Below are 69,203 nucleotides of genomic sequence, written 5' to 3' on the forward strand. Positions count from 1 at the left end.
GTTTTGCGGTAAAGTGTAAAATGCTGTTGTGGATTTATAAGTCTGTGTCGTTGCCACTTGTTCTGTCACATTTGCAGTTTGCTGGTATGTGGATGCAGTCGTTGTTGCTCCTTCGTATGGAAACAAGCAGTGCCCCAGCTCTTTTCGGAAAACCTGGTCAAGCTGAAAGAAAATAACCATGATCACATTTACTTACAGGATTCAGATGTCAAAATTCTGGTAATATAATCGGATGTTGGCCTCCAGCTATTTTCCTTACGTACCCAGGCAATGATGTCGGATTCATTCTTACTCGGTCCAGTGACATCCACGTTGACATCAAGGAAATAAAACACTACTATAAAAAAAGTCAAACAACATTTAGAAGAATAATGTCAAAGTCCATTTCGTAATGGCTGATTAGTACATTCCAAAAGAGATGTTCCTTCACAAAGCCCTTTTTGGGTAAAATAGTTTTCTACGTTTGTACTGTTGGTGAGACATATCTGTCGTTTGTTTACCTGGGGTCTGTGCGGTGGTTGCAGAAGTAGGAGTGATGGATGAAGCAGCAGAAGATTGACTACGAGAAACTTCAACTGATTGGAAAAAATGGAAAATCTGTTAAAATGCATATTCAAATACAAGACGATGACCTCAAACATTATTGCTGTTGCAAAGATCAGCTGCTGAGTTATCGTTTAAGTAATCTGAGGAATTTGATTCACAAAATTATTCACTGTGTTTGTATTACAATGACATAATTTGACCACTTGCCCACCTTTGGGTTTGTTTCTCTGTTATACAGCTACATGTATTACAGCTGCGTCATATTTTCGCTGAGTTTGATTTACCTGCTGTAGTTGTAGGAGTGTGAAAAGTAGAGGAAGCAGCTTGGGAGCTTGGAACAACAGATGTTTCACCTGCTGAAGAATAAAAAACTTTTAATTTCATTTTTCTTTTCAGTTTGTGATCTTTGTCTTAATATGACAGTTAAATTTGTTGTTTAATATGCTACATCTTTATTTTCTCCATCATTCTGTCTGTAGCTATGAATCAATAGAGGTATAAAGAAATATTGTGGGAATTTAAAGTTTGCATTGTAAAAGTGACCAATTATCCTTGTTTTGTCTTCAGCACTGTTGTTTTCAGGTCTGCCTTATTTCTGATTTTAGGCTGCACAAGCCGTAGCATATTATTTACCTGAGGTTTGTGCAGCTGTTGTTGATGTGGCGATGCTGGAGGGAGCAGTGGAGGTCAGTTGACCAAAAGCTTGACCTGATTAGAGAAATAAAACAGTAAGGAGTTGTATCTTTTGATTTAGTCTGGCTGGGTTTTTCAATGACACATTCAGGCACCAGTCATTCACACCCTGTCTGTTTGCCCTAAAAGGAGCCGTGTTAAAGAGTTACATCACACCAATCACTAAGAAATATCACAGAATGGCCTCAGTCTTAGTCACAGTCACAGGAAGAAGCTTTCTGATCAAGAAAAGTTGCGCAACGACTGCTTCAAAAATTGCAAGGTAACAAGCTGCAGTCCAGAGGTGCTGAGATATTCTTTGAGTCAGCCTGGAATCAATGTTGATAAACAGGTTACAGTATGAAAGGAAAGGAATTTAACATGCTGGTATGATGAACTACGAGGAATGCAGACGTGGTCGATTAATAGTGGAGGTGGATTCAATGCTCCGCCACTTTTGTTTGCCAATAGTCTTTGTTCAAGTCTTTAGTCATACTGCGGGTGATGTCAGAGCTCACCTGATAGGAGGACAATAAGTAGATGTATCTTCAGCCACATTGCATATGTAACACAAGAACCAGGTTTCTTCAGTCTGTGAAATAATTAACAGTTAGTACGTACGTAGTGGAAAGTTTTGATCAAAGCTAGACATCTCTTTGTGACAAGAAACACCAAACAACTTGGATAAAATCCCTGACAAGCTTATCTTTAAATTTCATCAGTCTGTCTGATCTTTGTCACAGAAGCAATGAGACACAAACTCAAAAGCCTTATGTAACAGAACAAACACTGTTATTCAACCAAATCAGTCAGAAGTGGAAACATAAATATTGGTATCAAAAGATTGATATCACTACATTCACCTCTTGGTACTTGTTTGATGTTTGCTGCATGTTGCACTGAGATTTTTTCTGAGTTTTTTTGTTGTGAAGAAACACTTCCTGTTTCTGTTTGCAGGGCCTGCAAGTTTGTGTTATGATCAAATTAAAGTCAGACGTTCGTATATTTGTCCCTTTGCAGAACAATTTTAATGTCACCCTTAAAGGGACATGCAAATGAGTTTATTGATCAACCACACCTGAATTTGTCCACACAGTCTGCGTTTTGTTTCTCAACTTTTACAACGATATTCACAGTACAGGGAAGAAACTATTAGTAACTAATCTGGCTCTCTGCATGGGGTGATTAAGAGTTTGGAAACGTTTATGCCTGAGCTTTAATTTCCTTATAAATGTCTTTAGATGTCGCCTTAATGTTTCCACATCATTTTCTTTCTTCATGATGGTATTAATTTTGTCCATGTTGATCTAGGACTCGTTTTACTAACACTCAATTATTAGCTTAGGCCAACATCTAACACTTTTATCTGTGGGACAAAGAAGTCGTACCCTTCCACAACTGTATGAAAGTTAGAAATCTCAATGGTGTTTATATCTGAGGGATCAGGTTAATGTGGCACCTTTGGGAATCTGGAAATTGTACTCAAGGATAAATCAGATTTGTGGAGGTCCTAAAGTTCTCTTCCTCAAATGTTGCCAGATTTATTTTATTATGCCATACAAGGAATCTGTATTTTAGAGGTGTCGCTCTAAAATACATCCGCAGAGTGATTCTGTTTGAATAACATCTTGTGATGTTGTAAACCCGTTAAATTCATAAAGCCATTACACTGTCACCTGGGCTTTCCTATATACGTCTAAATTAAAGCAAGTGAATTTGAAATTCTATCAAAGAGACATTTATTTAGTTATTTTGTTATTGTGAAATAGAAATTCTTCTTACTAACCTAAAACAGGAATGGTTTAGTCTCATTTAGTATCAGATAGTGTGGGGGAAATGGTTTCCAATGTTTGAACCAAAAATCTACTAATTTGCTAAAAGCTTTTATAGTCCAAGAAAAAATGTCTCTGTGTTTAAAGTGATGACAATAACAGAACGAGTGGAACAGCATAATTAATCTATGATGTTTATCTTGAAAGAGGACTCAATGACTTTGTTGTTCAATTCTTGAATATTTCCTTATACTGTTTCTAGCAGTAGCAGTGGGTCACTGCAGAAAAACTGCAGTTTCTACGGTTACTAACTTTGCCTTTTAAATTAAATCATATTAGAAGTAAGTTAAAATGAATAATTTGTATTTTATCAAATGAAAAGATTAGTACAGTATTTAAAGATCATTTGCTAAATGTTTCATGGTGGCATCTTAAAAAAATGCAGAAACTACAACTTTGTTAAAAATACATTTGGTTTTGGAACAAAACTTTTTACATTTTAATATGAACTAAGAAGCATAAACCAATTAAGAATTTTTACGTTTAAATTACTCTTAATTTTCCTGATTTTGAAACACATCATATCTTTTTAAAAATCTTTTAATGCTGGTTTGATTAAAACCATTTTATACATACGATTTTAAAAAATGTTACTGATAAAACTTCCTTTAAGATGTTAGCTTTTGAGTGTCGGCCGATGTCGTGGATTAGCATCGGGGACAAAAATAAAAAAATTGAAAACACCCTGACACTGACATCAGTAATGGAAAGCAAACAGAGTTTGCTGTATTATATTGTGCAGAAGTTTCCATTAATATGGTGCTCGGTTGCTCAGATTAGACTCCATCACAGAAGGCTATGAGGCTGTATTGTTACTCTTCAGTGAACCAAGTAAAGATTACTTGAAATCTGATGCCTCATTTGCTGTGTAAGTTTTATTGCAAGCAATTCGATCTGGCTGAGAACTGGAAGGAGAAATCATTTGTGAAGCTTTGTGAACGAAACTAATAAATGGAGCATGAAGGCATTATATTTTAGTTAAAATTCTAATTATTGCTTTTCAGAATATACAATTATCTTAGCTATGTTAAACCCAGTAAAGTCATCTGTTGACATTTGTCTCAGATAGGAGAACTTTGATTAGCTCAGAGCCGAGTTTGAATCCTCAAAGAGCGTTGGCTTTTTGCCTGGATAACGAACATTATTCAATATTCGAGATAAAATATTAATGTCTAGACTTTGAACAAATGTTCCAGTCTTTTGTGGATTGCTTAGATAATCAGAATGACAGCTGAGATTTTATGAAGATCTTTAAACATGGTACCAGGTCTAGTTTTTGGTTTGGGTTCAGCACAGTTGGCTAGTAACCTCATTTGAAAGATATTTTAACGTACTTGTTTTGAATGACATGTATCAGTACATAAAACACAAAAAGATGTATTTAAAAACTACTTATATGTTTTTAAGTGCATGATTTAGACTTAAGATGAGCTGGTTCTAATCAAAAAGCGCACAACACCACCACCAGAACTTTTACCTGACAGAAGAGCCCAATGTGTGCTGGCAAAACAATCTGCCCAAATGAACTGATGGAGCTCCCATAATGTCTTCATTTCCATGGAGCATAACTTCCCACAGCAGAATCCAAGGAAAGCTAAACCACAAAGCTAACCACGAACATTTTCCTGGCTGAAACAGACCCGACTCCAGCTGCTGGCGGCGTGTTTCTCTACTGTGATTTTCTCATGCAGAGTCCAGGCACTCCTTCCAAACGTCAGTCCCAGCAAGTGGACGTCAGCTGTATTCGCTTTAGCTCAAGCGTGTGTCACTCAACAATGAAGAAAGTATTAAAAGGAACTTCTTGTTTGTGCACCAGATCTTAGATCTCTCTAAACCAGAAATATGTATTGTACACCAACAGGTTTCCTGAAGGGTTTCTGGAAGGCAAGAGACCTGCGTTTCTATTTTTGTTTGGCATTTAAGGTGTGCCTCAGGGTGTGTCCTCACCTTCTCAGTGTTCTCTTTGATAGACGTAAAACAAAAGGCGTCTCCAAGGCAACCCTGCGGACCTCAAAGTGCCCTGGCTTTGAAACATTTAGTGCTGGATGAAAATGTCAGGCACCGCTGTGTCTGTCATGGTATGAATGAGGTGATCGTCACTGTAGCAGAATTATCACTTACGGTACATTGATTCATATTTGTGGCTTGTAGAGCTGCATTTAAACCAACACATCCTTGAGCAAAGCAGCACACTGAAGCGTAGGCGGTTGGTGTGAGGTGTGTCACAGAAGTAGCTGGACTTGGACATTTCCAACTGGTTCCAAAGTTAACTATAAAAGGATCATATCGAGCTAGGCGGTTTTATTGTGGTCAAATATCACATATTCACTGTTTTACAGAAACAATGCTTTTTCTTCTTTGACAAATACAATAAATCAAAGATCATGGAAATTGTAGTACAGGGCGTCCTTCCCAGCGCAGCAGGGAGTTTGTGTTTGTGTGTGTTTAACAGACATGTTCGGTAAAAAGAAAACATGAATAGGTATTTTATTGTAATGTAAGCTATACATGCTGAGTTGAACAAATATATATTTTTTTAGAATATTACTATTGTCCAGGTCAGGTCCAGGTTTTTAAATTTACATTCAGCTTGAGCTGCTACTGGCTAACCTTGACCTGTGGCATAGAGATGTGAATCATGACTGGAAAAATTAATTCCTGATGCAAACGGCTGAAGTAATGCTCCCCTCAGAGACCAGCTGCAGAGGTCTGTAAAATGAGGGGAGCTCAGAGGAGAGTCCCAGTTTACCAGATCTTCTACTCCCAGTACCTGATGTCTGATAAACTACAGAGTATGGATGGATAAATGATTTGTGGAAATAGTTCTGGAGTTTTGTTGGGGGTTTTTTTCCCACCATTTTGCTTTGAATACAACAAAAACCTCTTATTTATCTATTTCATTAGCTACTTAACATGCTATCTTTGTGGCTTAACTGGTTAGTAACCCAAAGCACAATTCACTTCCTCAAGATAGCTCTAAAGATTTCCATGTTTTTGTGATATATTGCGAAATGTCAGATAAGCCTTGCTCTTGCAGTGCAGCAGAGCCGTCTTGTTTTCCCTGCATCACCGCTTCCGTCCACCAGAGGTCCCAAAGGAGCTCACCTGCTCATGCTCTCATTCACCTGTTTTTGGGATTCAGCCTTCGCCAGATTGTGTTTTGGCATTCAACCAAGTGTTGCAGACTGGTTTTGTAATGCCTGTTTCTCAGGACTCTGGTTTTATTTTCCATTTAATCCATGCTTTTATTTGCAGGACAACCTGTCAACATGCAGTAATACCTTTAAGCTCCGGTTTTGAATCCATCTGAAAAGCCCCATCTGTCTGTCTGTTATTGTGAGTGTTTTGGATCTTTTCACAGTTTTTTGCACAACCCACCTTTATGGGTATAACTGCGACTAAAATCCATAAAAATGTGCTTTGGATAAATACGTTTATTGGTCAGGTAATACTGGTGGAGGTGTAGATATGCCTTTCTTTACTTGCTGCCTGTAGCAAAAAGGTTTTTGTCTTTTAGACAGCAGGTTCTTTCGGGTACTCCAGCGTCCTCCCACATTTCAAAAACATGAATGTTAGGTTATTTGGTTGCTCTAAAACTGTCCTTAGGCATGAATGTGTGGTTGTACGAGTCTGTTCTGACCTGTGATGGACATGGAGTACAATGAGGTTGAGAAAAAATTCACCAGAAGTGTTTCCAGGAAAGCCATCGACAAAGATGACATTGCGCTTAGCACACAGCTGAGTTCCAAGTAATGTTGAAACACTGCTGTTGTCTTTTTGGGCATAACTATTTTATAAAAAGAAGAGTAAACTGATATAATGACCGGCCAGAAAGTAGCCTGACACATACAGTATTTAAAACTGTAGATTTATTTGTAAAGATGAAGATAAATTGCTTAGTACAGGTTCCCATTTTACTGAAGTGGCTTGTCTAATTTGAAATGTCGTCTTGGTTTAATGAAGTCAATCAAATATTTACGGTACTATGATGAGATATCCTTTTTGTAGAGCAAAACTGTCCCGCCTTGGCACACGCAGGCAACCATCTTCTTTATACAAGACAAGTCAGAACACATGGAAATAGAAAAGAAAATTGCCTCATGCCAAATTATTCTCGGAAATAAAACATAACAACAACAACAAAAAAGAAAGAACTAGAAATGGTTGAGACTTTTTCCAAATCACGCTTTTTGAAGACACATCTGAACATTCGGAAAATTGTGGCTACAGATGCAGACAAATTCCCTGGCACCCTAGGTAAGGATTTGAAAGGAATCTTAAAATAGCGCAGCGGATTCCTCCACTGAACAATCGATTAATTTTCAATTGAATTTAAAGCTACATTTTTTTCAAAGTGTCAGTCTGACTTATTTTCTGCAATAAAAGATTTACTTTATGGTTTTTTACACACCTTTGTGAAGGATACCAATATACAAGGTCGGCACTGAATTTGCTGCAACAGCTGATCTCGGCTTTTTGAATTTGAGACGTCGTAAAAGATATAAATGCTCAGCGTCAAACATTGTGCAAACAAAAAGTCATCATGGCAGGATAGACCAGCATTTATGGTACTTGATAAGCCTTTTTAACAAACGTCCTAAGCATACAAACTCCAGTAAATGATGTTGAAGAGCAGATAAGCCATGGGGAAGATGACTCTAGAGTACGAGTCGATCATGTAGCTGTTGCTCCTGATGAAGCTCAGGTTGTATTTCAGTGTGTTCCTGCGACGGAGCCTGGTTCCCTCTGTGGGTGCAGAAACGGTGGAGTTTCGAGACTGGGTGTTTCTGTCTGTGTTTGGGGTGATGGAGACCTCTGGGAAAGAAACCAGGTCAATGTCGTTGTCGTGGAAACACCCATCAAAGGCCATGGCTTGGGTGGTATCGAAGTTACTGGGGATCTGCAGTGAAAGGAAACCAGAGCGAACGACACGAGGATCAAGATAATTACTTAAGTTTTGAGAAGACGCGATGGGAGAACTGAAAATTGAATGGGACCTTAGCATTCTTCAGCTTCTTCATCTCCTCCACTGTGGTGAAATAGTTGACAGCGGCGTACTCGATGACGGACAAAAAGACGAACAGGAAGCTTGCCCACAAGTAGATGTCTACGGCTTTGACGTAAGACACTTGTGGCATAGAGGCAGAGACACCAGTGATGATGGTGGACATAGTCAAAACAGTGGTGATGCCTGCACACACACACACACACACGTGCACGTGCAGACAGAAATAACATGAGTGTACAAAAAAGAAAATATGTATGGATTATATACAATTTCATATGTGCATGTGCAACTGAATCCCAATAGGTTGCATTATGAAGCTATCGATGCTTTTAAGTAAAAATTGTAATTAATACTGAATCATTTCTTAGGTAATTTCAGCCATATTAGTACAGCTCTGTGGATATTTTGCTATTTTGGAAACTCAATAAATTGTGGTGCATTAAAATCTAAGTAAACCGACAGTTTCTGGCCCCAACAAGGATGTTAAAGTTACTTAAATCTCCTTCCAGAACCCTTCTCATTCCCAGTTTGAATTTCATCAAGTTGTCTTTTTAACATCTTCAACATCTAAATTGCCAAATGCATTGAGTTGCTGCCCTGTGATTGTCTGTTTGTCCTAACGACCAATCTGATCGGAGTGGTTTACAATAAAGCAGAGATAAAATATGCAAGAAAACACTAAAACCCATCAGATGGGGCTAATTAATATACAAATCATCATTCTGTTTCCCTCCTCTTCTTTACATTAAATCACAAGAAAAGTGGTTTTCCTTGTGAATAGTTACTTCAACTGATCTTTGCAAAAGGTATTTTTCCATAGATTGTGGTTCTACGTTTTCTCATTACCCAATGAGACACGAGCAGGTACGGCTCTCCTATCTATCCAGAAAGACACCCACGACAGCATCACCATCAGCATGGTCGGAAAGTATGTCTGAAGCATGAAGAAGAAAATGTGCCTCCTTAGGATGAAGTTTATGTAGAGTCGATTGTACCAACCTGAAACAGTGCAAAAATGCAGAGCAAAGCAACCATCAGGGGAAAAAATGAAAAAATGTGCCACAATTCTGAAAAACCAAAATACATGTTGAATCTTTAAGCAACATTTTAAATGTCTGTGAGTTAAACACCCTTAGTTGGAGTGTTATCCATCTGCAGTTATGCTGCTGGAGGTCGTACTGACCACTTTGCTACATTCTCCCCCTACTCCAATTATGCACAATCTGCAGTTGGTGTTGCCACTAACTTCTCTACATAGATGCTACAACAGATCCAATGTTTTTGTATTTGGCTGTGACACCTTGCTTGGGATGTGGTGCATCAGCAGTTCCTGAACATTTTTTTTAATAATTGCTCTCTACGGATGACAGATCTATGGATCTTTCTGTGTGTAAGGACTGCTGCAAAGTCAACGACTCAGCTGGATATATAGTCTGCTTTTGCTACATGCTAATTCAGGAGAAAGGATTACTGCAAAAGAAATTGACACAATCAGCTGGGCTTCCTTAGAAAACTCCACAAAACAGAACCTGAATTCAGGAATTCGGTACTTTGAGATGAGATTCCATATGACTCACCTGAACTGATGAAAATCAACATTGTTTAGATATTTACATTAATAATTTTCAACAAAGATCCATTAAATAAGTCTTTTATGATCTCAAAATTACAACAACTCAGTACCTATTAGCATAGAACAATATTGATTGAAAAATAATCATTGGAGTGCTGTTTAGTATCAGTTTTCCCACTGAGAGCTATGGAAATCAATATTTTTTCTTTTACCCGAGGGCTACGATGAGGCTTGCTGTATCCATTCATTATTCTACTTCAGCTGTACAGTTTTAACTCAATGTAATATTTGTTTTTGTGGATCTTCCAAGAAGGTTGAAACCCAAACATGTCCTTAAAGGAATCGCTACTGAGAGCTTGAAACAAAACGCCCCATTGGAAGTTGATTTTATGAAGAAAAAAAAAAGAAAAAAGATGCTTTTTTATACACACATATAAAGATAAATAAATAAAACCATTACAGGAGCTCTCTGATTGTCTCTAAAGTGGACACAGCTCAGAGAGCCCCAGCCTCACATACCAGTGCTGCTGTAGAAGGCAAGCCCAAAGGAAGGCTGGAAGTCTTCAATAAAAAACTGAGAGAGCACTATCTCATCAGTCCTTAATGAATCGTTCCCGTTCTTCCAGTAGAGCATTAGGTCGTTCTCATTGTAAGCATCTTAAAGAGAGGAGAGAAGGAAGAGTGGGAGGAGAGCTTCACGTTTGGCCTCTCTTCGAAACAAACATGGGTGTTTTTCTCAGAGGAAAAGAGAGATTGTTTTAAGCTGGATGTCTGCCTTTCCTCTGAGATCAAGCTCCATGATGTGAATGCATGGCAATAACACAGAGAGAATGCACTGGAAACACAGAAAACCCACAGAACATTTGAATAAGACTGTCAAAAAAATGTCTAAAAGACAATCATCTACAGTGTTTTTCAAAAGCATTCATTCCCCTCCAAGTTGTTCACATTTCATCAAGTTACACCCACAATCTCAATGGGAATTTGAAGTAATACTGAGTGCATCTTAGTGAAGTAGAAGGAAAATGAAACACTGCAGCTTATCCAGATGAACAGACATATTTTAGCAGGTTTCACACTTGTGTCATACGGCTTCCATTTTCAGAGAAAGGACTAAAGAGCTAATCAAAGTTTTGAAGATTGCTATATGACCTAGTCTATCTTTTAACTTCTCAGTGGTCTTCTATGGTCTTCATGGGTTTTTTTTTGTTCACTAATATTTACTAATAGTCCTCAGATTTCTTCAGAGAACAACTGATTTGAGAGGTGACAGCGTAAAGGAAGCAGATGCACTTTACACTGACGTTTAATGCCATGTGCTTTTTCTTCCTCTTCTCAATTATGCGTTGCTTTTTGTTGGTCCATCAAATAACGTCAGTGAACTACAGTGAAGGTTGTGGTTGTAATGCGACGAAATGCGATAAGTGTGCGAGTGCAAGTCACAGCAGCACAGAAGTAACAAAACAAACCAACATAGTCTTATTTACGGCAAAAGTTAGAGTTTACTTTCAGATTCCGTTCCACTGTTAAAGGCGGCACATTCTCCGGTCCACATCTTTCAATGCAAAACTACGTAAATGCTTTAGTAAAGGCTGTCAAATATTTTGATCACTAAAATAACTAATAACAGTGGAATCATGTTTGACTGTGAACGGCATCAGATGTCCAAGACGTTCCCTCGACTTCTGGTTGATACTCACAGCTCTCCAGCTCCAGAGAGCAGTTCTGTGTGTCCAGAGGAAAACTACTGAAGTCCATCGAGCACAGAGCGGTCACAGTGATCCTAAAACACAACTTAAAGTTACATAAACATCATTCAAATCACTGATAAACTTTGTTCACCCAAAAGCAAAAAAGAAAACATTGCATGTGGTTTTATCTGAAGCAACTTTCAATGCCATATTTCTGACGTCTGCAGATGAAACTGATATTATCAATTCTGTGAGAGCTAATTTTCTACCTTCTCATGTTGCTCTTACTTTCGGCGCACTGCTTCCAGCTTGTCTTTTATTTTGTCTCCAAAAAATTTTTTATAAAATTTGTCTCAAAATATTGGACAACCAGCCAAAGGCAATCAATTGACCCCCAAGTCCTTGGGGGAAATATTAAGTAGATTGGTGAGAAGAGAAGACCATGAGTAAAATAAATTGTATTATAAGTAAAGAATAATAACAAAGGCAACTTGTGTAACTGGGTAGTTTTTAATGAGAGTAAATAGTGAATGCTTTGGTCTTTTTGGATCAATCAGGTGCCACAGTCTGGCACTAAGAGTCAAATAGCCCATCTGTGAATCAGAATCTTTATCTATGCCAGTATGTATGCAAAAAGGGGGATCTGTTACTGCATATGTTGCAGTTTGTTGCCCAGTCAGGGTGAATATGCAGCAAGAAGCAACAGCAGGATGAATATATAATTTATGATATAAAGTTTCCATCTAAATAGTGAGAAAAGACTTGCTATCCAACGACTACAAGCCTTTTTACCTCACACTGTAGAGAATATTTCCATCCGGAAAAACCCTCAGCATGATGTTCTCCATAGTTGTATCATGGATAAACGAACGTTTTGAGTGGACAAAGAACACGTCCGGAACCCAAATTTTCTTGACGAGACGTGCGTCGAAGGTTCGACTTTTGTTGCTGCTGGAGGGGAAAGCCAGCCGATCGTCCTGCCAGTAGTGCCTCAAGTAGAGGGTCATGGTGAAGTCCTGAAGAAGAGCGAAGAATAGTGAATGAGAAATAAATAAATAAACAGGAGTCGGGCTGAACAGTTTGTGTAAACTAGAGGAATGTCAGAGGTGCGTACCATGTTTACTTCAGATATGCTGTCGATGCTCTCCACCTGGACGTCTATTCCAACTGGAAGAGCAGAACCTGAAAAAATAAGAAAAAGATTTAAGACAAAATATTCTCCAAATTATCTGCCTTTTCATCCCACAAAGTTATGCATGTCAATGATATACATACATATTTTATATCAGATTCAGTGACTCAAGTTTCTATTTGGGTAATTTGACTAAAATGAAACCCTAAACCAAAAATATAAGAGCGATCCTCATAAATACTAAAACTGCATATGTGTAATTTGAGAGGTTATTTTACCTTCTGTGGTAACATTACCTCAACAAGTAAAGTTTATTTGTATTGCACACATTAGCAGTGAGGCAGTACAAAGTGTTTTATAAAATGAATCCTCAACACAATAAACAATAATGACAACATAAAACAACAAAAAAGTAACAAATCTTTGTCATCACGTACAGGAATGAAGACTAGTATTAACCAACATACCAGTCATTATTAACCAAAAGTAACTCTGATTTTTAGGTTTGATTTAAAAAAATTCAGTGTTTCAGCATTTTTGCAATTTTCTGGAGGTTTTTTTCCCAGATTAGGAGAGGCTAAGAACTGAATGCTGTTTTTAATTTGGCTCTGATTCGGGGGATTCAGAGTACATTTGAACAAGAAGCCCTGGATGGTCTCCAGGGTTGATGAAACAACAGGTATTTCATGTATTTTGTTGCTAAGGCATTCGGTGATTTATAAACTTACAGAAGTATTCAAGGACTTCAGAGTTAGGGTGATTGGGATGAAAACAAAACTTTTAAATGGTTGTGTTTTGTCAGATTTGTCTCAATATTATTCATAAATAGGATCGCCTGCATTCATCAACCAACAGATTTGTCATCAACATGTTTTAGCTGCTGTAAAGGCCCAGAATCTGAAGGATGATGCATGAGTGTAGAATGTGTGACCTATTTTCCAGTACAAAATTTGTTTCCTGAAACTTGCTTAATCTGAGGAATGCACTACAAGATCCTCTCAAAAAATATTTGAAGAGTTATAGAGTTAACAACTTGCATGGATTAAAATTGTTTTTCCTTTTGTTTAGTTTATGTTCTATTTCAGTTGGAGTTCTCCCATAATCCTGCATGCACCAAGAAAAAAATAATAATAATCAGTGCTTATAACAATCCCATCAGTAAGACTTTCACTTCACATGACCTGAGTAAACCCTGGACAATAGCAGGAGCAAATGCTAAAAGTACAGAGAGGCAGGAAAACAAACAGGGCTGGATGAGCTACAGCTGGTTTACCTCCATATGTCAGAAATACAACAGAGGGATGGAAAAACTGCATAAAAGACATAAAATACTGCAAAACAACCCTTTGCATTAGAGCTGTAGTTTCTTATTATGATGCTTGTTAAGTTACAGTATCATCCAGCAGCAGAACATGTGCAACATACTGTATGATGTGCAATTTGCACATGCACCTCTAAAAGTGCCATTACCTAATGAGGGTAAATACTCAGAGTACAACTGCAATCTAATAGTGGAATGGATTATATTTAGACAGAGGGGGGTCCACACACTAAGGTATTTTTTTATCAGCTTCAGCGACCTACGGCTGAAAAAATAAAGTACAAACTAAATAGAAATATAAAAGTATTATGAGAGAAATTTGACAAAGTGTTACATGGGAGACTATCAACGTGATAGTCTGGTCCCTATTGTGTTTCTGCTGTCTCAAATGCTTGATGGACTGTTACAGGTCTTTGATATTGTTCCTTTAGTTTGTGCATAAAATTCTGAAGGTGCAAATACTCAAGAGTAATAATAAAAAAAAACAAAAAAAACTTTTTGATGAAAATGATTCAAAATCATTTTCAAAAGAAACAAAAGGGGTTTCACACGTTTGTTTTATTTTTAAAAAAGACATGCAATGTTGCTGTTTTCCATTTCGTTGGTCTATTTTCATCAGTAAGATTGAAATATGATTATCCCTTGTTTATCATCTTGTCAAGTTTAGTGAGCTCATCCAGATCTGCTTTAGAGTAAAAGTTGCTCCATGTTTGTGGTCCTAACTTCTACACAAGCATAAAAAATAAAATAAAATAAAAAATCTTTGCTGATAAAATACAAAAACTTTGAGTTGCACCCAACCTTTATTGTTTAAAGAAGCTTTTTTTTTTTATCACAAAAAGTGACTATCTGGATCAATCGCATATCAGAGGCCACACAAAATCATTCCAAGGGCAGAAAATGCCCCCCATGTTTACACTTCAGGCAAAATGAATCTACGTAGCAATAATAATATTACTCAAGTTAAATAAAATGGTACAATGCAGTACTACTACTCTTATAAGTACCTTTAAAAAAAAAAAAGTTACTCAAGTGAATGTAACAAGTGGCTCAACAGCTGTATAGCTAGTCATCTTTTAGCTAACATTAGCTGCATCCAACAGCATTACTGAACTCAGTCGGTTAGTTTAGGGGGAGAAACTTTGCAAAGTTCTTTGCGTTTTGCTGGTTTGCTGCCATGATTCTAACACACCTGAGCACATCTGCACAGCAGCAGCAGGTCTCCTTCACTGCCGCACAGGTGAAAACCCAGCTAGCGTCTTAGCGCTCATGTTGCGTTTAAAGGCGGCTCGGAGGACTCTTGTTATTTTAGGAGGATTCATTGATAAAATTTAGAATGACATCACACTTACTGGAAATGTTTAGTTTTGTTCAAGTAACTTACTGGCTTTTAAAGTGGGAATCTAGAAAACACGTCATTATTTCTTTTTTTTTCATTTTTGTGTAAATTGATTTAAAAAGCTGAATAAAATGTACGGTAATCACATTTGAAACACATAATGTTTTTAATCCTGGAGGCTATGCTGCAATTATTACATTGAGTAAATCAGAGCATTTTAATGTAATAGTAAAATACAGTAAATAAAATGCAGTGTTATAGTCCATATAGAAATTGTCCATTTAAACTTGGAGTAGGCTAATCCACACAATGAGGGAATAGTATTATCACAGAAATTTATATTTACCTTGTTTACAACATGGACACATTCATTGCTATATTACAGTATTTTTACTGTGCCAAAATACATTGTGAATGAAAAAAGTGAACTACTGTATCCTTAAAAGTGTAGAAAGGCGCAGAATTAGGAACACAGTTCAGATTATTTTCTCTGCACCGCTGTAGTCTGGTGCCTGGGACCAGACAATCCCAGGCACCAGACAATCTAGGTCAACAAGGTTTTCTGTGTTAGGCGCTGCTTGTTATGGTAGACAAGCACAATAACCCACATAGTCGACGACATTATCTGGAAAACAAATATTTATTAAAACAGAACAAGAACAATGCATTTAAATGTTGAGTGAACCAGTTAAAATGTGTAGCTCAAAAGCAGCTTTTTGTTTGCTTTTAACAGTGGAACTACTTAAGAGTAATATATAAATAAAGAGAACTATATTAATTAAGCCAAGCTTTCTTACCTCCAAAGCCTGGACGCATGGCAAAATCATGATCTTCAATCCTTAGTAGCTGCTCAGATTTAATTAGCAGGGACTTTGTGCTGTCCAGCTTTTTCATCTTAAGATCCACCCGTCTAGAAAAAAAAAAAGATCAAATGACAGATCAGTCAGTCAATCTCTAACAAAAACACACTCTAAGCAGAAGCAACATCTGGCTGGGAGAGCGAGTGGCGGCTAATTGCTCTTTAGCCCTGATTAAAACCGAGAGCCTTGGCCCAAATAAAATCAGTTACATTCAGGGTACTGGCACTTGTAATTGGGTCAAACATAATGTGGGAACGCTCTTTTATCTGCCTCCTGAGGTGATTAGTGTCTTCCTAGAAACAATCCAAAGCTGGCTTTGATAACATGCACAACAATGTCTTTGTGCAGAAATACATTTTAAAATACCTCCAGAGTCACATATTTCACTGCCAGTTCTGACCTCGATTAAACCTGCATGTTACTGATGGTGTCACTGGGATCCATTATGCAAGCAAGATCTGAGATAACTACCATTCGGAAGAGACTGGATAATTTAAGTTGTACCTGGAAAAATAAGAAGAATCTTACCCTCCATGCTTTGCTTTAGTGTTCTCCCCAACATAGACCTCTTTGTGCCGTTTCTTGTTTGCAAAAGTGCTGCTGTTGAGCTGAGTGACGGGCCACAGCCAGGCCAAAACCATCAGTCTCAAGGCCAGGAGGGCCAGTCTCATGATTGAGCAGGGGCTTCAGATGCGAGAGGAACCCAAACGTCCCTCCCAGTATTTCAGTGTCTCAACCAGACACGGCCGTCCTTGTCTCCTAGTGACACGTCCATGTCCCGGGTGCACTCATTCTGTCCTGCCGGGCAAACACCAGGTCATATCTACCTTATCTTTTACTCTCATGTCCCATAACATGGTGAACATCGGTGGAGATATCCAGCAGCTCAGCGCCAGTGCACGAGCATCCTCCTGGCTGAGTTTGCCTGTCACAGTGCCATCCCTCTGCTTATGTGTCCTGACGCAACACGTTGCTCCGACTCCCCCCGCTGCCCACACCCACCCCTCTGATTTAAAACCAAATATCAATTTGTTCCTATAATGACAAAGGAATACCATTAATTCCTCCCTAATCTTCTTTTCTGTGGGTGGTGAAATCTTTCAGTAACCTACAAACTGGAGGCAGTGCAGGGCGGGGGAAGCGCATAACACAAACACCAGTTTCATCATCGTCCAGGCCAGATGAAAATAAAAACCCTGTAGCCTAGTTTTTTAACGTTGCAGGATTTTCCGACACTAAGTTGCGCTTGGCTGCGGTGAGAGGACGCAAATGATCCCATCAAGAGGAGTCAGATGTGAGCATATGTCTGCAGTGGCTTCAGTAAACACTGAACTTATGGCCTCTGGTTGTTTAGCATGTAAGCCTGATCATATGATCCCACAACTGTTCTTGATTCATCTCGGATCAGAGAATTGAAGGATGTACAACTGGAGACCTCTTTTAATATAGCTTTGTTACTTTTTGAGTTTGGAGGGACAAAGATTAGAAATCAAGATTCAGCAAAATGGAAGCAAACACACACAAAAAAACATCAGCTTCATTTCTGCTGACAGACACACGATGAGAAAGATAAAACCACAGAGCATTTGGATTAATGTAAATTAAAAATCTGCTGTCCGATTTGCCCCACTTACAATTCCCGACCACAGTTGGAGATTTTTGTTTAGCTTGTGCAGCACTCATTGAAAACAGCAGCAATGCACACAGAGAATTAGCAGGTCTACCTGCTGGTTGATGTTGTGCTTTAAAATTTCAGTTCATTTTACAAAAGTTTACATTCTGAGGTGCTTTTTCTTGAATAAACACATAAAGAAAAATGTGATTAAACAACACAAATCCCAAAAAATCAACAAGGTTCACCACATATTTGAGACATTTGCACAAGCGAAACATTACGCATGTGGTGGCAGCAAGTTTGTGGTTGTGAAAATGCATGAAAAGATGAATATGACAGTGAGACAATTTGCAATCCATGAGAGTAAAAGCTTCATGATAAAGATTTAATGTGGAAAAATTGCAAGAAAATATATGTGAAATAAATGTTGAAAAAGCGAATGAAACAGAGCTGCCGTTGCACGGACATAACTCAGCATTGTTGGCGTGGCACTAGTAGCATGCTCCCTTTAATCTGGGATTAAAGTTGAATGAGGGCAGAGATGAGCAACGCCATCTTCAAGAACCAAGCACGTGGATCTTGGTACACTCAAACATGTGATCCTGCAGCTGCAGGACAGCTATTCACATTTGACCTGACATCTCATGTCTGTCCCCAAGAGGACGTCAAAAGAGTATTAAAAAGGGGACCACCAGAACTAATATTTTACAAATATGTTTTTGTTTCTTTTTATCTATCCATCCATCATCTAGTTGTGCTCCCATTTAGGGTCGGGAATATCTGGAGGCCATCTCAACTGTCACATGACACGAAACAGATGTGCAGGGCAAATGATTGGTGCAGCATTTTTTTTAAAGGATGTAATTGATTAAACTAGATTAAAAAAATTCATGGAAAGTATTAGGACACAATGCGGGCAGTGTCAAATTAGTATATTTTTCAAAAAAGGATTATCATGTTTTCCTTTTTCGCTTTGGTTACCAAAAAAAATCACAATTTTCTAATTTTATTCACACCAAAACTGATGTCTTCTAGTTTGTTCCTTACTCACTAATTATACACTGTATTTGCTTTAGCTTAGCTGCTATGGTGTGAACTCATTTTGAGGACACAAAAGAAAGAAGGTGTTTTTAGCAGACTACTTCAGAAGAGGTGTGAAGTGTTGTGCCCTGCACCAAGAACCTGGTTAAACTTTTACCTGCTGGGTTAATTAGTCCATGTTTCATTAGTGTTAGGAAGGATGTAAAGTGGAATCACACAGAAACGGCTCACTGCACACCGGCGTGTTTTCACACACACAGCTGTGAAAGACTGTTGCAGGTTTAACACCACCGTGGAAAGTCACTGACATGGCAGAAACGCAAGGACTTATCCGTATGCTGCTACTTTTCTCAGGGAAGTTTTTGTTGACAAATTCAAAAGGTATGTATTTTTTATGACATCCTTTAATTATGAACAAAGCTACGTAAGCAGTGTTTTAAAACTGGTTAAATAAATCAAATAAACCACCAGGCTAAAAAAAAAAGAAAAGATGCACACAATTACATTCGTGTTTTCCAGTTATTGCATTATTGCTATAATTTTCAAAACAAAAATAAAACACAGAAATACTATTTTGTTCTTAGTGAAAAATCAAATTCCTCCATTGTTCAAACTTATAAAATATTGAGTAAAACAGCAAAAAACAAACCCATGTCTTTAAAAACTTGTGATTGAAATTCTAATCAAAGGAACTTGTAGTACCTATTTTTTTGCATTGTTGTGTCATAAATACAGGACGAATGCTCAGCTTTAGCTATCAAAATTATACACTTTCTAGTTTAGTTTTATTCAGCAAATTGTGTACACATTGAATCTTACTTTAATCTCTTTAATAACTGTATGTTTTCAGTCTTGTTACCAGACTTGAATGTCACTTGCACCGTCCACGACGACTGCGTCCTGCCATGCAGCTTCAGACCCACAGGCACAGTGGTGATCCACTGGTACAAGCAGCAAATCCCTGTTCACAGCTACTACTACCACAAAGATCAGTTTGGACTCCAAAACAAGCACTTTAGCGGCAGAACATCGCTATTCAACTTCCACATCCCTCAAGGCAATGCCTCGCTGCTTCTAAGAAGGGTTAAAGTTCAGGACAAGGGCAGGTACAAGTGCTACACGAGCACACGCAAAGGCAACCAGGAGATGTTTGTCAACTTGGAGCTAAAAGGTTTGTACGGCTTGTCGTGAAATTATTTTTGTCTGTTCCAGTGTCTTTTTCTGTTGTAAATAGTTTAAAGTTGATATGATAAACTTTATAAAGGGTCACAATGATTAATTACCTCAAGGCAACTGTGCAGAATATTTTGCACTTTTTTCCCACAATTATTTCAGCAGTTTTGTTGTGTTAGAGAGTTTGTCAATAACTATCCAAGCTCTGGATTACCAAAAGAAAGGCATTATATGTAATTAAAGTTCTATATAAAATATGTGCTAAAACACTGGAGAGCTGATTTTCACTTCAAATTGATGTGGAGGGAAGGTTTAGTGGAAAGCCAATAGTGTGTGTAAAGTTCATGTTGGTTGTCTGCCCCATTAGCCCACTGCAAAAGTAGAGAACAAGGGCATTGAACTACAGCAGAAAAGCACCATTAAGAGGCGATTAGACTAAAAACAGTTGTTCTGTTGAAAGCCAGCGCTGCTGCCATGAAACATATCACTAAGCTCTAAGAATAGATTAAATCTTTGTCCGCCCTTCTCTGTCTTTCTGCTCGCATTAAAATAGCATCCTGGTTATTTCTGGCTGCCCCTTCCACAAACTGCACCATACGACCTGAAAGCTTAGACTGTTTTCTTCTACTTCTCACCTAGCTCCCATCCAGTCGGTAACCATGGAGATGAGCGGTGAGACGGTCGCTTGCACCTCTCACAACATTTACCCCATGCCGCAGGTAATGTGGGCCACAGAGCCCCCCTCAGCTCAGGAGGCTCTGGAAAATTCCACCATCAGGACGACAGATCACAAGGGCCTGTTCACTGTGGAGAGCACGCTGAGAATTGTGGGTAACCTATCCGACCGCACGTATTTTTGCTCTTTCATGTCAGCCGACAGAAACCAGGTGTGGACAGCTTCTCGCAAGAACCAAGGTGCATCCTGTAAACTTTACCACAGATTAGTCATAAAGAAACATTTTTATATAAATAACAGGCCAATAACACCACGTTTCCTTTTGAATTCAGAAAATATAACTCATGAAGAGGGACAGCCCCTGTCCATCTCATGCATGGCTCCACACAGTCTTGAGAATTTCTCCATTGCGTGGACCATCTCCTCTCTTGCGGAGCAGACTCTGATCTTAAAATACGACAACAGAACAGGACACATGGTCAACTTGTGGGAGGGTCAAGCTGTCCTTGACCAGGACCAGCTTCTGCAAGGAGATGGGTCACTCCTGCTCAGCAGGCCAGACAGTATGGAACACTCTGGAACGTACACCTGCACCTTCTCGGGTTTGCAGAGCAGGCACGTCGTGCAGACCAAGGTCAACATCACTGTTGCATTAATCAGTGAGTTTGAGATTTTTCTTTTTTCTCTGCGTTCAGATTGTTAATATCATTCATGTACCACAGTCAATAAGCAGAGGCATCTGAGTAAAAGAAGCTTGTATTTCAGGTGTGGACAAAAAGAGCCAGCAGAGGTCGTGGTGGAGCACTGCAGCATCCGCAGCTTTCGTCTTGTTCACAGTTATTGTAGCTCTACCTCGGTGTGCTAGACAAAGAGGTACGTAAGCTCACAATTAATAACACCTCAGTGGATTCAACTCTAAAGTGTCTCCCAAACCTGAGACTGATATCATTAGTACCAATACCTGAGCTTTATATCATGCTATAATGTCATTCTCCCATCAAAGATATACCTGGAGTGTTGCTTTAATTCCTTCATGCATGTTTGAGTTTTCCTTGAATCTCCCATGACAACCATTTGGGGCTGTCTAAATATTTGCTCATACAACGTGCCTTCTGTTTACACAAAGCTCCTTCTTGAAGCTTCAGTCTGATAGAACACCCCTATCCCGTGTCTCCCCAACACAGCTGCTCCCCTAGACTAGTGGCAGCAGCAATTAGCAAACACCTAGTGGAACGGCATGTCTGCTGAGCTCATCATAGGTACTGTGATGCTCCTATGGTTGTAAACAACAAAATGTAGGAGCATTGGAGTGCAGAAGGGGGAGTGTAGAAAAGAGCAAGAGCTTCTTAAAGACACAGAGGTCAATTTCAAAGCATTAAATTGTGTTTTGTTTGATATGTAACATTTTTTATAACAATGAAGGTAGCGTGTACTTGATTGTACTATAAGATGGCACTTTGTGCCTGCAAAAATACATAATACCACCCCTTTAATAAATTTGGCGCTGATTCAAAAGTTGGATCTGGATCATTAGAAAATACATAGTACTGACTACTGTGTTTGGAGAAGAAATAAGTAATTGTGAAATTGTCACATTGTTGGAAACACAGTGGAACTGTGAGGTTAGTGTTTGTGTCAAATAATATGTTTAATGAATGTAATTTGCAAGATGAATGAAGTATTATTGGATGTCTGCTCTTGACCCTAGTATTTAATTATCTGTTAATTAATTGTATGAATTGGACTGAGTGACTATGTTTGTTTAAAATAGACTAATCTGTCAGGTCAGTCTTGAAAAGAGACCTTGTGTCTCTGTGAGATTTTACTGCATAGATAAAAGTGAAATTTAAAAAAACAAATGGCTGTATGGATAAACTGCACTGAAAAGGTACAATAAGCCTGTCTTCAAATGTTGCTTTAGGAGTGAAGCCAAGTGTGTCTGTTGAGTCAATCAACTTGGAAAATAGCATATATTTGACCACAAGGTGTCACTGTCTGTATCAAAATCTGTCAAAAAACAGATGTTTTACTTTGAGGGGAAAAACTGCAAAGTAACTTTTTGGGGTTTATTACAATAATGTGCGCTTCCTGATCGGAGCAAGTCCAAGTTCAAACTTGAATATTATATTAAATATTAAATGGTAAAAACAAGACCTCATGTACTTTTTTATTTTTATCTTTTTGTTTTTTTTTAATACAGCACTGGAGGCCAGAAAAGTCTCACACACGTTAAATGGAGCTGGGCTTGTTGAAGATGGACTTCGGCTTTGCAAAGATCTAAACTCCTCAACTTCATGCAAGGTAGAACAACCTGTTGCTGGAGGCAATAGGCAGGCGGCACATTTTGAAGCACATGAGGAACAACTAAGTGATGTCCACAGAGCAGAGAGCTGCGACGGGACTTCAGGGACAGATTCTGACCATGAAAAAGAGGAAAACCCACAAGAATCCCCTGATGAAGAACACGAGGTCCCACAGTCTGAATGCTTTGAAATGAATGGTATAAAAAAGCTTTATTTGACAGAAACAAGACCCACACTTCAGATTTGAAGCATACTAGCATCTGGTTGTAAAGAAACAAGAAGGCTTATTTCAAAGAAATTCCTCCAGTTGAGACAGATGGGACTATTTATTGTTGTACCTTTCAGTTTATAGTAAATGTCTGACAGTGTGACATTATGTGATTAAAATTTGTACTCTTTCCTGTACTCTATAAAATAAAGATAACCATCTGTTGCTTTTTGAGTATGGTGCTATAAGTATTGTTAAAAAACGTTTTCTTGTGATAGAGTTTTTTTTTTTAATAAACTCTGAAAAATGTGGCATGCTTTTGAATTTTAACCTCTTTACTGTTGATACTATAAAATTCAATCCGATACAAGAGGTCACCTAATTAGAGTCTTTGGTGCATCGTGCCTGTTTGATCCTCTTTAATCAAACCTTGAATCGTTTGCCTAGAAAGTCCAATTTCGTTGGTGCAGGTATGAATGCGTAATTGAACTCTAATGCAAACTAAAAAAGCAAACCATGGTCTGCTTAAAAACCTCTCGGTTCAATTGAAGTGAAATCTAGCTAGCACCGTTGAAATACATTGGTGAATGCCAAGCGGACCGGAAATTGCTCCAAAACCAGGAAGCACGGCACAGGGCATTCTGGGTAAATACATCCAAAACAATAGCTTTCCACCATTACCGGGAAAAATGGCTCGTGGTCAGACATGGAATGAAGAGGAGGTGAAAGCCCTCCTAAAAATATGGGCAGACGAAAATGTATTGAAGTTACTGCTGACCACTCACAAAAACAAACAGGTTTTTAAGCTAATTAGTGGGGACATGGAGGCTTTGGGATTCCCCCGCACAGCTTCACAGTGCCGCACCAAGGTAAAGAAACTTCGCCAACAATACGTGAAAATACGCAACATGCTTAGGAACAATGGCAGTACTGGCGACGCGAAGGAGCAGTTTCCTTGGTATGATGAACTAGATGCCATGCTTGGCAATCTGCCGACAAGCAGCCAATATGTTTTGGAGTCCTGCAAGGAAGAGCCTCTGTCGCCATCCAGCCTGGAGCTGAGCGACTCCGAATCCACAGAGCAGGATCAAGACTCAGACAAAAGGGGTAAGTGTGTAACTAAGCTAAGTGATACTCTTTGAAAAAAAACGACTATACTAACTTTAAAACTCTATTAGAAACGAGCAGTTGCATATTGCCAGTTTTTCGGTTGTTTGTCCTATGAACACAGAATCACGAATAAATATAACTCTGGTGATTTGTTTGTAACATTTTTAATCAAGCAGATAAAAGAGCCGCCGACATTAAAGCTGAAGAGACGCCCATCACAATCTCCCTGCTGGATGAAGAGAGGAGCCGACCAAAAGTGACTGTACCCGGGGCTCAGAAAAGAAAGAAAAATACAAAGGCTGATAAGTTTGAGAAGATGTTTGAGAGCTACCTGGATGAGAAGAGAAAAATGGATGAGGCTGAAAGCGAAAGAATGAAGCGGGAACAAGCCTCTTTTGAAGAGTTCTTAAAAATGCAGCAGCAAGCTGAAGAAAGACGTTTCCAGTTAATGCAAGAGCAGCAGAAGGCCAGCAGCAAGATGTTCTTTCAGATGATGACTAGTTTCCTTCATGCTGCAACGCCCCAATCCATGACACCATCTACCCTGCAGCAGTCAATGGCCCCTCCTCCAGTCACACCTCCTTTGTGGCCCTCTGCACATACCCTCACTGACGACTCACCTTTGTGCAATGGCCACCAGCAAGACACAGCAGGTAATCCCCACACTGTACTTGCACCAGCCCAAACCTCACAGGAGCCAAACATGGCAACCACATCTCAGCATTCAGCATCTTCTGATTGTGGTGATGCCAACAGAGATGTTTTGGAGTTTAGTTCATAATATTGAAAAAGGGCCAAATTACTCCTTTGTGATGGTATCTGTTAACTGTTTTATTATGTCAAAATGACTTGTGTAAAAGTTATTCAAAGATACATATTTTGTTGTTTAGAAGAATGTAAACAAAAAGGTTGAACATTCAAAGTTGGACTATTGTGTTCCAATAAATACAAAGGATGAACAAGTTGTCTTTATTTTCTTACAGAACTGCAACATGTAAGCACCTGTCTGATACAAAGTTACCAAACTATGTTTTGAAATCTAAAATAGTACAAAATTGTGTTAAAACAAGAGCAAATAACACTCATTTACAAAACCATTACTGTGCCAGGTATGCACACAGAGCATCTCTAATTTGCTCCACATTGTTAGCTGGAGGGCCAATCTCTGAATTCACAAAGTCATCCACATCATCTGCAGGTTCTTCATCTACCCACTCCTCGTTGGCAGTTTCACAATAATTATGTAGAACGCAACAGGCTGATATTATGTGGCTAACAAAGGAAATATGGGCATCACACCTCTTGAGAAGGCACCTCCAGCGGCCCCTCAGTCGTCCAAACGCCCTTTCAACAGTCATTCTAGCCTGACTGAGGGTATAGTTGAAGTTTACCTGTGGTTGTGTTAAACCGTTCCCCTCTGGAAATGGTTTCACCAGCCAAGGCAGTAGTGGGTATGCAGCATCTCCGAGAATGTGTAGGGGTACGTCCACATTGTTCAGTCTTTCTGTCCAACCCGGGAACAGTGTCCCATTTTCACCTCTACTATACAAGGAAGAGTTGATTAAAACCTTTGCATAACTAACTTTTCCTGGACAGCCCACATTAATATCCCAGAATTTCATTGTGTTGTCTACCACACCTTGCAGAATAACAGAGTAGACGTTTTTCCTGTTGTAATAGTCAACAGAATTCTCATCTGGTGCCATAATGCCTATATGAGTCCCATCAATTGCACCCGCAACCTGGGGTAACGCCCATCGATCCCTGAAGCCCTGGACAATTACCATAAGCTCTGCCTCAGAAGGGGTTTTTATATACAGAGGCTTCATTACCACGTTAATAGCAGTAACAACCTGTTGTGTGACACTACAGGCTGTCGAAATGCCAATGCCAAACAGATGGGAGATGGCGCGATACTCCAGATTCGTTGCAAGCCTCCACAGACATATTGCAACCCGCATCTCAACAGGAAGTGGACTACGAAAGTTTGTGTGCTGTCGGGTCAAACGTGGTCGGAGGATGTCACAAAGATGCAGAAAGGAGGTTTTTGTCATCCTGAAGTTCGTTTGCCAATCCACTTCATCCCAGGACCTGCTAACGTCTTCCCACCAAGTTGATGGACGCGGTTGAACCCATATGGCCCTACAGGGACGAAAATACAAAAGAAATAGGTAGTAAATCCATGTAGTATTAATATAACAAAAGAAAATCATTTCACATTAGTTTGAAGATTTTACTTGGCAAATAACTGAATATTGGATTATTCTAACAATACAACATGTTAATAATAATAATAGTTACACATTCAATTCATTCATCCATTATTTGAACACATTTATCCTTGCAGGATTGCCAAGGGATCTGGTAACCATCTTCAGTGGTCAGTAAGCGAGCAGGGTACAAATTAAGTCAATAAATTCAATTCAGTTACAACAAATTACATCTGGAGGGACTTCACAAAAAAGCATTTTTCAATTCAATCACTATACATTCCAATTAATCCTACTTAACAGAAAATTAAGCTCAGTTAATTGCTAAAATTAGTTTCCAAAGTTTCCACGGAAACCTCAAGTAGACGTGATAACACAACATTCAAATTTGCTGTTGAATGTTTTGTGTATTGTTTCCACATGACGTCACCCCTCCTCCATCAAGATGGTCTGTCGCCATCTTGATAGTACGGAAGCATTTTTCTACTTCATTGATTGCAGGGAGGAGAACCGCAATGCTTGGATATTTTTGGATTCAAGGATGTAAAAACAAAGACGATAAGAGAGTAAAGAGAAGTTTTGATTACGTCCTGTGAAAGTGAGAAAACTTTGCTACTAAGCATTGACAATGTGGTTGGCTACTGTGCAGAAGAAATACATACCTGAGGCCATCTAATAGCCTACAGCACGTATTTGCTCTGATCACGCTATAAGGGAAAAGGATATTTTCAAATGTTTTTAAAAATAACCAAAACTAGGGGTGCACCGATTTCGCCAGGCAATTTATCGGCACCAATTTTCTTAATTTTGGGAAATCAGCCGATCTTATCCAACAATCTTATCTCACTAAAAAACTAAAATCAACCTCTGTCCTCTTCTGCTCTTCTGTGAAGGAGGTTTTACTAATATACCTTCTGCACGTTTACAGTTAACAATTATCACCTCACTTTTAACAACTTGCTTGCTTTATTTAGTGATATTTCAGACAAAAAGAAAGTGGATATCGGCCAGGATCGGAATGGGCCTTTTAAAAATCGGCGAACAGCCAGTAAACTGCAATCGGTGCATTCCTAACCAAAACTAACTCTGTTTGTCAAAAGTATATTGAACCATCTTTGTTTAACATAGAGGATAATATCAATGCAACCACACGTATCAATTCTCATCACAGTCGATCATATCATTCTCCTCTTCATTGTGTGGTTGTCGGCAAACAAAAATGACTGACTAGTTTATAAGATGTATTATTGCTAGACACTGATCTGGTTCTCCCTAACAACAACAACAACAAAAAAAAAGCCTTAAAAACAAAGTTACGCCTTGGTAATGCTCCTCCTTTGTAACGTTATTTACATGTTGCAAACCAAAATGGGCCGTTTCCGGGGTTGCGTACTTCCGGCCCGGTGTTGCGGAAACTATCTTTTATTTGATGTTGGATAACAGATTCAACAAGTTATTTTAAATATGTGCAACGTTATTGAGCAACAATTTTAATAAAATTACTCATATCCCGTACCTTTGTTGACGTCTGTATAAGGTGGACATGATCATCACTACCATGAGGTTGGATGCACGTCGCCTCTTGCGGAGCCGTTTCATCCGCCTTACGTGAAAAGCAACCTTCTGCATGGTCTTCTGCCTCATCTTCCCTTCATTCTGAGCCCATTGTAGAAAAATGTTTGTTTGGCACATTTGCCAACGGCTATACAGAAATCCTAAAACCGCTAGAACCTGATGCCACTCCATTTTTGATTACAAAGAAAGTTACGCGCAGCGTCTTCTTCAGGGGTTTTTGTGTGGTTTCCTTCAGTAGTTCTTGATGCAGCGCCTCCAGAGGCGAAGGGGTAAAGAGGTTGACACAGTGCTGTGTGAATGTGAACCGCACCAGCTGAAAATGTGACAGATATTGCAATTTTAGGGTGTATTTACATTCCCCAGTAGAACCGTCTATATACTGGAAGAGGCTGCATTGAACAGGACATGAACCTTAACATCTATCTAAACCAATAGAGTGATTAAGATCAGAGAATAATATGTTAGAATGATCCATTTGGACTTAAACTAATTGAAAATCTAGGTCAAGATTAAAAATTTAGGTTTGCAGAAGCACTCCATCCAATTGAAATACCAAGTTAAAGTGACAAACTGAAAAGATTTAAAGTAAGTGAATATTGCTGCAAAGCAGTGATTACACATGTCAGGGTTATAGTTTGCGTCGATGGTGTCTGCTACAATGTGTCTGCTCTGTATTTTATTTGCAGCAGTTATACAACAGTAATTACTCATTTAAAAATTGGGCACAGATCGTCACAATAAACAGAACTAATTAAATGGTCTTCACAAGCAAACGATGGCAGCCCTGTAATTACAATGTCTTTGGTTTATCAAAGACTCAAACAGCTTGTTTTGCGGTTCCAAGCGGACCTTAGCCAATTTCCTTCTTAAACTGAGATTGGCCATCTAAATTTAATCTGTAAGCATCTCTGACACGGGTCACGTTATGCTAATTAAGCCGTGAGCAAATGTAAGAACTGCTTTGTGAAAGCATGCATCCTTCAGCGGCAGTTTTCCAACTGCATGAGGATGGAAAAGAGAGCTGTAGTTGAAAGAAATAGTAAAAAAGAAATCACTAAGACTTAAGTACATTTTAAAGAAGACTAACAAAACTTTCCCATAAGTTCTATTGTTCTTTTGTGTGTGTATGCACGCGTGTGTGTGTGTGGATGAGTGGCACACATTAAACTTGTTGCGCTATGACTCAGATTTCCCTACTATTACGAGGGGCGATCATACAACCCTGTCTGCAATCTAACACAAATCTCCCCACACACTCCTCTCTTCTCTTCCTTACTTCCCCCCTTCTGCTCTGAGTTCTTTTACATATGGTTTTAGTCTGCATATTAAAAAAGCACATGAAACAATCTGATCAACATCTGTCTGGCAACTTTCAAATCATGGCATTTTTCAATGTTTTTGGACAGGAAGTTGTGTAACAGTCCAACGCTATGTGACAATTAAACCTTTGTTTTAGCAATAAATTTAGTGTCCCGGTACATTTTTTGCTCTCGTGAAGCTGTAAAGACAGCACGGCTGGTCAGGGTTGAGAGTGTGTGTGTTTTAACGACAAAGACCCCGGCTCTGTATCTGGAAGTAATCATCTCGTCAAGGCTGCGCTCCACAACCCCCTCCCTATGATGTAATTGGAGGTTGTTGTTTTTTTTTTTTTTTTGCATGATGGTTCAGGGAGGTTTTAGGGGATTTTTCTAAAAGTTACTTTTCATTCATTCTGCTTGCTTGTTGTTACCAAAAGAAGATAAGAGGAGGTTAAATGAGCAGGTTTGCTTTATGTTGTATATTCCTCTGGTGTTTTTTGGGTGTTTATACCCTCCGTCTGTAGTCTGGGGGAGCGAGGTTGGCCCTGATTCAAACACAGCAACGGGGGCCTCTACCCGCCTCCACATATACTGCTGAAACAACAGTCTAACATCAAGTATTGCAGACACCTTTTCCTCCTTTAAACACAATGTGGGAGGGCTCCACTGTGTGGTGAAGGTCTGGCAAAGTCTAACTTGTCTGCGGACTAAAAACGCTCAGAAACTGTTGACAGGAGATTTGGTTTAGATAGGGAAATTTGAAAACGACGGATGGACTCTGTCACAAGACGTGTGCACATTTGCAGTAATTCACTCAGCGTCTCTGTGCTGGAATATGATCTAACAGTCACATGATATTGATCAGTGCGAGGTCAGAGGTCAGAGCTGGATGTTGAGAGGAACAACATCTCTTGGTAGGAGAGATTAAACGTTGGTACCTCCTAAAAGCCTCTACATATTTTGATAGTGCTACTTCTTAGTCCGTTTCTTCCTGCTTATTTTTGTTGTGGTTTGTGAGTGATTCCCTGCACAACCAGAGAGGGGCAGCAGCTGTGCCTCCTCCAGGAAAGTAAACACACCCGCTGTCCCCCTTCTCGCTCCTCTCTTGGAGAGGAAAATCTCAGCAGAGAGTTGAAGGTGGGAGGGGAAAGGGTCTCCTGTCTGATCCTTTGTCATGGGAAGACTTTCCTCTGCTGCTTTGGAGCAGAGAGGCAGGCAGAAGGAGGACCTGAGCGTCAAAACTTATAAGCGGCCAGCAGAGGATTTTAAACTATGTAACCTGGGCAGAAAACAGAGGTCAGTGATTTATTTTTTATTTTTTTACCCTTTTCATTATATATGAATTCATTATTTTCTGATAAATCTTTTTGATTGGGACAGTGATGCTCCTGGAAAGTGACGGAGTTGTATCAGATTTCATGTCAGGCTCCTCTGCTCTGCACTGTTTATATTAGTGTGAGGTTCACAGCTGCCACCAAATGTGTTTGGAATGTAAAACACTGCAGAAAAAATGAGCTGAATTTGATTATGGCATAAATTAGCCGCAGGGTTAGGTTTCAGACATTTTTGCAAGAAATGTGCAAAAGGTCACAAAAAACGAATTTTGCTCCAATTTGATGATTAAAAAACCTTTACTCCTTCATGACCACTGGACTTTACACAAGAAGAAGATAACTATATAAAAACATGCGACTAAGCAGTGTTGTGGAGATTTTTGAGATTATAATGCATCCAGTTAAATTATAAACATTTCACAAATGAATATTTATATGTTTATTTAATTGCAAATGAATTTGAAACATCAAATAAAAAACTATATTGCATTTTCTACATACTTATTTGGTCAAATGCTTAAATATGACAATGACACAAATCTGTCTGTCCACTCAACTCTTCTGTGCCAATAGTACTAAATGCATTCGTTTTTATGTATCAGGTATTTGTTTTGAAAGTTTTAGTTTCACCAACACAACTATTTGCTACTTTGTGTCATTTTTATGTCTGGAAACTGTATATTAAATGTGTACATATCAGAATTTTGTGGATAGTTTCAGATTTTTATTTTTTATTTTTCGCAAAGCATTGACTTGGTATTACTGATTGTTGGCATTTCTGTTTGAGAAACATCACGCAGGTAACAGGAAGAACAGCATGTATAAAATGTTTTCTGTCCTTCCTGTGTTAAGCTGTTATTAATTATCTATGTAAGGAACGGAGACAACATCACGCCATGTGTGCAAGAAAGCAGTCACAGGATCTTACTATTATTTTAAAGACAAAAATTTATTGTCCTTAGGTGAGAAATTAGTGTTGTTAGCACGCCTTGCATCACAAATACAACAGTGTCCATGTAGACTGTCAAACCTTATTTTAACTCTGAGATTTACAAAAGTTTGCCACATTTCTAAATTCAGCATGCTCCACAACGTTGTTGTAATAGGTCAAAGCTTCCTGTAGTTTGGTAAAAGTCTCACTGTCTCTTACTTTTTAGTAGCCAGAGTGAGCTAAGGACAAAACTGAGAAGGACATAAAGAACACAATTTAATTTTGAATATCTTCATAATTTTTTTTACCTCCTCTAACTTTGGTTCTCTGATATTGAAAATGGCTAACTTTGAGTCTTCGTTCTTTAATAAGAACGTCCACAAAAGAGTGTTTGTTTAAAGTTGTGTCATTCACAATTGACCAGTTCTTTATTTTAAATCATAGAAACTAAGTTGCAGTTGCGTATGTATTTGCTGTGTGTCTTAGAGATGCACACAAGTTCCTGTTTTGGTACTCAGAGTGAGGTGGAGAACAGGCACAAAGGGATGAGGACAGTGTGTGTTTATTTGATATATGAACATGCTTCATTACAAGAAAGTGACAAGGGACTCAGATAAAATGACGAGTCTGAACCAAAGAAAACACATCTGCATCTGCATGACAAAGTAAAAGTGATATCTGCTCGAAAAATATCACATTCAAGTGATACCAGTTTTCTTTAACTTTTTAAAAGAAACAGATTCACAAGATCCGACTCTCTGCAGAATGCCTTAAACCCAACACTTTGCAGTTTCTGCAATCTGGTAGTGACTCTGTACGGCCTGTTCACTAACTGGAAAAAGTGCTTATGCATTTTCAACTTCCAATGTTTTTCCATCTGTTTTTCTTTTCTTAGCATGGGAATGTAATTGTAAAACAATTATTGAGAAATGCAAATCGACTGCGGTTTGGGCTTTGCTCAATGTAAAAATACTTTTCTTCCCACACATTAGATGAAAGCTCTCTTATCAAAGGGGCATTTCTCAAACTCTGTACATGTGCACCACCCTACTGACCTGAAATGTGAGTGACGGACCAAACACCCTCTGCCTGTGATTTGAAGTGGGTGGATGGGGGGAGTTCACCCCCTCTCTCTTTTTCTTGGAGGTCTGGAGAATGAACTCATGCTGACTGGATGCTTGACGGTGTAAGAGGATACCCTGTTTCCTGTTGGCGCTCTCTCCAGACAGCAAGAAACTCCTCTCTGCTCAGATCAGCCATCTCTGTCTCTCTCTGTGCGCTGTGTGTGAGTGAATGCTGTCTGTGGATTCAGGAGCAAGTCATGTCTGACTTATTCAAAATAATGGTCTTGGGTCTCTGGAACTAATTACATTGTCGTTTACTAAAAAACTCAAAGCTGAAATGATGTGGTGATGGATTTCTCACTCATATATGACCAAAAGTTGTCGTTTGTATTTTTTTAAGGATACCTGAAATAACATTTTCTGCCAGTTTTACTGCAAAAACCATAATGTTACTAGTGTCACAAATTAAAATCTAGGAGTGAAGTAAAACAACCAAGAGGACAATAAATTGCGTAATTGTCAGCAGACCAGTTAAAACGGCTTTTTAAGATTTTATTGGGAAAACAGGCTAGACCAAAAAATAAACCCTGTTTTAATACTCAGGCCTTTGGAAAGTTTTTTTCTCCCCTTTTTCCTCTAAAATATGCACATCTGGAATATCAGATGGACTTCAGGCACTGCTTTTCTAGTGTTTTCAAAAGCAAATCGATGGGGGGCGGGGGGTGTTGTTTCGTATATTCCCTCCATTGATAAAACAAAGTTGTTGATCAGTATTGCAGAAATAGTGCTGAAACAAGTCAATAAGTAATTAGAAAATGATTAATCTCAATTTTTGAGTGGGTTAAGGTATTTTATAGCAATCTAAGGTTTTTAAGAACTTCATAAGGTTTTTCACTTCACCAACATAATGGTAAAGTGGTGTTTAGTAAATACCTCTCCTGTGGACTGAAATATATGTATAAGTTGATGCAACATCAGCATGCATGTAGCATCATTAGCGACAGACGTGCATGTCAAGAGTGCAGATTAGTGTTGGTATGCCTCGACTGCCAGCAAGCATTTGCGGTAAATAATAATGAGTATTTTTCACCGCGATGGAATTTCACACCACTTTTCTTTATAAAATGGAGGGCTTTTGAGCATGAATGCCCTGTTTACTCTTAGATATTGACTCGGCCGATCCAAAATCTTTGACTGATGTCCAGACATTCTCCTTCGGGATTTTCAGAAAGCAAAATTCTTGGGTTCAGGTCATCAGGTCATCAGGTCATGTCTACCTGTCCGTATGACATTCATTTTCTGAAATGCCGCCTTAACTTCCAAAACCATTAACATTTGTCTCACCAATCTATATATTTCTTTCCCCAACTGTGTTGGAGGTCATCAAGAGATGAGCTTTTGTGTTCTTTTTGGTAAACAGGTACTTTTGTCTTGGCTGCAATTTCTGCCCAACTATATCTGATACTGAAACTGTTCAATCATCTGAGACATACATAACAACCAAAATTAAAGAAATCTGTAAAGGTAGATGGCTTTTACAGCACTATAGATGTATATATGTACACGCTCACAAATATTTTTAAGTTATAGAGAAACAAACTACATTTAATGACCATCACCAATCGTCTGCCATAATCCTGGCTGAGTATTTGGCTTTACTCTGTGTCAGAATTGGTAGAGCTCCTTTCAAATGTTTGGTTTTTATGTTTTCACGTGCCATAAAATGCCTATTAGGTTGAGTTCAGATCTCTTTCCACAAACATTAACATCTTTTAGCCATTCCATCCAGTGTTTCTGTTGAGTGTATATTTATTCCACTCTGGAAAAAGAAGAAATGCATAATTAAAATGACCAAATTGCTGTGATTTTTAAGGTGACGATGAGTGCATGTAAACGTCTGAAACAAAGGTGTCAAACTGATTAACACTTTGCCAACAAAATCTTGTTTTATATCCTTACCTAACAGCTTTGACCCAGTGGGACAATAATATCCATTCCTCTCTGTTGTTCTTCCATCCTGTATTTAGACTTTTCTGTCTTTTCATTCACAGGTCTCATCTGAATCCTCCATACTTCGATCTGATTCATCCGAAGGGGCAGGTCATTGTGATGAACAGTATGCTTCCTCAAAGGAGCGCCGTCGCCACATTGGGCTACGCTTCTGGTAAGACAAATGAAAGAAATGTTATTTGTAATCAGTCATTTGATACAGTGAATCTCTATTTGAAAATAAAATTTAATAGTTAACATCCAGCAAGGTGACACCAATTACAAAGATATGGCTTGTAAGTTGGAATTTCTTAACAGGTTGTTAGTACTGTCTCAAAAAAAGTTCAATTGTTACTCAGGAATGAGACCTTTAGATGAGTTTAAGCTGTTGTCATGCTCTATATATTTGATAGATATAATACACAGTTTGTTTTTTAAGAGCTCACTGCATTATATGAGGCAGCAGATCTCTTCTGTCATTAGCAATAAAACCTAAAACTAATTTCTGAAACCCATGTTTGAGGAGAGGCTAAGAATTTCAGTAAGATCAAATGAACTAGGAATAACTTATAATGTATGTTCAGCCATGCTGACTCAGACACTATCATCACTTTGCTTGGCTTGGTATTTGACTCTCCTCTGGATATTATTTGCAGTCGAGACTATGATGTATTCTGCCCTGTCTTGGTTCACGAGCATTCTTCCATTTTTAGAAGAGACCAGACCAATGACTGAGCCAGTGTTTGTATTGGCCTCAGAACTGCAGCGTACATTCTTCCGTGGTTTCCCCCTCTTCTTACCAAGCACACAAGATAGCAGATCATGTAGCTCAGCTTCTGCTTTGTAGGTTAAAGACATTTAGTCTAATATGGCTGATTATATAAAGTAGAGAGACTGTTTATGTTGAGTCCAAAAAGGGGCAGGATTTCATGCTTTGTCGAACCTCTGTTTTCTTCAGACTGTTTGAAGATTGAGCACAGCGGTGGCAGCTCTGTAGGGGGGACATTGCTGAGGGGCTCTCGATCTAAAGCTGAGCTTCAGGAACTGATGGAGACTCTGCAGCGTAGAAAGAGTGCTCTGGAGGCCAGCTTGAGGGCAGCTGAATGCAGTCGCAAGTACCTTAGCGTACCTTCATCTGTTGCTGGCCAGCCCAGCAGGCCACTGTCCATCCTCAGCAACACAGAACGACCTCCATCCGCCTCCAGGAACTTTTCCTACATCAACAGCAACAGCGTGCCTCCATCGCCACGACAGGGTGAGCGCCAGATTAGCACCAATGGTTTGTTTCGTCATTCCTACTCTCGCCACCAGTCACAAGACAGTCTACTGCTTTCTAATGCATCTGACGGAAATTCTCTGCTGTCCTCGTATGGGGAGCCAGTGCCTCGTTCTCCCAGGGTCAAGAGCGGGGCGGCCAGTATGCCATCCAGTCCTCGGATGAGCCGTAGACTCAGCTCTCAAAGCAAAGCCGTCGGAGAGTCAAGGCAGAGGAAATACTCCACTGGTTCCCTCAACAACCTGGGGATGCATAGCCGTTCTTTGCCACGACTTCACAACGCGGCAGACCCCCCCGTTTTGTCATTGCCCTCTCGTCACTCAGTGGGTTCCCACAGGGTGGTGGTCTCAGCGGGACAGCGGCGCAGTCTTTCCTCCCTTGAGCAGCCGCCAGATGTGACAGTGCCTGCAAGCATGCCCAGCACATCCAGGAGGTCCAGCCTTGCTTCACTGAGCTCCCTAGGTATAGAGATTGACGGAACGGGATTGGACCTAGGCTTAGGAGAAAGGAGGTTGTCATTTGGGAAAAGCGGGCTAAGTCCAGGACAGAGGGTGGGCAGCATCAGTTCTCTGAATGGCAAAGAAGAGCTGAGAGACTATCACCAGCATCAGAGAGATGAGCGACTCAGGGAGCAGAAAGTGCAGAAATTGGTGAGTTGTTCTTTTCTTACTTTTTCTTTGATTGACTGTAACGATCGATTGACTACAAATACACCAAATCTCCTGTGTGCAGGAATGCCAGCGTCTAGAAACCATCTTAAGCCTGTGCACTGAATTGGGACAGGTGGTGAGAGAGCCGACGGGCTCAGCTGTTTCTGATCTGCAAAAGATCAATAAGGAGCTGGAGAAGCTGCAGGTGTCGGACGATGAGTCTGTGTTTTCTGACTCCCCTAGCAGCACTGCTCCAGACACCTGTTTTGGGGCCAAAGCCAGAGATCTTCAGCTTCCCGAGGAGCAGCAGGCCATCCAGCGTCAGCAGGGAAACTACAGGTCTCACTCACCTGCTATAAGTCTGAACAGCAGCGCTCCTTCTCCTTCTACGCACCACAGAGCCAAAGTAAGCAGCATCACAGAATAAAAATGGAGTGTGTGGAAACAGTCAACAGTTTGTGGCATTAAATAAACCCCCATTTATGTATGTAGATTCAGCCTTTCTACAGCATAATTAAAAAAGCACATTGATGACACAGTCAAAATGTTGTCATTTGTTCTGAAGTCACTTCACTGGTACTCAGAGGAAGATCTGTTACTGTAACCTGCTATTTCCTGTTCCAGAATGAATAGAGAAACCGTCACTACAGCAAAAACCCTGTTGTAAAAAAAAAAAAAAGTAATGAGGTTCTCCCTCTTCTGTGGAATGTGGATAATCTGAGTGCTGACATTCTGTTTATCTGCGTCTGTCTACCTTTTTTGCCATATCTCAGTTTTTCTCAGTACCAAAGGTGCCAAGCAAGGTTTCCAAGAAACTATGAACTATGAGAAAAAAGCGCACTGTTATGACATTATTTTAAATACACACACATTTTGTTGATCGAAACTGGAAAGCTGGAAATGTGTGTAGCCCTCAGAGCTCTGCTTTGTGGTATTTTCCGCATAATTTCTATGCATAATTTCATTCACTAAAGTCTTTTTAAGTACTCTAAGACTGTGCACTTAGCAATTTGCACAGTTCCTGTTTATGTAAGTTGGACAGACGTATAAACATGGAAATCAGAATTGCCCAAGACTCCTCAGGCCTTGAAGTGACTACAATCTGACCTCATTTTTATTCCACCACCTTTTTTGGAGACGTTAAACTGGAAAGCCTCACCGCTCTTTATCAAAAATAAATAAACGTGTTTAAACCACAAATAAAAATAAGCTACCCATATACCAAATTATGAGAGGGATTTTTTTTTTGCTACCATAGAGGCCACCTTTTTCCATTCTACATTTTTTCTTTCAGTTTTTCCACTCTGGAGCCGTAACCTAGCAGTGTCTGGTTTTAATGAAGAAGTTCAAGTTTTGTTTCAGCGGTGAACCATTCAAACTCCTGAAGGAGTGCGGGTGGGGGGGGGGTACAGGAAATGACTTGATCCCGCAGTGAATTATAGTGTGCATGTGTTTGTGTGTATGTTCAGCTGTGCACGGATGTGCACGAGGAGAATGCAAGACTGCATGCACAGCAAAGACATGCACTTTTCCAGATGTTTATAACATCACAGTGATAGAGACGAGAAATTGAAATGTACATAACGCAGGTAATCCTTTTTCATCTTAAAGGTGCATAGTTTTGTTTAGATATGGCTCTCGTAAAATTCTGAATCTGAGTTCAGTCTAGATTTTTATGTTTTGTTTGAGTTGTGACAGTGTTTTATAGTCTCCAAATAACCAATCTCCATTGCTAGCATTCCTCAGAGTAGTGTGTGCCGGACAAAATGCTGCTTACAGCACATCTGACGAAACTATGAATCAGGAAGACTTGCTAAACATACAAGTGTCCAACGAGAAAATAACCCACCTGGCTCCTATAAACAAGAACAATTAAATTCTGAGACAGCTTGCTTAAATTCAAATGAGTGTGACTGAATATTTAAGAGATGTTGCTTGATGGTGCAAGATGTGGGAGTGCCTTGGCATGCCTTGCATTGCCCGGCTCCAATAGCGATTTCCATTGCACAAAGTGGAAAAGAATCCTGCCCTTGTTGCCAGTGATCCATTTTTGGATGAGTTAGACAGCAGCTGCTGTTGTGTAACTGAATAAAACCCAAAGCCAACCTCTGACAAATGGTTGCAAAAGCATAAACACAGAAAACTCTCTTTTATCTTGTTTAAAACTTTTTTTATTGTGATGGTGATGACATTTTGAACAGCTTCAGTTGTGTGTTTACATTTGAAGCCGGTGATTTATTTCCATTCTCGGTGTCGTTACAGGCCTTGGAGAGCATGCAGCTGAAACAGGAAGTATCTCATTTAGAGGAAGAGAGAATCCAGGTTCTGAACAACATCGAAGAGCTGGAGCAGAAGATCAAAGACCTGGACAACCAGATGGAGGAGTCTTTGCGTGAGGTACAGCCCAGCACAGAGAGCACAGACGCAGAACTGACATCTCCATGACTCTTTTTTTAACATTTCAAAGAAAGATTGGCGATAAAGACGAGCTGATTTCTTTGGCTTTTCCTATTTTACCCTACATCTACCTACTCGGACTCAAACTGAACTAGATGTGTTTAGCCTTAAGAATCAGTTGCAATTACAAAGCATTAAGAGCTTTTTATCAATTTTCCTTTTTTTAGCTTTTTTTTTTAATTTAGGGAATGTAACTCTTCTGACAACTTACATGTTTTGAAGAACAGAGGGTTATGTACAATGCAAGAAATCGCCAGGTGTTGTCGTCCATCTGGTTTAATGTTTGCCGTTTTGTGCATTCAGAGAAGATATTCTGCATAACTGGTTCTGATGATGAGTTATTTGAGCTACTGTTGCCTTTCCATCATTTCAGTCCATTCACCTGTGGTCTTTGACATCAACAAGGCATTTTCATCCAAAATGAAGAAATGGTTGTGGGAGGAAATCCCAGCAGATAAGCAGTGTCTGAAATCCTCAGACCAGCCAATCTGACACCAACTATGAGTCTGGGGATCATATTTTCCTATGCATATGCTTCATTTGGTAAACATTTATAGCAATGCTATATAAATCTATATTACAAAAAATGTACAAGTAATCAAAAATACCTACTCAAAACTGAGTATCGGAAAGCATATTTTCCAAAATGCTGTTAGCTTGTTTTTTTACTAACAACCCATATGATTAACAACCGAAGGTGACTAAAAAATAAATTCATATCCAGGATTCCTACCTCTGTCTGACTCTTCCTGCAGATGGAGGTGGAGTGCGCCCTGCTGGACGGCGAACAGGAGTCTGAGATGACCCAGCTGCAGAGGGAAAAGGAGCTGTTGGACGAACTCAAAGAAAAAATGCAAAGTATCGAGAGGACAAGCAAGCCTGCAAAATCTCAGGTGCAGATGCACAAAAAGTGTTTTAAATAAATTAACCATTGTACATTTTTTGGTGGACAGATAAGTATATTTATGGTTGTTTTATTATAAATTCATTGCACAGTAGTAATAGTTTGGAAATAGAAAGCAAGCATGAGCACGTTTTGTTGTGAACACAAAGCCACTGCAACAGACCATCGGGAATCGATCCAGTTGATCCACAGCATCCTAAAAAAAGGTTCTGTTACATTTCCTTTGAAACTAAACTAACTGAGCTTTCCAAAGTAAATGATGAAAGCCCTAAACCAAAGGAGGGATTAGCACAATTATCACAGCAGCTGAAAAACCTTCTACGAGCTCTCACCAACTGTCCAAATAAGGACGTATAAGCTTTTCCAATTGAGGCCATAAAAAATAGTCCAGTTTATACAACCCAAGAGACAATGGTTGGCTGAAATGCCTCTTACGCACCTGAACTAACACAAAACCCAAACACTACAGTTCTCATTTTTCACATTGGTCTCCTGCCCTTCCATTCCTTTCCCAATGCGTCTGTTTTAGAGTTATTACTCTCCTTCCTGACCTTGTTCTGACTAATCCCGGATCATGTTGTTTCTAATCATTTCATTCTCATCAATTTAGTATGACTGAACTGTGCGATATATTCCACATCTGCATACCTCTCTGATGTCGCCCAGGAAAGCGAGGAGCAGACAAAAACCTCAGAGGATTCGGAATTTCAAAAGCTGGAGAGAGAAATCAAGCAGGAAGAGGAAAACGAGAGTCAAAGCCAAGAGCTGCTGCGGGACATCGCCGAGTATCAGCGTCTTAGCATCACGCGCAAGGTAGAAGTAAACTTGTTGAGTTTTTCACGTAGTACAGGACAGGGGTCTCAAACTCAATTTACCCAGAGGGGGGCCTCTGGAGGCAGAGTCTGGGTGAGGCTGGGCCGCATAAAGGATTCCAATAAAAACATCTTAAAAATATCCTCAAATGTCATCAACATTTAATTATTTCTCCAATACATGAACTGCAGGCTTTGGCTTTGACAAAGACATGATGAGGGTGTGAAAAAATGTAGTTTATTCAACTTGGAGTCGCTCTTGTTCTACGTTTTATAGAAGCCTTTAGCCAGCTAGCAACGTATGGAGAACGTCCCGACGCGTGACGTCGTCTACTTGTCACAACAGCGCGGCGGATGAGGAGCAGCCCGGTAGGGGTCGCCTTTCTCTGCTTTTGATCGGGGCATTTGTCAATGGTAGAAAGTACCGGAATGGCGACTGAAAAAAAAACGCAACTGGTACCGGACTGTTCCATCATCCGCCACACTGTTGTTACAAGCGTAGTGAGCATGAAGTAAGTGTAGCTTAGTCTAGCACCGAATGTCAGCCATGACGAGGAACAGCGGGCGGGACTTTCTCCAGAGGCCCGCTCACCCAGTGGGCCGCACTAATATTATACTTTCATATTACGGCGGGGGCCACGAGACATCGTCCTGCTAGCCGACCTCTGACGTAGCGTGTTGACGTAGCATGTTGATGACACTGTTGCGGGTTTCGCTTCTCTACAGGTTCTTGAGCTGTTGATGTGAAGTCAAGAATGAAAGCTAGCTTTTGTTCAAAATGTCTAACGTCAAAGTCACAAGCAATGAAAACAGCACAATGCAAATATTGTTTTTTTAGCTTATAATTGCCTTTCTATGTTTGTTATTAATCGTTCTGCAAGTTTTGCATAAAAGCTGCAAAGTTGTGAGCTCAGTTGCTGTACAATGTTTGGCATAGTGTAGTTACAACAAGCCTGCAAAACCAGGGACATAAGAAATTAGCTAAGTATTACTAAGTTAAATGTGAAAGAGTGACAGCAACAGGATGTTTGATTAGAATTTTAAGTGAAGTGATTTGTAAAAGTTATGTCCTGGCTTGAACCTTTTTGCATTTTGTGTGACCAAACTAAACATTTTGTACATGCGTAAGTATATTTTATTGGAGTTGAAATAGGTAAACGGCTCAGGATCAGGTTTATTCAAGTCCCAAAGGCCAAATAATATTACAGCAAATGCATATAAAAAATATATTTTAAAAAAATCAAAGTTAAGGTTCGAAATAAAAATTAGAAAAGTGTGGTAGTAATTTGTATTGAGCCCTCCTGAGTCAGTACTTTGTAGAACAACATGTGGTGAAATGGATGTTGGCTCATGCCTCTCCCACCTTTGCACATCTAGAAATTTTTTTGTCCATTATTCTTTGCAGAATAACAATCAAACTGGATGGACTGGACTTTTCACTTCACAATTATGCAGTCGTTTGTAGTGGTCTGTTACATAAAATCCTGATAAATTATTGAGGTTTGTGTTCATAATGTGCTAAAGTGCAGTAAAGGTAAGAGGGTGTAAATATTTTTGTAAGACTATGCATTTACAAGGCACCATCTGCTCTGACTCTGCTGCTAATTCTTCAACTATATCTCTCAGCCCCACCGCTAATATTTTTATTTTTCTTCCTGCACTTTGATAAAGTCAGCAGCTATTTTATACTGATGCCTCCCTGTTGATTTTCCCCCCACAGGAAAGAATCATGACTCTGAAGAAACAGTCCTCTCAGATCACTTTACAGGCTCAGCAAGAGAAAGAAAACTTCCAGAGAGAGAAAAACAACTTGCTTGTCATGCTTCAAAAGGTAAAGAAAAAAACAATCTCTGCATGCGGACAACATAAATGTTTCATTTTAATGAAATAAAGACTATGTGACATCTGCAGGAGAGAGACAAGCTGCTGTCTTTGGAAGGAAAGTACGTGGAGTTGTCTGAGGGCCAAACTTTGACCAACAACCCTGTTGCCATCAAAGAGGTAGGAGCCGGTTACAGTAACGCTGCAGCACTTTCAGAATAATTTCCTGTTTTGCGATTGCTCTGATTTGTGTGATCGCTGCAGCACTTGAACTCCCTGAAGGAGAGGAGAAGAAGTAGCAAAGAAAGCTCTTCCCATCCTATCGAAAGCATTCCTCATAAGAGAGGCCAGCAGCTCCTCGGATCCTACGGCAGATCTCTGGGACGCACGCTTCCTCCCAAGGTCTGATTTGCTATCTAAACTAATCCAAAAAAAATCCATAAAGGCGTAAAAAGTTAAATAGATTGGGTAGTGATGTTAAAAGGTGATATTCCTTAAAGTTAAAGTTGACTGCAGTATACTTGAGCGAAGAGTAAAATGCAAAATGACATTGATAATTCAGATTCCAGGCTTTAGAGGAGGGGGTTTTATAGCCTTATCGTATTTATCCAGACAACTCCCTTGAGACGGATCCACCCAAAGCAGGAATTCTCACTTTCACTGTTGCTTGCGACATCCATTGAGATCAGGAGAACTTCCAGGAGTTGGGCTCCAATGTGTGGACCTAAACGTGTTGTGTGCTTTCGTATTGTTCCTCAGGCACATCTGCCTTTATCCCAAAGCTCCAGCTGTGGGAGTGTCATTCCACAAGGCTTCATCTTCTCCCCCCGGGAAGTGAACGCCCGTCGGCTGCCCAAGGGTGAGTCAGAGTGACACAAATTCATCTTGTTCCAAATAAATCCTAGCAATAGTTGTAGTCGGTTATATTGCCCCAAACGTATACGTGTGACTGGATTCATAGTTTTGGGATCACAGAATGCTTATTCCCCTTCAAATAGTCTGCATTTTAGTATGTTACAACTACAAATCTTGCAGTTTTTTTATTTGACTTTTTTTACACAATGAAATGTTGTGCATCATTTTTGTGTGAATAGAAAATGATGAAGGAATTACAAAGGATCCTGATTAGGTCAGCAACATCTCGAGCTTTGATTATTGAGCACTGTTCAAATTATAATTCAAAAATAGAAAAGAAAGTGTGGCACACATGCCTACCCACCAAGACAAGGATGACGTACATGGCACCCTGCCAGCATGCCCGGGTGGGCCCCATATGGGGGAAAGGAGGGCAGACATATGGGTCCCATATGGGTTTGTCTGCGGGCTCCACGGTGGCCCCGCGTGGGTTTGCCCATGTAGGGCCACAGCCTACGTGGGCCCTGCATGGACCCTACATGGGCAAACCCATGTGGGGCCACCGTGGAACCCGCGGACAAACCCATATGGGACCCATCTGGTCTGCCCTCCTTTTCCCCTTATGGGGCCCACCCGGGCATGCTGGCAGGGGCAGTGGCAGCGTCATGCTCTGGGACTGCTGTTTTTCCACTGGAATAAGCAGGTACATCAGAATTGATGGGAAGGTGGCTGGAGCAAAATGCAGGCTAGTCCTGGATGAAACGTTGTCAGTGACTGCAGATGCACAGGTTTTCAGATTTGTAAAAAAAATGTATAAATAAATAACTGACAACATAAAAACAGGCATAGATATTTTTTGAAGTTCTTGTTTTAGCTGTAGTTACCATCTGCTGCCAGGGCTTCATCGCCATGTTGTTGTTTCAGCAGGAAACAGCCATGCTCACATGAACGACGACAGACAGAGGCAGAGTGACTTTTGCAGCAGGATGGTCTCTGAGCCCAACGTGTTCCTGGACTCCTTCTCGTACCCGGATAACAGCCAGGCATCGGACACCGTCAGTGTGGACAGTTCGGACAGCCTGGAGACCAGCTTCTCTGCGTGTTCACCGGACAACATCTCCAGGTTAGAGCGGAGCCGCTGCGATGGAAGATGGGAGCTCTTTTTACGTCAATTTTAACTAAAGAACCAATAGGAGAGTCATTGTAATTGATCAAAAAGATGTTTTTGAAGAGAGTGAGAAGTTCTCCAAGTGAGGCTTTGCGACGATTTTATTGCAGTGTTTGAAAGAAGAAGGAGAAATTATCTTGCTGGATGAAAGCTAAAGGCTAATTAGAGAGGATTTGAGCTTTATGAAGGAGCATAAAAGAAATAATAAAGCAGAGAGAGAATAAGAAACTCGAGAAAGATGGCTCTGAAATTCAGTAGCTTTGTTTTCTGAATCGCCCATTGTGCAAAATCCTGTGTTCCTGAATTCAGTCGCTTTAGTGATAAGGTGATATGGTGAAATTATTCATTTCGATTGGATATGAGAGAGGTGTCTCTCAATGGATAATAAGACAACATAAAAGGAATGTTAGGGAAACATTGTTTTATTTAGATTTACAAGAAGATAAAACTAATAAATTGAGTAGGCAATAATGAAATAAACATTTATGGTAGCCAATACCCAGTGATCAGTGGAAATCAATGGAAAAATATTTTTTTTTTTTTATTTGGATAAATTCTTTTTCTCTTGTGTTGAACTGCACCCTTCTTCTCCTAGTGCCAGCACTTCCAACATGGCAAAGATTGAGGAAATGGAGCGTTTACTCCGAGAGGCCCAGGCTGAGAAGCTGAGACTCCTTGAGCACAGGGTAAACGGCCCGACCCGAATTGAAACGCGGTGTCCGCGTTCGAAAAAGCGTGCGATTTATTTTCCAGCCGGGTTGTGCAGGAGCGGGAGATGGAGATGCGTAGGCAGGCTCTGGAGGAGGAGCGGAGGAGGAGAGAGGAGCTGGAGAAACGTCTGCAGGAGGAAACGAGCAGGAGACAGAAACTTGTGGAAAGAGAAGTGAAGCTCAGGGAAAAACAGAGATCGCAGGTGATTCACATTCTCGAAGTTGATACGTCGCAAAAGGGGTCCAATTCATATTTTAAGAAACTTTCTCTGTAGTCTCGGCTGCTGACTCGCTACCTCCCCGTGAGAAAAGACGACTTTGACCTTCATGGCCACATCGAAGCAGCCGGACACAACCCAGACGCCTGCTTCCACCTGGCCATCACCGACAAAACCTGCCGAGGATTCCTGGTCAAAATGGGCGGGAAGATCAAGACGTGGAAGAAACGCTGGTTTGTCTTCGACCAGAATCGGAGGACGCTCACATATTACGCAGGTAGGGACCCTCTGTGTCTATAAGGTGAAACTCTGAAAACCCAAAGCTTTCATCATGCATCTGTTCATGTGCTCTGCTGCAGACAAACATGAGAACAAGATGAAGGGAGTCATTTACTTCCAGGCCATTGAGGAGGTGTACTACGATCACTTAAAGAATGCACACAAGGTATGTGAGCAAATGTGCATGAGGGCCAAAATCCAGCAGATAAATAAATCTGTTAAAGAACATTTTTTACATGTGTAAAATATTAAACTAATTAAAAAAAATAGATAAAACTGGATCTATATCAATTTAAATGTGTCAAAAGTTGATGAAGTGCATATTTAAAATTTGAATTGAACACATGTAATGATCATAATTATTATTTTTATTGCTTTGTGCCACAGTTGCTCATGAAATTATTTAAATCGTCATTGTGGCTCAATAAGGAGAACTTTGCATCTGATTGGTCAAACTCAGACCAATCACCTTGACTGTTACTGTCAAGGTAGCAGTGGTTTTGCTTCTGACCCACCATATTTAGGTCAAATTTTTATAATTCTCTTTTAAAAAGTGTTTAAATTATTAAAATTGAAAATAAAACCATCATGTTGAAAAACTATTGGGTCTCCCTCATACAACTTTGTCTCAGTGTTTTAATTAATGATTTATATATGAAGGTATTTGACTAACTAATTAATTAATTGACCATGGATGAGAAATATATGTATTTAATGTTTTTATTTTCTCTTTATTTAAATGACCAGTAACTGATTTATTTGTTGGAAAGCGAAGCTTTTGGCCCTCGGTACTTCCCGTCAGATCCCATTTCCTTGAACTGTCTCACATCTGTTTGTCCTCTTCTTTTCTCACTCCTATCCCTCTCTCCTCCTCCCTCCACATATTCCCAAAACCCCACCCACCATCGCCCACCAGAGCCCCAATCCTTCTCTGACTTTCAGTGTGAAGACCCACGATCGCGTCTACTACATGGTGGCTCCGTCTCCTGAGGCCATGCGTATCTGGATGGACGTTATCGTGACGGGCGCTGAGGGACACATGCACTTCATGGTGTAGCTCACCCGCTTTCACTTTTATTTTCTTTACCGTTGAGTTTAGCAAGTTTCAGTCCTCTGCACATGTCAGAATAATGGCAAACACGTGTGGATCAAAGAGGGATTTTACCTAAACAGTTTCTGTGTCAATGATCACAGAAATTTACAAATGAGCAGAAAGGAAATCTGCTCGCATGTGCAGGCTTTATTATGCAGCTGTGTATAGAAGACAGAAAGTGTTTGGTCTCAGAAGTAAGCCATGTGGGCTGTTTTAATCCAGTTGTTTATGTTTTGTGAGAAGCTGAAGTATCTCTTAATCTCACAGCAGGTAATTTTCTTTTTTTTCTCTCTCAATCAGGGAAGCTTCTAAATGACGGAACCTAACATATGCTCTGATGGGTTGGTCCCACAAATTAGTTTCCTATTAAAAACGGTCTTTTATCAACATTGGATGATTTTAATAAATACAGGTTTTTGCATTCAATGTTTTTGTGTAAAAGTTGTAAACCGTCCCTATTTTCACATCACTTTCAAAGATAATCCTCAACATATTTTAGTTTTCCACCCTTTCTGAAAATTCCTTTAAAGCTTTACTTTGTACATTATGTAGAAAATACATTTCCAGCAAATAAATAGTGTCCAAAAGTCATGTTTTCAACAAACGGTAAACGTGCAACAACACAGTACGTCACCTGTTGTATGAAAAGGTTTCAGCTGGTAGCTTGTTAAAGTAGAATACTTTCCATTTATTTTTTGTTAAAGTGTTTTGGCTTTCTTATCTTTTAGAGATTCAGGTAAAAGTAAAATAATAAAAAAAGAGTTGAACAGGGCTGCTAAATATCTGATTTAAATTAAAGCCGTTTTTTTCTGAGAAGTTTTCTGCCTTAAACACAAGGCACCTAAAATAAATTCACCCAATTTTATTTAGGTGAAAAGAATTTAGGATTTTTCACCTAAATTTTACGGCTTTGAAAGTCTTTCTTTTTGTGGTTTAGTAAGGGAACAAACTAAAAACTATTTTGAAAATCTTGGGTAGAAAATAAACAGGCAAGAAAATAATCCTCCATGCCAGTTTTGAATGTTACACAAAAGGCTTCTATTGAATACTCACAGGAGGGTGAACATAAATACACACCACACTTTTCAGATTGTTTCTCATGAGACAACTTAAAAAGCATGTGGCATTTTTCTTCCACTGCACAGTTGGAAGAAATTATCTTTGTGTTTGTGAATTCTGACAAAATGACTAGAAATTTGTGTTTGTAATGTGACGAAATATGAAAAAGTCCAAGGTATGAATCCTTTTTAAAGGTATTGTATATAAAGAAAGGAGGAATCACCAAAGATCTTTGCACAACACAGCACTTTTCTACTTCTGATGGTACTTTTCAGTATTTCTACATCACAGCCAGACTTATCCTGGGCATCTTATCTGCCCATCCACTCTCTCTGAGAGGTCACATACCGCACCTTCTGTTCAGCTCGAGATTATGAATCAGAGTTTTTTTTTACTTATTTCAACCGCTGCTTTCAGACGACCAACATAAGCTGACCTTGTCTGCTTACCTTATGACAGGATTGAATGTCCACTGTTGTTTTTTATTCTTTTGCACCTCTGTCATTACCAAAGAAGCCTTTTTTTTATTCGCAGAAATTGTAATAATAATAAAAAAGAGATAATAAGGAATTATTTACAAATGCTGACTAGACATGAAGCCATGAAGCGGCCACAGTCACAGTAGCGCTTTGTTTTATGCTGTTCAGCTAGCTCCCTCTGTCTGCAGCGGAGGCTCACATGACGAGGCCATGTTGTGCAGCAGTGATGCTGGATGTTCCTGCGTCACCCATGTGTTATTAACACTAATGCATTTCACTGCGTCTCACCAGCAGAGGTCCTCAGCGCAGAGTGATTGCAGAGAATGACGTAATGCTCTGCCTTGAAAGCCCAGAGTCATTTATATTAAAGAACATATGCTTTATCATCAGTATTTCTTTATGCTATATAAGCAGTTATGATCACATGTACACCGTGTTTAAGAATAGCTTTTGTGTAGTTTTTTTTTTTTTTTTGCCATTTTTGTGTATTCATAAACGGATTGCCATAGTGAGAAATGCTTGACCAGCTGATGGTTAACAGACTGCAGGGTTCGCTGTTTATCCTGTGCTGATTAATTGTTAATTAATTCCTGCAGAGGGCAGATCCCTTCATTATCTGTCACTTTAACATCTCATTCTTATCCAAGCCTTGAAACACAACAAACTATAGCATTCATATATTTTTTTTTTTTTTTTTTGTATTGTGTATATAAACACATTGCAATTGTAGCTAATGCAATAATTCAGGTTTTTATACTCAACTTGTGTCACGAATAAATACTTCTGACCACAAAGATTCAATGTCTTTATTACGCTTTTGGCTATAGCACATTTTAGCAAATAGCCAGAGTATTCTTTTTTATTATTTTTGACTAAACTGAGTTTAGTGACCTATTTTTGTAAATATTTATATGTGAAAAACGGCAATCAATAGTTCTGTTGTGCACTGTTAAATGTATCAAGTTCTTTAGAGACTTTATCTCACCATCATTGACTCATTTTACTATAATACGCAGCTAAAACTATCTTTAAAATAAATTCAAATGAAATATAACATTTACAAAAAATACAAAATAAATTACTTAAGAAATTACCTAAGCAATATACATTACTATTTGCATAGTAACAATAATATATTATCAATAAAATAAAAACAAATTGAGATATTATGTTTGTTCTGCAGCAATAAACCAATATCTTTTAAATTAATGTATTCTGTAAAATACTAAAAAAAAAAAAAGTTAAATGACATTTAAAAAGTTAATCAGTATAACTTTTCTTTTCATCCCATCACTGTAAGTAAACAATGTGCATGTGCTCATTAGGGTACTCATGTTTTGAACTCCTCCCTCCATAATTTGCGGCCTTTCAATTGGTTGACCTAGTGGGGTTGGCATGGAAACACAGTCTGAAGTATGCTAAATTAAGTCCTAAAGAAGCACGTAGACCCTCCAGAGGCAGAAACAGACACAAACACATCCAGACCATAAAAAACCTGTGTGCCCCCAGAGCATTTTTCAGTGCTTTAATTTGTGTAACATATTTAGGGCAAAGGGGTTGGCCTTTAAAGATAGCACGAATGTGGTTAGGCAAACTCACTCCTGAAAATACAGTGAGTGAAGCATAACAGTTTTCAGGATCTGTGGTTATGCTGCATGGAAGGATGTCACATTATAACTTACAGGCATGAAGGCCACATTACGGCAAAATCATGTGAACGAATCCTGACAAAAGGCAGCATTCACTGAATGTCTGTTTTCCTGCAGGAGTCACACCAACAGTCATTTTAGATAAAACAAAGTCATGATATAATTCGCCACAATGTTCCATACAGTAAGTCCTTATTACCAGTCCGAATTCCTGTGCAAAACACATGAATCATCGCACATCTGCAATCGGTTTGTTTTTAAAAACCCTGTAATCCTGAAACACAGGTGTTAGCTAGAAGCTGCAGAGCGTGTTGCGGCAGAGCCTGCAGGTAGAGCCATTCTTTGTCTCGGGGAGATGCAGGCTGTACCGGCGCCTGATGTGGAGAACTCCTTGTGTTCTTCTCAGACCGATGGCTGGCCTTCTATTCTCAGCTCGCAGCCTTTGGCTTTATGAAGCAAACAGAGGTCTTCTTTTAAATGTAGGAAACATTTAACCTTCGTTTTTTTTTTTTTTGCTTTTTATTTTTTTAACATCAAAAGTTTTCAAATATCGCCCCATGACTAGATTCAGGTCCGGCATTTAAAAGGATGGTTCAGGGGATAAGATTATGTCAAAAGGTTCATATTTTACCTGAAAGAGATAACTAGTTTCATTTTGTGCAAATCCAGATTAATTGGGTTGACAGTGGAAATAGGAGGAAACAAGACCAAAGCACATTTCTATGGTGTAAATCCAACTCTGATCTCTTAGAGTTCAGTGGTTTCTGCTGACATAATTTTATTATCATTTAAGCTTAATTTTTCAAGTAGATAGTCATTTATAAGGAAGTCAGTGAATAGTTTCACAGGAAATGATGGAAGGAGACGTTGCGCCACCTATGATTTTCCTCTGTGAATCATGTAGAGAGAATGAAAGAGCTAAAGGATTTACAAGAAGCTGTTTACAAATAAATAAAAAATATCCAGTTAAACTTTTACAATGTTTCAATATTCTTATACTAGTTAGTTTTGTTAGACAGTTACCTCAACCATAATGATAATAATAAAAAAATAAAAAAAACATGTTGGAAGCTTACTTCCCACCACTCTCCTCTCCAGCACTATCTACCTTGTAAATAACCATCAGCTTTTATGTAAACTATCTCACGCAAGCACAAGGACGGTTTAGAAATGTACAAAGTAGAATTTGCATGAGCTGTCATATCTTTTTAGAGATCACTGCTTACTGCCTGTGTATGAAATGTAGTACATCTATCTCTACTTCTGACAGTCCGTATTACATTAAACGCACTGTATTTGTGAACATGCAGTCCCTCTTGTTTTGTGTTTTGCTACAATAGCGTGTTCTTTCTGAGTTTGGCTTCACTCCCAGATCAGGCCCTAGTGACAAACTAAATGCACCATCATACAAAATGACACTAAGAGAGTTATCTACAGAACCTCCTTTATAAATCCTGATCTTTTCCTTTAGTGGGGGCAGCTTTGGGGACGGTCAGATCACTTACTCTTGCCTTTTTGGAAATTTCTGAATAATTACACGCTCCTTCCTAGCTGTAATGAAATTAAAATCTTATCTAAGGCAGAAGAGTTATTCAGCAAATCCATTTTCTTCCAAGAATAGCATTGACACACATTCCCAAGCCCTTTTTGCTGATAATAAGGTATGCATGTTAAGTGCTTTTCCCTTGCAGCTGATTGGCTGATCCAAGCTGACATTCACAGGCTCGCTATTCAGGTCAGTGAGCTTGGAGTTGGCGCGATGCTCCTGAGGGGGTAATCCGGGTGAGTAACACAGAGGCAGGAAAATGGGCTAATTCCTGTTCCGCTCTAAGGCTGCGCAAAGGACAGGATACAACAGATCACTGATATTGTTTTATTGATTAAATAAGAAACAGAACAACACAGACGCTTCTCTACACAGAGATATTGTTCTCATCTGAGAATAACTGAGTTTAAAGTAGACATGTGCCCGTGTTATGAGCTGGAGATCTCATCTCACCACTCCCTCTGTCTCAAACGTCCACGTTGCCATTTAAAATGGCCTCATAATGTCCGTTTCTCTGGAAAGAGCGATTTCCGCTCATGGCCACAACAGCAGTTCACAGTAAGACCTTATAATGTTACATATGAGCAGGCAGGCTGTACAGTCCAATGTCTTGTGCAAAAATAATGGCACATTTTTTTTGCTACATCAATCTGTAAAGAGATGTGGAATGTGAGTTTCGTTGTTGCAATCATTTTATACTGATCTGACATAAAGTAAAAAAAAAAAAAAAAAAAAGTAAAAGGGGCTTGTAGCTGGAAGGAGAGTCAAAAAGAATAAAAAGCACAGAAGGTTCCTACAAAAAGTGGGAGTAACAAAAGTTAAAAGCAGTGTAGAAAAGACTGAAGAAAATCTGAGTCTGTAGGAAAAGCACCCTTGAGAAAGGCACTCGCCCTGTTTGTGTGTCTGTGACCCCCACATGTCCTTTCCTCTAGCTGTTCCTCAGCCTGGTGTTCAGGTGTGACCATTGAGCGCGTGTCCGACCAGCTCAGCACCAAAGATCCAGATTGTTGCTCCAGCTCCCCGCAGAGATGTTCACTTGTGCTTGAATGCTGTCTGACCCATTTCTTTGATAGTTCTTGGTGTGTTAAAGTAAAGAAAGAGTTACAGTATTGAAAGGTGGATTAAAAATGATGATTTACATTATTAATCGTTTCCGTCCAGTGTGTGTTTTTATTTTTACTTTCTTATCTGCGTGCTGCCTCCGGTAGTGGCAGGTTTATTACCAGCCCTGCGGACGGGCACCTTGGACACAGGGATCTTTGTACGAGGGGGCTCTTTCGTCTGAGAGACCTGTGATGCAGTGTGAGACCCGCTGCCGTGCTTCAGAGGGATTTTTGAGTCACGCGCTGAACTTGTAGGAACTTTTGCTTGCTGAGGCTGCTGATGCTCCTCCTGGAGCTGTTTTGAGATTAGCCCATCTGCCTCCGGTGAGCTGATTTTATCTTTTCCCCCTGCATTATGTGAGTTGAAATAGTGTTTCTCTTCTAGCACAGGTGAAGTGAGGTCCTTGCTTGGTTCGTCATGCTGGTTTTCCCGAACAGGCTGCCTGCTGACTTTTCCTCCACCAACCACAGGTATTTTACTTAAGCCCATTGCTTTTGACTGTGGCGTCTTCTTCTCTTTGGGGGGAAGCTCGTGGTGCTGTTCTTTTGTTTTTGACGGCACACCTTGGTTCCTCTGTCCCCCTGCTCCGTCCAGACTATCAGTCGATGCCTGCACAGAACCCCTAACCTTAGCAGAGGCCGGTGTATCTATCTGGCACGACACAGGGGGAGGAGGACAAGAAGCAAGTTTGAGCTCAAGAGTTTTAGTCTGGGAAACAGGGGCGGGTGTGGCTTTCGGTGGAGAAACAGGGAAAGATTGAGGGTGAGGGGCGTCTACAGATGATGCCACAGGGGATTGAGATCCAGAAAATTTGGACGTGGCAGGTGCAGGAGGAGTTTTAGATACAAAAACTGGGATTTCATCAGAGGAAGCAGCAACTTTAGAGAAAGACTCCTGCATGTTCACATGAGCAGACAGACCTTTAGGTACAGAAACTGGGATGTCAGCAGGAACTTTAACTAAAGAGTCCTGCGGTTTAGCTAGACCAGATGGATCCTTAGATACAGAAACTGGGACTTTAGGAGGGGCAGAGCAAACTTTGGGCTGAGAAGTTTCTACGTGAGTTGGAGCAGAAAGTTCTTTTGACCCATGAATTGATGTAACAGCAGGAGAAACTTTCATCTGATCCACGGCAGATGGAGTCAGTGATGATAATGAAGCAACATGAGTGGGGGCAGCTGCTGGTGCAGGCTGAGCTGGGAGCATCTTATCTAAAGAAACTGATATTATGGAGGCTTTGGTCGTGGGAGGAATTTTGCCTAATGAAGCTGAAGACGGAGCTGGGACAGACGCAGAGCAGGGCTGGGTTTTGATTGTAGCAGTGAAGGTTGAATAAGGGCCAGGATCAGAAACAGTTTTATTAAGGTCCAGATGGTTAGGGGTCAGGGTGGACTTGGATGTCGAGCCAGAAGTTGTGGTTAATGTAGAGGCGGATGTGATCTGTGAGGAAAGGATCGGCGCAGAGGTTGAGGATGTAGTTGCAATCGTACAGGTTGCCGATGATGTGAGGGGGTCGATGGATGTTCCCACAGCTGAACTTTGAGAGGGTTTGAAAAAAGTGGACTTGTCCTCGTTAAAACTACTACTGGAGGGAGGTTGGGTGACGGAGACGGGAGGACTGTGAGGTACTGGGACAGGTTTAGGTGATACAGACACACGATCAGGTTTACTTACAGATGCAGAATTCTGAGGAGCCCACACAATCTCTGGAGCCAGTTTGTCAGCTGTACTGGTCAAACTTGGACTGAATGAAGGAGCTTTGCCTACAGGGGCTGATGCATATGGAGGGGGTGCGGTTGTGGTAGAGATGGAGCTCATTGTGGACTGAATCGTCTTGGAAGTGGAAGATGTCACGGAGGTTGAGGGAACAGTTGAGGACTTTGCTGAAGTGGGAGCAGGGGATTGTTTACCTTGCGTGCTGGCAGGAGCACAGTCAGAACTCAATTCGACCGAGTGAGAACTCAAAGATGAAGACGAGACGGCTACGGACGAGGCTTTTACAGTAGCCGCACTGCTGACTGTTGAGGAGGTTGTAGGAGAGGAGGAGAGGGTAGATTTGAAGAAAGGAGATGTAGACGATGGAGGGATGTCAGCACTGATGGCACTGCTAACTTTACCCCACTCTGCTTCCACATCAGCCATGATGTCTCCACCCCCTGAGATTGAGTCAAAGGTCAGGAGAGAGGAGATATCTGCCAGCAGTGAGCTCAGGCTGTTATCACCTGGTACCAGTGGGGGCTCAGGGGTAAGCAACGGGGACACGGGCTCGTATGTCGTACTCACGTTCTTGGCAGATGTCACCTGGATAGCTGAGGTCTTTGTCGGGGTCGTGGCTGAGCTCTGGACAGGTCCTGTGCTCTCGGTTTCAGGGCTGTCCAGAGCACGAGGCTGGCATTTGGGTGTGAGTGTCATGTCCTCTTTTATGATTTCCACGCTGTTAGTGCGAGAAGACTGGAGAAGTGGGCTCGGAGGGGCTTCCTCTTTGTCCTCCTTATCCTTCGATCGGAGCTTGACATTGCTGAAGAGGCCCTTCAGACCACGACGTTGCCGAGCCACAGGCTGCGACACTGTGTGCACTCTTCGGTCCCCCACTCCCCTTCTCGCACCCCTCAGCAGTGAGAGGAAACCAAGAGACTTGGCCGAGCTGGCTGAAGAGATGGAGGTGCGAGCAGGAGCAGTAGCCAGAACGCCATCTTCACCGAGGGCTTCCTCCTCTGGCTGCTCCCCATCTTCTTGTTTCACATCTTTTCCATTTTCCTTATCTTGCTCCTGCTCTGAATCTTGAGCGGGAGCCTCGTATAATCCCTCTGAGGTTTCACTCCTGATAACAGGTGACTTGTTGTTTCCGTCTCCTTTGTTTCTGATGGAAAAAATGCTACCTGGTTTACGTTTTCCAAACAGTTTGAATCCTTTTCTGATTTTTCCAGATGGCTGCGATTCATTAGGCGGGGGGTCCGTGTTTTCTGTCTGTACATCCATCTTCTCTTTAAATCTCCCCCCACCTAATTCTGTATCCTCTTGTCGCTCGGTGCAGTTGTTATTCCAGAGCTTGTAGACGGAGCATTTATATCCAGCGCTTTATCTCCGTTTGTAGTCGTGCACTATCTGCTGCTCTCACTGCGTTTCTTTATCAGCCTCCTGTATCCCTCCCTCCCTCTGTGGTTCCCATCCAACCCTTTCTCCTCTACTTCTCCCTCCAAAGCACCTCCCCTTTGCTTTGCTCTTTTTTTTTTTTTGTCTGGCTGCTCTCCCTGGCTGCCATGGCAACTGAGGAGCTCAGCAGCTTTCGTCACCAATGCGGAGCCAGGGGCTGTCATCAGCTCGGTCTGAACACAGCCTTCTCTTTTTCTCTGTCTGATGACTGTGTTTACATAAACAGCAAAGACAAATGCTCCATTAATAGATTCAGAATCGGACTTCCGAACAACCTGGCTATATTAAAAAAAAAAAAAAAAACTCTCAGGCAAATTATTGCAAATTACCTAAGTGTCAATGAAAAAAAACTGTAAATAGTCTAAGTCTTACACATATTCGCTTTTTTCACCTGCATCATATATAATCATACTCTGAAAAAAAGAAAAATTAAATCAAATGTACATTTGTTAAATGCAAAAATATTTAATCTACAGAAAAGCTGTGTTTACAATTATTTAAAATGGGGACATAGTTTGCATTTAACCTACTGTAAGTTTCTTGTAAGTCCATTGACTTGCCTACATAAAGGCATAACTCTGAACTAAACCCAGATTTATATATTAAAACAAAGGGGCAAACAGAATAAAATTTTTAAAAAAAGATTTTGATTTTAAAATGGATATTTACTGGAGGAAAAGAAATAAACTAAATTTTAACACAAGGTTTTGAGGTCATACTCATGCGACCTCTGGTGGTTGTATTGGGAACATCATGTGGCACAGATTTGCAAGTAAAGGGTCCCAAAATAAAGCTGCTGTCTCATCCACATGTTCTGCCTTTATGAGCCTGTGTAAGTGGGTCAGCTGTCCCTGAACAAATCTGTCTGCCGTTTCTTTGCATGATACTGTATATGCTTGAGAACAGAAAGTACGTATGTATATTGAACTCAAATGTTAAATTCAAAAAGTGAAACTCGAATTTCATACAATCATCACAGTGATATGTTTCTAGCATTTGTCCTCAGATGTTTATGACTTGCTGAAAATAAAACCAATAAAAAATAGTCTTGTTATAATACTCAAAAGTCATGGCCTTCAATAGGGAAGATAATTGAATTTATACTTGTCCAGTAAACAGTCCCTGACTCTGTGTTTATGGAACGAAAGCCACAAAAGGTCAATGATAAAGAAGCTGGCAGGTTTCAGAGTACATCAAAGTTAAGTTAGGAGAAAGGAAAAAGCACGACAGAAATAGTTGTAGAAGCAATAATGATTATTGTAGCCTTGAGAGGAGGCCGTGCAAGAATGTGTCCACACAGTCATAAGCTGTGGATTGTGTTAAAACTTGAAGAGACACCACCTAAGATGTATCCAAGAAATGGCCTAAAACTGTTGCCTTAAAACCAGAGGCAAAATAAGGAAAAATGTTGAAATATATCACTCTGATTTGATTCTATAAGAGTTTCACATTTAACTAAATCAGCCTTTTGATGCACCTGCAAATTGGGAGATGTGGTGCGCCGCCTTCAAATGATGCAATGCAGCGAGGGAAGCAGATGTGAGAAACTTTAAACTTTAATGAACAAATAAAATAAAAAAAACAAAAGTTTTTTAGTACATTTTCCACTTTGATACAAAATTAGTCGCCATTTTAGATCGCACCTCATAGTCACATTTTCTTACTGACGCAGACACTCAGGCACATAACTAAATATAAATACATTTTAGATAAGTCATCTTTATTCAAATGTAAACCCAAATGTTGTCCGTTTATGAACTTCAAAAAAAGACGTCAATATCGCTTAATATTTGAGAGAAATTTACATAAGAAGGAAAAAGGCAAAAGAATCCAGTAGATCAATATTTTGATTGGCCAAAAATACTGTTCCCCTGAACCTTAATGGGTGTTTTTGACATGAGTGAGATGGCTTTTTGCCCTGGGCAGCATGTCCTGGGGGAGGCAACATTCACCATGAAGTCATAAAGTGAGCTGCCCACGAAACAAGTTATCTTTTGAGTACGAACTTTGCGAAGATATAAGGCTGAGGTTGGTCAGTAACTAAATGCCACAGTGTGTTTTTTCAATAATATGACCCAAAGGTAATCATGTCTAGCTGAAAATCTGAAAAATACTCAAATCCAACTGAGGCGTCTAAAAAATTATATTCGTAAAGTTCAAAACTAAATACACAAACAACATTTTTAGTTGGTCTGATAAATTAGTGACTGAAAAGTTACAGTTTTTTTTCTCATAGTAGTGGTATTGGGGTAGTGGGTTTGTGTTTGGTTGTAGGGGGGACTCAAATATACTCAGAAGTAATTCCCCATTATAATTATGAAGAAAGAAAATTCCATCACCTAAATACAAAGATAACAAACTACAAACAATTCACTTTGAAAAGTGCCCTGTAAGTTGTTTTTAAAATTACTCGATAAATAATAAGCACCCTTTCCTTAAACATGTTCAGGTAAAACATGAAAATATCAAATTTTCTAACTTATACGCCTCCTATATTCATGTCAGACACGGGTGCTGACATTCCGTCTTCCTCTTTCAAACGTCGTGCTCCTCCAGAGCAGCCTTCAGGGCCGCCTTGTCGTTCTGCTCATTGTCGTGCTCCTCAGGGGGAAGTGGGTCATACATTCTGCGGTACAAAGACCGGGTGAAGAGGCTGATGATGAACATCTCCATAATCAATATCTGCTGACTCAACACTGCAGGGACCACACAGAAAAGTCACACAAAGAGAAAAAGACGTGACACAAGTTGCAATGTTTCAGCTGAAGTCGCTGAAAAACATTTAGATTTTGTCTCTTACTGGCTCCGCGAGCGTAAGAGGAGAGGGGAGGGGCGCAGGCGATGCGTCCATTCAGGGCCAGGATGTTGATGATGGATGTCTGGAGCTGACTCAGGATAAGTGTGAGCTGAAAGGAGCATAAATAATTCACCTGATGTCCATGCCCGTGGAGTCACAACGTTTATAGTGTTGTAGCTCTTGAAATTTATACGGTGTCAGACAAAACTATTTGTACCCCTGTCTTCCACTTGTGGCCAAATTACAATGTAGTAATCGATGAGGAAGAATGCCAGAAATTGATATTATGGTCTACATATGCTACTAACATTGCATCCCCAAGATGTAACATGAAGGTGGCAGCATAATGCTGTGGAGATGGTTTCCTTACAGCTAGTCTGAGTTGGTTGGAAGACGGGTGGAGCTAAAGTCAAAGTAATCCTGTGAGAAACGTTATGGATTAGAAAAGGGTTGGGCGTGGGGTGCAGGGTCACCTCCCAGCATGAGGGTGACCCTTCAATAGACTTGGAGCTCCAATGGAATGGTTTAGATCAATATATGTATTAGAATAATCAAGTCAAACCCAGAAATGTTCCAGTGAAGAATCTGGGGATAGCCTTAAAATTGTGTGCTGTCAGACATTCTCCATCAAATCCAATGAGTTTGAGCTTTACAATGAAAGTTAGCACCTGAAGTGCTTTAAGCACTATATATTTTTGCAAATCCCAAAAAGGTCGTTGTTTATAGAACATACACTCAATATTAACGTAACTTTTTTTGGATTATCTTACAGAAACATGTCGGCATTGGAAACACATTTCATTCTCTACCATAAACAACATAACTAAACGTCTTAAAAGCATAAAGCACACAAGAAGTGACTCACTTGGTACAGAGCATACTTGGGAATAATTTTCAGACTGCGCATTAGGATTTTGGTGTTCATGAAGACGATACCAATAGGCCAAATGGAGATGACGAGGAGAACACCAACGAATGGGTTGATCCAAATCATTGCTGAATTGATTTTTAGCTATAAAAAAAAAACAAAAATGAAAGAACATCCTTCAGTATTCACTTGCTTCTTTTCTCTTTCTTTTTTTGTGTGTGAAGAGAATCAATTCAAACTCTTACATTAGTTACGTGAAAGGTGCCATTCATCCAGAGAATGACAGAAAGGACAGAGAAAACGGTTTTTAGGATTGCATACTGCATAGATCCCAGCTTCATCAGGAATAACATCCCCCTAAACAAATGCAATGCAAAGAAAAACCAAGATTATTGTTTACAGTAAACACATATTGCCCAATACAGAAAGAACAGTTTCTCTGAAAGAAACAAATAACTAGAAAAAATACTTAAATTAACAAAGGCTGGACATAAAGTAAGCAACAACAAGAAGGAGTAAAGGGGGGAAAAAAGTACGAGTACCGTGACACTGATACTCGAGGTAAGCAGGCGCAGCAGCAACAGCAGGGTCCTGTGTTGATCCTGAAGGTTTTCCCAGAAAATCGTTGTAGAAAATCTCTCATGCCTCCAAGCTCCTCAATCAGCAGAACCAGAACCTTGTACACCACAACTGCAAAATAGCTACACAAAGAGTCCATTTAGCAACTAATACATAACTAAAGTCAGAATTGACTTGCTGTCTGCATCCAAGCAGCACACGAGGTCAAAGTGAAAACAGGTATGAATGAAACCTCCCTCATATTAAGCTTTTTCAAAGAAAATAAACATTCAACTAACTAATTCATCAAATACGTCTTTTTCTGAACAGAGGCAAAAGGTACAAAAATGATGACTATTTTTGCCTGTTTTAGTGCATGTTAATTCGCCTGCACCTTCTGAGACGTACTTCATCTTTGTTGTTACATATATTTTTTAGTGTTTAATGCAAGCAAATCAAGGATGGAAATACAGCCGTATGGTTACAGCCAAAGTTAAACGTTGCATTTAGAAAAATGATTGCATCTCTTCTGGTCATGCAAAAATTAACATACTCATAAACCATCAAACCACAATAAATCTCTTGAAAAATAATCGTCATCAACAACATAGCAGTTTCTGTCAACAAATCCTCTGCCATGTTTAAATTTAAAGACTTGTGCAAGAAAAAGTGGTTGAAGTCTCGAGAGACAAAATCTGCTAAACACAAATATTGTTCAGTTTATGAAAAAAAAACATTATTTTGCTTTGTTAATTATACCCAATGGCTTTGATTCAAACTGAATCATCTGTTTTTTTTATAGAAGAGGCAAGAGAAACTTTCTGTTCTCCATGCAGGTTGAGCTTTGACCTTTGAGTGTAAAGCAGTTAAAATTACACTCTGAACTCCAGGTGAGGTTTTGTGACTTTTATATTTATTGCTCTGTGGCCATTCACCCCAGACAGTCTTCTGGCAACAATTGTATATGTTGCTGAAACTGCTCTCCTTCAACTGTTGTGTAAATGGTAAATGGACTGAACTTATATAGCACTTTTCCAGTCATTTTTGACTCAAAGTGCTTTACACTAGAGTCACATTCACCCATTCACATACACAGATTTGAAGGCAATTTGGGGTTAAGTGCCTTGCCCAAGGGCACATTGACATGAGGCAGGAGGAAGCTGGAATCGAACCTACAAGATCGCAAGACGACTACTCTACAGTCGCTTGTAGTAAAACTTAGGTAGAAGGGATAGTGACAAATCTAGATCTTAAATCCTTTCTAAATTATGGATAGGGTTAGTCAGAGTCATGTCGTAAAAATTTAATAAAAATAAGGAGAGTTGCGCTCTAACTTCTATCCAGTGGATCTGGGATCCATGTGGGAATGCAACAGAGTGAAAAGAGAGCTCCAAACTGGCTTGTCCACAAGCTACGGATTGGCTGATTTTGAAATCTTTGTGCTAATTTGGTGATTATGACTCTGGCTAAAAAGTGAGATTCTTATGAGTCATCTGTGTTGAGAAATGTAAACATTAAGGTTTTTTTTTAAACCTATTTGAGGCCCATCTGAGACTACCTGCCTTTCTTGATATGAGTTGTATTTAACCGACCCAAGTGGGCCCCATTACAAGAGTCCAATTTTGAACAAAGGCCCACTTGGCCTGAACGGTCTCATATGGGGCCTTTGTGACCATGCTGGGTCGAAGGAATGGAAAGAAAACACACCAGTTTGATGTCATGTCTGTGATCATAACGGCTCGGGGAACCCACATCCCATAGCAGGCCATGGTGGCGATGACCTGAGACAAAAAAAATATAGAAACACACACAGATATGTCACACACGATCCGCATTACTTTAACGTGTTGTTTTTGTGTTCTGTTTTTCATGCTTCAGGTCAAAAAGTATCCGGTATTCAGTTATTGTATGTGTGTCCTTAATGCTTACTGGTGAAGCACCACTTATCCAGATAATGATTGTCTTCTTGGGATAAGGCACCTTTTTGTAAATGTACACACACTGCTCCAGGTACAGCAGCAGCGTAAGTAAGGACATGAAGGAGAGCATGGAATAGAGGGAAAGCCCAAACGTGTCTAGCTCTGGTGTGGAAAAACAGAGAAACAAGAGAAGCAGAAGGAGATTGGATTATTTATCAGTAGACAGTACTGTAAATGGGTAAGATAAGTCGGTACTTTCAGAGTCAGAGACTAATAAAGGCCAACGTTCAGTGAAGAGTTCATACCATTAGCTCAAACTGATTGATAAGAAAACATAATCAGCAAGCAGGATGTTGTCATGTGGATCACTTACGCATTATCATGTCCAGAGCCAGAGGAGCCTCCAACTGTAGACACGCCGGATCAACAGTGACGTTCAAGTCTTCGTCCATGGTGGCCAGATGCTCTTCCTTAAAAACGTCTGTTAAATGACTGCAGCTTGGAATAGAACCAGTGGTAAAAAAACAAAAACAAACAACAACAAAAAAAACCGTAAGAGGCGATCCACTGTTCCTTTCACATTGCAAGTTTCAGAAACAACCTTGCCTTTTACACGTCTGGCATGTGCGATGAAATGAAGGAGGACGACCAACAGCTCACAGGTTAGCGTAAAAACACCAGTTACCGTTGCCTGTTCATTCCCAGTCTTGAGTCATAGTAATTAGGGAAACATCAAGGACAGGGGTTTAGTGAATAGGGAGAGACGGAGCATTAAGAAGGAGGACTGGACTTTGAGTGGGTGTGTTAATTCCTCAGCTGAAAACATAAAAGGAGTATAAAGACATAAAAGCACTTTTCTCCAGCATTTTACAACTCACGTTTATTACACCACAATAATTTGGAGTCACATTTTGTCCACAGTTTTCAATACAGATTAAGTTTAAATTAAGCAGCATTCTTAAGTGTTCCAGTAAATATGAGCGACGGGATTGCAAAAGTGTTTAGAGAAACAAACAAACAATAAAAATAACATTTTACACTTTTCCCATTGCACTTGTAAGCACAGCAATAATGGTACCTGATTATTGTAAAATTTTGGATAATGTGTAAACTGTTACTCTACTTCCTATTTGCAGCTGTTGTATAAAGAACAGTATTGAGTGACACTGGGGTCATTCACCTGATCTGGTTGTTAAGTTTGTCCTGTTAATGACCTTTTTTCTGGAGAAAAGGTCAGTTTAACACACCTTGCCTGTGAGAATTGTGAATGCTTATATGTTTTAAATAAGTTATTAAACTTTTACTTAAAGCTAAGGTCCAGATTAAAGAGCAATCATGTTTTGCGTGAACCTGTGAGAAATTGCAACGCACCACTTTGGACAAATCACAATCAAGGGAAAACCTGCTGATGCCAAAACTATTACAATAGTCCAATGGTGATGTGACAAAGACATAAACAATTATCTCAAAGTCCTGGAAAAAGACACAAGGAGCTGACATTAAACCTTAGACTCTTGTTTTAATGGTGTGACTAAGATAGTTTCAGCATGTCTACAAAACCATTAGCAGCCTGGTTTAGCTGGTGATTAAATTAAAGTTTGTGTGTTAAGAGTAGGGCAGTGATCCTGCAACAATATTTACCAAAGGCAGCTTCTAATGGCAATGACATCCAAGGAAGTTGGGTAGTTGTGTGATGGGTTTCAGAAAACAAAGATGCAAAATTGTGTAAAAAGTGTACTTTACTATAGTTTTAGGTACTAGATATACCCAACACAGGCTTAGTCCTTCATACAAATTGTATGTTAATTGTAAGTAAATGTTAAAACAACTTTGAGACCAGTGAACATCAACTAAAGTAGATCCAATTTAATATTTTTAAAAACAAATCTTGTCATAAATTGCAGATAATTCACCTTTTGTCTCACTAGTACAATTTATAGACTGTTGCTTAAAAATGTTTGTCCAGTCAGCCATTATAGCACTTTTCAACCTCAACACAAAGCAATAAGAAAAAAACATAGTTTGTAATACAACAAAATATGTATATAGAATAATAAAATACCTGAAAAAAATGTCAACCCCCAAAAAATTTAGCACAAGAAAAATACCAGTAAAAATTAAATGGGTATATACAAGTCCATAAATAAATTGGCATGATGATAAAAATATATTAGTTTTGATGAAAGCTAAATCCTGACACTGTTATCTTCAAATCTCCACATAATCAAACATCCCATAATTGAACATCAACCATCAGATGAAGTGAGTTCAGTTGCAAGTTTGAGGAAGTAAACTTTCTAAAAAGATTTAAAAAATAGATTTGAGTCTCAAATCACTCAAAAATCAATACCATAACTGAAAAACAAAATTAAGTAAAATGTTACCTAGGTTGCCAGGTTGGTGAATTTCAATATGGATAAAAAAAAAATCATCTGTCGCCATAGTTCTCGTGCAAAGTCATAATGAAAAACAATTGAATACACCAGTTAAAAAAAGAAATATAGTTTATCCGTTAGGCAATTCTTGTTCATCTTGGATCACAGAGGTCATGAAACGCACACAAAAAAAACCTACTCAGTCACCTGAGGAAGGGCAGTCACTTCGTCTGACTGGGATGTCAATAACCTCAGCTGCGTCGCTGTGATAAAGATCTGAAGACGTCAGACTCTCACTATGAAGAACGACACCTTAAATGTGCTTTAATAAGATTTATTGTTACAAGTCCAAATATTGTCGCATCAACAGTTTGTGCAATAAAAAAAGCAGTTATTTACAAATTTAAATACATTAGCAGCTGAAGCAAACAAATTGTGCTTTAAATATTCAGTCAGTGAAGTTAGACATAAACATCAGACGGCAATCTACAAATCAATTATTCAAAGTCCATACGGAGCTGTGCATCATTACCACCAACAGGAATGTACTCATGAAAAAAAGGACCGGCAGGACAGAGTGGAATATAATTGTTTACACGCTCGAGGTATAAAAATCTTTCCTCATCTGCCCATACTGGTTTTGATTCAAGGACACCTTGAACCAAACGCTCCTAACCTTTCACCAAATTTAACTGTGCCTTAGTATTTCCCCTTGCTTTTTGCTTTCAAGTAAATAAACGTTGCATTATAAAAACATGAAGACAAACAGTGGAATGAGAAATTGTAATCACATCAGTCACTTTGCAGCACGACGAGGTCATGCTGCTGAAGTCATTCAAATGTTCCCGGTTTTGGCTTTTGCATTTTCAACCAACATCATGAGTGCTTCTTCACCATTTAGAAAGAAGAAAACGTATGAAATGTGTAAACAAGACAGGGTTTTAAACATTCCCAAACATATTGTAAACTAAAGTTTGAGACAATCCGACAGTTTACTACAGACCCTGATAATCGAACCGTGTTTGGAGTGAAACATTTATGACGCGTGACAGACACAGATGACGTTAAGAGTCTCTTGTCATTCAAAACTTGTAAATAAAATCATACTTTAGTGGCTCTACAAAAAGATCCTGATTGAAGCCTTAGCGTTGAAACGTTTAGTTAATACTGAGAGAAGATGAATCTCTTGATGAAATGTGTGCTGGTTACTATGTGAAAACGTACACTAGCTCTCAGAGATTTGTTTTAGATGAAACCATTAATAAAAAATAAAGTCTTTTAGCAGATACAAAGACATCTCTGACAAGCTTCAGACTGTTGCAGTCTACAAAGTTGCTGTAGAGAGTTCGTTGTCATGACAACAGTATTGTTTTTGGTGCCACGGATGGTCCTGGAGGTATTGATGATCCTCGTTTAAGGCAATGTCCCTGATATAATTACAGGGGAGTGTGTGACCTGCAGGGGCGTGTGGCAGAATATAGGTTAACAAAGCAGGAGAACAAAACACCTTGAAATGCTAAAAAGCATCAACCTGTACCTATTAAGGCTCACTGTCCATTGTCACGGCAACCATCTGACCTCCATCTGAAACAAAAGTGTTAAAAAGCAGATATGTTCAGCTTTTTCGACCCATTTTTGTTCTGCCCGTGGACTCGTTGTTTTTACAATTATAAATTCTCTCATGATGATTAATCATTTCACCATTAAAAATTTACATTTAGCATTTAATCTAAATTACAAAACAAAAACAGTGGCTTTATTTAATGGCTTTTAATTGTCCAAAAACTAAATGGATGTTGGTTACAAACTCCAAAAAAAGTAATAATAGCAGTCCATTAATAATGTTTGTAGTCACCATAGCTGCTCAGGTTATTTAATTTATTTAAATTGAGTTGTGTGGTCGTTCTACAATAATGTGAACAGCTAAGTTGATCAAAACAAACTAGAAAAACCTGAAACTAAAGTAAAAATAGGAAGATAGAAAAGTATGAAGCGTCACTTTTTACTCATCAGACAAAAATGAGATCGAAACAGCAGTTTTCCTCCCTGTTCTCAGATGTGGCCATTCGTAAATCAGACATGGTTTGTCCAGCAGGGATGCAGAAAAACTAGGCCTTACATTTGTTACTTTAAAACTAGAGTCCTGTTAAAACCACATTAAAATTCAAACTTCTCCTCATGTATAAACATCAAGCTCCATCCTACATCAGAGATCCGATTGTTCAACATGCAACAGAATTACAAATTATTTGTTTTGCAAATATGAAAGCAGGTGCAAAAAAAGTGGCAAAGTGGAAGATAAACCTGTAGTTGAATAAAAAACAAAAAAACAAATGTAACCAAAAAACCAAAAAAGAGACACATACCAGTTTCCTCTTTGCTTTTGCCCTCTGTGTGAGGCTCATCATCAGCAACCACAGAAAGGTTGGTCTCTCCAGAAACAGGACTATGATTAAATTCACAGCAGAGATTAGAACAATTGTCAAAAGGAAAAAGATCAAAATCTGAATATCTGGGAAAAAAAAGTACAAACATTTTTCCGTTCTGTTGGAGGACACCGTTCGCTTGTTCAGGACCTATGTGCACCAGTCTGGTGACAAAGGAATGGCCGTCTCCCTGACTGAGGAACATAAAAAAATAGAAAACGTATTTTCAGTCAGGCAGAAAGTTTATTTCTGATCAGAAATAAGAAAGGTACCTCTAAGAAAACATTAAAACAATGTAAACGAAGCAGACATTCTGAAAAAAATGGTTTAAATCAAGAAAAGCTTCATGTTGGCTGTTGCCAACAAATGTAGACCTACAACTGAATTTTCTACTTTTAATACCAAACTGTGACACATGTGCTTATAGTGGACAGGAAATAAGATTACCCTTATTTTAATTCTCCAAGAAAACAACAATGAACCAAATGTATTTTTTTTTTTTTTACTTTTGTGACTGTAAGACTCTGGAAGTCATGCTAAAAGTTAAACAGTTTAATTAAAGGCAACATTTTTTTTTTTTTCTGGCAGATTTTGATTGAAAGTCATTTTTATTTAACAATAACTTTGTTACCAACACAGACATCTCCCAAGTTTCCACTGATATTTTTGATCACGCGTATCATCTTCATTTGCCTCCACAAATTGTCTGAGCGACTCGAAAACATTACTTTTACTTGCAATAAGAAGAAACATGTTGCTCAATTTAAAATGTTACTGTAAACCTTAAGCAGCCGTGGAAGAACTTAATTTAAGCCCAAATGTGATAGCACCAATCATTTTTTCCCTCATTGTGCAACACTGTAATAGACTGACCTGGAGAAAACTGGAAAAATCCAGTACTTTGCCTCTTCTCCAAACACGTCAGCCATATTTCTTTTAATGCCAAGGGAGAAGCCATTTTTGTCTGGACCATTTGCAAAAACAGGAGCTCTGAAAGCCTCTGGGAAAAAAACAACAACATATATATATATATATATATATATATATATATTTTTTTTTTAATTCAGTCAGCGATGAATATTTAAGGAAGGATCAAGAAGATGAATGAAAGCAAAGCACTGGTTTATATTTACCTACAGTGGTTCTGTTCTTCCCTACAAGCCACATGTGATAGCTATAAAGTGACACTATGCTAATGAAGAAGAGGGCCGCCACAAAAAACAGGAACAAGATGTGGAACTTGGCGTGTGTGTCGGGGAGCTGTTTCTGAAACAGGCGAGGACAAACAGAAAACGGTGAGAGAAACTTCACCTGTGCAACTTTTGAATGTTTCAAATTTTTCTAGTAATGTTTTTGAATTCCTAATATTATATCTTTAATAGGAACATTACCACACGATCCATCCGCAAAAGAACAGCCCATCAGTTTGATAAACAACTTGTTGAGCAGAAGTGAATTGCTAAACGGGTATTTTAGAGGAAGCTTCTCCACTCACCGTCCAGAATTTGATGAAATACTGCAGAACGGTTGCACAAATAACAGCGCAGTAGAGCGTTGCATAGGCCAAGAACAGAATGAAGAACTTGTAATTTGAGAACCCAACACAGTTATTCACCCTGAAAAAAACAAAATCAGCGACAAGTTGGAGAAAACCAGCAGCTTAGAATGGATTTTTTATATATATATGTTTATTTTTCCACATTTAATAACATGTTTGAAAATTAAAATGTTAAAAAAATTGTATGCATCTGTTGAATCAAAGCCTCACCAGGGGCAGTGATGGTCCATTTTCAGCACACACCTTGAGAAATGGAAATATAGAAAAACAGAACAATGAGCATTGAAAAACAAACAAATAAAAAAAAACAATCCAACTTAAATATTTCTTCTACTCATTAATTACAATAAGGATATATAAAAAAAAATAATAAAAGAGGAGCAAAATAAAATATCACAGAAGGTTTCAAGTACACAATCAGCTGTTAAAACATATTTATCGTCTCAACCTAACAAAATAAAAAACTTTTTCCAACAGGTCCATTTACATCAGTGTTTGCCGTGAGAATGACAATATTTTGTTGTTTACAGATACAAAAAAGAAACAACAAACAATCAATTAGCAACGTGTGTCGATTCACAAATTTGAATTTGTAAATTGATTTCTTTTTAAAATTTGAGTTTCTTCCAGATGAGTTCATTACAATTAAGTTCAAAGAGTCATTTTCCTAATTATGTTGGAGAATCTCAACTCCAACATAAATATTGATACACAGTGCTGTTAAAGGTGATTAGAAATAACCTGGGCTCCTACACGGACTTGTCAGGTCTGGAAAGATGTTGAGTTTTGAAATGTAAAAATCGGTAGGAGCCCTGAATGACAACATATTCACATCTGTTCTTCTCAAAATTAAAAAGAAAACATTCAAAATGAGCTGTCTTGAAACACTCTTCTTCGGATGAATTACAAACAAACCTGTACATTTAAAGGAAGGACTCACTTTTCACACGATGAGCAGTGGTGGCAGC

The 69,203-nt window shown here is 39.4% G+C and overlaps 7 protein-coding genes across 12 annotated transcripts in view; 2 read left to right on the forward strand and 5 right to left on the reverse strand.

Annotated features, from left to right (window-relative positions):
* Positions 1 to 6,901: 6,901 nt before the first annotated feature.
* gabrr3a (gamma-aminobutyric acid type A receptor subunit rho3a) lies at positions 6,902 to 16,930 on the reverse strand. Its single transcript, XM_008427038.1, has 9 exons — positions 16,503 to 16,930; positions 15,912 to 16,024; positions 12,437 to 12,504; positions 12,115 to 12,338; positions 11,332 to 11,414; positions 10,151 to 10,288; positions 8,905 to 9,057; positions 8,048 to 8,241; positions 6,902 to 7,950 (listed from the first exon to the last, which is right to left on the reverse strand). The coding sequence occupies exons 1-9, from the start codon at positions 16,643 to 16,645 to the stop codon at positions 7,648 to 7,650; spliced, it is 1,419 nt and encodes a 472-aa protein (XP_008425260.1). The 5' UTR covers positions 16,646 to 16,930; the 3' UTR covers positions 6,902 to 7,647.
* A 6,722-nt stretch (positions 16,931 to 23,652) lies between these two features.
* Positions 23,653 to 25,020, forward strand: LOC103475435 (trihelix transcription factor GT-3a-like). Of its 2 annotated transcripts, none has more exons than XM_008427036.1 (2): positions 23,653 to 24,097; positions 24,274 to 25,020. In XM_008427036.1, exons 1-2 carry the CDS (start codon positions 23,680 to 23,682, stop codon positions 24,879 to 24,881), a joined length of 1,026 nt encoding a protein of 341 aa, XP_008425258.1. In that variant the 5' UTR covers positions 23,653 to 23,679; the 3' UTR covers positions 24,882 to 25,020. The 2 variants fall into 2 exon arrangements, with proteins under 2 accessions (XP_008425258.1, XP_008425259.1); XM_008427037.2 differs by having other exon boundaries at positions 24,277 to 25,014.
* Positions 25,021 to 25,055: 35 nt separating this feature from the next.
* LOC103475434 (putative nuclease HARBI1) lies at positions 25,056 to 28,097 on the reverse strand. Its single transcript, XM_008427035.1, has 2 exons — positions 27,827 to 28,097; positions 25,056 to 26,242 (listed from the first exon to the last, which is right to left on the reverse strand). Exons 1-2 carry the CDS (start codon positions 28,054 to 28,056, stop codon positions 25,198 to 25,200), a joined length of 1,275 nt encoding a protein of 424 aa, XP_008425257.1. The 5' UTR covers positions 28,057 to 28,097; the 3' UTR covers positions 25,056 to 25,197.
* Positions 28,098 to 30,319: 2,222 nt separating this feature from the next.
* On the forward strand, positions 30,320 to 49,076 carry phldb2a (pleckstrin homology-like domain, family B, member 2a). Of its 4 annotated transcripts, none has more exons than XM_008427033.2 (18): positions 30,320 to 30,479; positions 34,564 to 34,676; positions 35,460 to 35,780; positions 35,883 to 36,427; positions 36,510 to 36,833; positions 38,690 to 38,824; positions 39,640 to 39,777; positions 40,455 to 40,601; positions 42,321 to 42,431; positions 42,512 to 42,601; positions 42,686 to 42,823; positions 43,181 to 43,280; positions 44,201 to 44,399; positions 45,040 to 45,130; positions 45,211 to 45,357; positions 45,430 to 45,649; positions 45,732 to 45,817; positions 46,568 to 49,076. In XM_008427033.2, the coding sequence occupies exons 1-18, from the start codon at positions 30,358 to 30,360 to the stop codon at positions 46,706 to 46,708; spliced, it is 3,168 nt and encodes a 1,055-aa protein (XP_008425255.1). In that variant the 5' UTR covers positions 30,320 to 30,357; the 3' UTR covers positions 46,709 to 49,076. The 4 variants fall into 4 exon arrangements, with proteins under 4 accessions (XP_008425255.1, XP_017163932.1, XP_008425256.1 ...); XM_008427034.2 differs by having other exon boundaries at positions 30,321 to 30,479; positions 35,460 to 35,756; XM_017308443.1 differs by having other exon boundaries at positions 35,460 to 36,427.
* A 2,714-nt stretch (positions 49,077 to 51,790) lies between these two features.
* Positions 51,791 to 55,752, reverse strand: LOC103475432 (APC membrane recruitment protein 2-like). The gene has a single exon (XM_008427030.2). The coding sequence runs from the start codon at positions 55,558 to 55,560 to the stop codon at positions 52,654 to 52,656; it is 2,907 nt and encodes a 968-aa protein (XP_008425252.1). The 5' UTR covers positions 55,561 to 55,752; the 3' UTR covers positions 51,791 to 52,653.
* Positions 55,753 to 57,283: 1,531 nt separating this feature from the next.
* Positions 57,284 to 62,674, reverse strand: LOC103475431 (organic solute transporter subunit alpha-like). Of its 2 annotated transcripts, XM_017308482.1 has the most exons (9): positions 62,478 to 62,674; positions 62,250 to 62,368; positions 61,887 to 62,038; positions 61,665 to 61,738; positions 59,942 to 60,100; positions 59,645 to 59,756; positions 59,397 to 59,543; positions 58,535 to 58,640; positions 57,284 to 58,430 (listed from the first exon to the last, which is right to left on the reverse strand). In XM_017308482.1, the coding sequence occupies exons 2-9, from the start codon at positions 62,326 to 62,328 to the stop codon at positions 58,270 to 58,272; spliced, it is 990 nt and encodes a 329-aa protein (XP_017163971.1). In that variant the 5' UTR covers positions 62,329 to 62,368; positions 62,478 to 62,674; the 3' UTR covers positions 57,284 to 58,269. The 2 variants fall into 2 exon arrangements, with proteins under 2 accessions (XP_017163971.1, XP_008425251.1); XM_008427029.2 differs by having other exon boundaries at positions 62,250 to 62,674.
* Positions 62,675 to 64,569: 1,895 nt separating this feature from the next.
* LOC103475430 (probable palmitoyltransferase ZDHHC20) overlaps positions 64,570 to 69,203 on the reverse strand; it is an 8,036-nt gene continuing 3,402 nt past the window's right edge. Inside the window, exons 5-13 of the mRNA XM_008427028.2 lie at positions 69,176 to 69,203; positions 68,446 to 68,478; positions 68,173 to 68,293; positions 67,811 to 67,943; positions 67,551 to 67,677; positions 66,785 to 66,871; positions 66,618 to 66,697; positions 65,789 to 65,835; positions 64,570 to 65,706 (exon numbers count right to left, since the gene is read on the reverse strand). The exon at positions 69,176 to 69,203 is cut by the window's right edge and continues 42 nt beyond it. Coding sequence (XP_008425250.1) covers positions 65,792 to 65,835; positions 66,618 to 66,697; positions 66,785 to 66,871; positions 67,551 to 67,677; positions 67,811 to 67,943; positions 68,173 to 68,293; positions 68,446 to 68,478; positions 69,176 to 69,203 — 653 coding nt within the window. The 3' untranslated portion in view covers positions 64,570 to 65,706; positions 65,789 to 65,791. The remainder of the gene's footprint in view (positions 65,707 to 65,788; positions 65,836 to 66,617; positions 66,698 to 66,784; positions 66,872 to 67,550; positions 67,678 to 67,810; positions 67,944 to 68,172; positions 68,294 to 68,445; positions 68,479 to 69,175) is intronic.

Source organism: Poecilia reticulata, linkage group LG14, assembly GCF_000633615.1.
Source record: "Poecilia reticulata strain Guanapo linkage group LG14, Guppy_female_1.0+MT, whole genome shotgun sequence".
NCBI classification, from domain to species: Eukaryota; Metazoa; Chordata; class Actinopteri; order Cyprinodontiformes; family Poeciliidae; genus Poecilia; species Poecilia reticulata.

Excerpts from the sequence above, each read along its gene's own strand:
- LOC103475435 (XM_008427036.1), top strand. The coding sequence starts at position 23,680 with ATGGCTCGTGGTCAGACATGGAATGAAGAGGAGGTGAAAGCCCTCCTA. Across the intron at positions 24,098-24,273 it reads TCAAGACTCAGACAAAAGGG|CAGATAAAAGAGCCGCCGAC; the intron begins GTAAGTGTGTAA and ends TTTTTAATCAAG.
- gabrr3a (XM_008427038.1), bottom strand. The coding sequence starts at position 16,645 with ATGAGACTGGCCCTCCTGGCCTTGAGACTGATGGTTTTGGCCTGGCTG. Across the intron at positions 16,025-16,502 it reads ACTAAAGCAAAGCATGGAGG|ACGGGTGGATCTTAAGATGA; the intron begins GTAAGATTCTTC and ends TTTTTTTTCTAG. Across the intron at positions 7,951-8,047 it reads AGAAGCTGAAGAATGCTAAG|ATCCCCAGTAACTTCGATAC; the intron begins GTCCCATTCAAT and ends CTTTCACTGCAG.
- LOC103475434 (XM_008427035.1), bottom strand. The coding sequence starts at position 28,056 with ATGGAGTGGCATCAGGTTCTAGCGGTTTTAGGATTTCTGTATAGCCGT. Across the intron at positions 26,243-27,826 it reads TTATACAGACGTCAACAAAG|GGCCATATGGGTTCAACCGC; the intron begins GTACGGGATATG and ends TCGTCCCTGTAG.
- phldb2a (XM_017308443.1), top strand. The coding sequence starts at position 30,358 with ATGGGAAGACTTTCCTCTGCTGCTTTGGAGCAGAGAGGCAGGCAGAAG. Across the intron at positions 45,650-45,731 it reads GACGCTCACATATTACGCAG|ACAAACATGAGAACAAGATG; the intron begins GTAGGGACCCTC and ends GCTCTGCTGCAG. Across the intron at positions 45,818-46,567 it reads ACTTAAAGAATGCACACAAG|AGCCCCAATCCTTCTCTGAC; the intron begins GTATGTGAGCAA and ends ATCGCCCACCAG.
- LOC103475431 (XM_017308482.1), bottom strand. The coding sequence starts at position 62,328 with ATGGACGAAGACTTGAACGTCACTGTTGATCCGGCGTGTCTACAGTTG. Across the intron at positions 62,039-62,249 it reads GGCTCTGGACATGATAATGC|AGCTAGACACGTTTGGGCTT; the intron begins GTAAGTGATCCA and ends TTTCCACACCAG. Across the intron at positions 58,641-59,396 it reads CCAAGTATGCTCTGTACCAA|CTCACACTTATCCTGAGTCA; the intron begins GTGAGTCACTTC and ends TGCTCCTTTCAG.
- LOC103475432 (XM_008427030.2), bottom strand. The coding sequence starts at position 55,560 with ATGGATGTACAGACAGAAAACACGGACCCCCCGCCTAATGAATCGCAG.